The 72089-nt window shown below is 43.8% G+C and overlaps 1 long non-coding RNA gene across 1 annotated transcript; it reads left to right on the forward strand.

The window, feature by feature from the left end:
• The first annotated feature begins 5702 nt into the window (after nt 1–5702).
• On the forward strand, nt 5703–33921 carry LOC501391 (hypothetical). Its single transcript, NR_175265.1, is given in 6 exon segments — nt 5703–5739; nt 8821–8925; nt 26231–26439; nt 30337–30437; nt 33114–33210; nt 33647–33921. It is a non-coding gene; the product is annotated as a hypothetical LOC501391 (long non-coding RNA).
• Nucleotides 33922–72089: the final 38168 nt, after the last annotated feature.

Raw genomic sequence — 72089 nt, forward strand, 5'->3', positions numbered from 1 at the left:
AGGCCCACATTCTGCCCAGAGCAGCGGAAGAAGGGAACTTGGATTCCAGCTCTGTCCCAGTCCTGTAATACCTGACCTTGTAGCCCTTGCTTCCTTTGGTGCTCAGCAGTTCCCGTAAAATTCAAACAGCAAGGTGTACATGGTGTTCACAGCTCCCTTGGCCTGAAACATTGCTGTGTTTGATACTACAAATCAGGCGGCTGTGACTTGGACTTGAGATCATTGACACAGACTAGGGAGGACTCCAGGACACCTGAGCTCAGCTGTTATTTCTCCCATTAAGTGTACTCTTTTCCTTACACAAGCTCCTCAGTTTCATCAAATTTCATTTATTAATTGTGGATCTCAATGTCTGAGCACCATGGGTGTTCTATCCAGGAAGTTGTCTCCTGTACAATGGGCTCAAGCGTATTTCCCACATTCTCTTGTATCAGATTTGATGGATAAGGTTTTATGTTGCGGTTTTTGATGCAATTGGACTTGAGTTTTGCACAGGTTTATACATAAGGCTCATTGCATTCTTCCCTATGCCTATATCCAATTAGCACAGCACCATTTGTTGAAGATGCTTTCTTGTTTTTTGTCATATGATTTTGCCTACTTTGTTGACAATAAGCATCCATAGTTGTGTGGGTTTATTTCAGGGTCTTGGATTTCATTTTATCGATCAGCCTGCCTGTTCCTATACCAATACCATGTAGTTTTATTGCTATAACTCTGTAGGACAGCGGTAAATCAGAGATGGAGATTCCTCCCGAAATTCTGTTATTGTTCAGGAATGTTTTAGCTATCCTGGGTTTGTTAAATGTTTCACTTGAAGTTGAGAATTGCTCTATTAAGGTCTGTAAAGACTTGTTTTCAGCTCTGACGGGTATTGCATTCACAATTTAGATTGGTTTTAGTAAGATGGTCATTTTTAAATTATTAATCCTACCTGTCCATGACCTTTCTTATGATATCTTCTTCAATTGCTTTAATCAGAGATTAAAATTTTTGTCATACAGATCTTTCATTTTCTTATAATTTCACTGAGACCTTTTTGTTATATTATTTGTCGCTATTGTAAAGAGTGGTGTTCCCCTAATTTATTTGTCAGCCCCTTTATAGTTTGTTTAAAAGAGTGATACTGAATTTTTTAATTAATGTTGTATCTATCCACTTTGTTGAAGGTATTTATCAAATGTAGGAGTTCTCTGATAGAATTTTTTGTGTCTCTTCTATATTCTATGATATCATTACAAATACCAATATGATGTCTTCTTCCCTTCCAATGTATATCTCCTTGTTCACCTTTAGTTGTCTTATTGCTCTGCCTGAACTTCAAGAACCATATTGAAATGATAGGGAGAGGGCGGATAGCCTTGCCCTGCCCCTGAGCCTAGGACAATTGCTTTGTTTCTCTCTATTTAATGTGATGTTGGCTAGTGGATTGCTGTATGTTACCTTAATTGTGTTCATGTATTCTTATGTAACCCTCTCTCTCCGTGACTTTTAACATGAGGGACTGTCACATTTGGTCAAAGGCCTTTTTCAGAATCTACTGAGATGATCATGAGATTTTTTTTAAATTAATCAATTTATTTATTTAATTTCAAATGATATCCCCCTTCTTTGTTGCCCCTCCACAACCACCAATTCCATCTTCCCCATGCCCCTCAGCTTGGCGTCTATGAGGGAGCTCCTCCACTCTCTCCCCTACTCCCGCCTGACTACTCTAACATCCCCCTAGGCTGGCACATCAAACCTCCACAGGACCAGGGTCCTCCACTCCCATTGATGTCAGTGAAGGCCATGTAACTGGAATCATGGTTTCTTCCATGTATACTCTTTAGTTTCTGTTTTGTCTATCAGAGCTCTGGGTGGTCTAGTTAGCTGATAATGTTCTTCCTATGGGGTTCAATTCCCTCAGCTACTTCAGTTTTTCACCTAGCTCTTCCTTTGTGGTCCCCAGGCTCAGGCTGATGGTTGGCTGTGAGTATCTGCAGCTGTATTGGTCAGATGCTGATATAACAGGGATCACCAATACCAAGCTACTGTCAGTAAACACATCTTGGCATTAGGAATAGTGTATAGAATTTGTATCTGCTGATGGGATGGAATCCTAGGTGGGGTAGTTTCTGTATTGCCTTTCCTTCAGTGTCTGTTCCAGTTTTTTATTTTTGTGTTTACTTTTGACAGGAATATAACTAAGCAAAAATTTTGAGATGGTCGTGTGTCCCAATCCTTCAACTTGGGGCCATGTCTAGATTAGTGGAGATGTCTCTACGGTTGTATGTCCCTTTGTTGCATACTTCAGATAAAGTCATCCTTTTGCGTCCTAGGAGACTCTCACTGCCCTAACACCTGGGACCTTATAGTGGCTACACCCAGTTCATCATCCCCCACTGCTACATATTTTTAATCAATTTTCTGAAACTCTAATTTGCCCATTTCCCTTCTAAAATCTGATCCTATCCTCCCCAACCCTTGCATATTTCTCTTCCCCTCCTCGCTTGCTCCCTGGTCCCTGCCTTGCTCCACCACCTGTTATTATTTTGTTCTCCCTACTATGTGGGACTGAAGCATCCACACTTTGGTCTTCCTTCTTCTTAAGCTCCATGTGGTTTGTGAGGGTTATTGTGGGCATTTTGAGCTTTTGGGCTAATATCAACTTATCAGTGAGTACATAGCATGTGAGTCCTTTTGCGTCTTGTTTACTCAGTCAGGTTAATATATTCTAGTTCTATCCATTTCCCTGCAAATTTCATGAAGTCATGAAGTCACTGTTTATAATAGTTTGGTAGTACTCCATTGTGAAAATGTATCACAATTTCTATATCCATTCTTCCATTTTCGGACATCTGGATTGGCTACAAGTTCTGGGTATTATAAATAAGACTTGTATAAACATTAGGGATCATGTGCATTCTTCTAAATGCTCACTGACATTCGAACCAGAACCTTTTGTTGAAACTGCTGTCTATTTTATACTGGATGGATTTGGTTACTTTGTCACACATTAGTGCCCATAGGTGTGTGGGGTTATTTTCTGGGTTGTACATTGTATTACCTTGATCTACCTGCCTGTCCCTGTATCAATAACTGTGTTTTTTTTTTAATTATTTCTCTGTAGTACAGGTTGAGGTCAGGAATGCTGATTCTCCCAGAATTTCTTTTATTGTTGAGAATATTTTTCTTTATCCTGTGTTTTTTGTCATTCTAGATGAATTTGAGAATTGCTCTAACTCTATGAAGAATTGAGTTGGAATTTTCATGGGGATTGCTTTGAATCTATAGATTGGTTTAGGTAAGATGGCCATTTTACTATGTGTATCCTGCTGATCCAAGAACATTGGACATCTTTCCATCTTCTGAGGTCTTCCACAATTTCTTTTATCAGAGTCTTGTTCTTATTGTTCAGATCTTTCACTTGCTTTGTTAGAGTCACCCTGAGGTATTTTATATTATATGTGACTAATTTTAAGGGTGCTGTTTCCCTAATTTTTTTCAGCCCATTTTTCCTTTGAGTAGGGGAAGATTGCTGATTTGTTAGAGTGAATTTTTCTAACTAGCCACATTGCTTAAATTGTTTATCAGCTGAAGGAGTTCTATGGTAGAATATTTTGTGGTCACCGGTTGATACTATCATATCATCCACCAATAGTGATGTCTTAACTTCCTCCTTCCCAATTTGCATTCCTTTGATCTATTTTTGTTATCTAATTGTTCTGGCTAGAACCTCCCATAATATACTGTATAGATACTGGGAGAATGAGAAGGCTTGCCTTGTCCCTGATTTTAGTAGTATTGCTTCAAATTTCTCTCCATTTTGTTTGATATTGTCTGTTTGTTGTATATGGTTATATATCTACATAAGTATATATGTAAATAGTTAAACATCCATTCAGGTTAGATGTCCTCTGCCTTTGTAAAACTGAATTACATTAATCAGGGCTGTTCTGACTCTCCGTATTAGATTGGGGAAAGTTTTTGGAAACGCTGTACTTTTAAACAACCCCCGTAGTTATGCTTGCTTAGGTGGCACAAATTGCCTGCTTACTGAAATTGAGAACACTGTCTTCGTTATTTTCTTTCTCCATTTTTAGTGTGGGTTTGTTGCATTACCATATATATCTGTGTACATAGGTGCACGTGGAGGCTTACCCTGAGGTTGACAGAAATTATCCTCAAATTACTGTCTGTTACTCATTGAAAGAGCGTCTCTCAATGGCTAAGCTGTTTGCCTTGTCTTTCTAGCATTTATGTAATCTTCGGTTGACCACTGGGCCATCTGTAGTGTGTATATTTATTTTTGAAAGTTACTGTCAAGAGAATATATTGTCCCTTTTCTACATGGAATTGTTTCTTGGTTTATTAGACTTTTGTTATATTTTAAGTTGTATTCATAACTTTTTGGGAGACTGGTTATAGGCCTATGTCACAAACCCTGCACTTTTCCTTGAACTTACATTTAGTTGATGAGCACAGATTGGGTTTTAAAGTTCTGCTCAGACCACAGCGTAGGTGTAGCTTATCTCAGCAGCAATACATAAAATTACTGAAATAATATGCAACAAAGAATAAGTTTCACTGAAACATGAAAATTCTGATGAAAATTTAGTTAGGCAAGTTAGTTGTATTTTTATGCATGATCTTTTGTGTTTTCTTCTTCTCCAGCCACGATGCAGACTTACCTGGCAGTTCTGCAGCCCCTGAAAACCTGATATTTAAAGAGCATCTGCCCCACTTTTCACAAGGTCCTGATGTGTCTGACAAAATGAAAGCCTCTCTTAAGTTAACAGAGCTTGAGAATGAACTGAACAGTAAGTGAGAAGAGAGAGGTCACCTGTACTCAAGCAGGTCTGACCTAGGCAGTGGATTTGTGGGAGTGGGCCTGAAGAAGAAGGAACAAATGTACTTCTAAGTGATGTTTAATTTCTTTTTCTGAAATGGTTGCAATTGAGAGATGTTCCAAATCCAAGAAACTTTGTTTTACTTTACCAAGAAAAACCCTGCCTAGTTCTTAGTGATCTGACTAAGGTGAAGTTACCCGTTCTTGTTAGCTGTGGGGAGTCTTTGCAGTAGGAGCAAAGGCGTCTGAGAAGAATGGGAGCTCGTGGGTGGCAGGCAAACACAGCTATCTCAGAACTTGGACATTTAGTAAGGAGATGTAGATACACTGTCAGGAAAGGAAGAACCGTGTTGCTGTGCCTCCTGTGACTTAAGTGCTGTAAGAACACTTTGTCGCAGTTGAGTCTGCATCTCTTTCTCAGCATAACAGAGTTATTTAATTTTAATTTAATTAACGGTGTGAGAAATGAACATAGAACCTGTGTGGTTGACTGAAGGACCCTACAAAACATTATCTGTAAGGTATGCTCGCAAGATGGTAGAGGGGAATGGGAAGGGCCTGTTCTCTGGGAAGTCTGAGGCAGGATCGCGAGTGGGCTGGGAAAGAGATGCCTCCAGGTGAGATGGGTATTCAATGCCACAGTAAATTGATTTGTATTTTACAAGCACTGTGGGGACCTTGTATTTCTTGAGAGGACAGGAGCAAAATGAACCTGTGGGTTCAATGAACCGGTTCAATGAACCGGTAAGCTAGACTGGAAAATTCCTGTGGGTAGGCATAGTGCGCATGCGCATGAGTGGCCAATGAACGATACTAGCCCCCCCTCTCTAGGATTTAGCCACGCCCTTCATTCGTTACTGTGGGGATTTTCAGAACAGAGGTTGTGGCAGTTTCAGCATCAAATACCTGTGAGTATGAAGGGAGCCCAGGGAATTTGAAACCGCCCCTATCTGCTCTCAGGAATGTGGGAAAAATAAGAGAATTGGGATTGGCTTGGTAGCGCTCTTTCGTGAGTCTTATCTTCAGTTCCCTTGGGATGGAGCCCAATTAGGTCTGCTTCTTTTCGGGAATCTTAGGGAAGTTGACCTGTTTACTCCTCACTGTCTTTATGGCTCCTTTCTCCAACTGCCACTTGGGTCCTCTCTGACCTCTCATTTGCTGCATCAGCACATCAAGGTCTCCTGACTTGGTACCTCCCTCAGCTATGCTGAACATCCACAGACTCCATACTGAGCAGGATTTGGGAGTACAGCTACTAACACCAAAAATTATGTAACCCTACGCGTTCCCTTCTTAGAGCACACAGTAGAAAAAATAGACCGATAAAGTGAACAAAAATATAAACACTATGCCTGATAATGGCTGCCAAGCAGAGAGTCTGAACATTACATGATCTAAACTCAGCCCCACCCTAAAGTTAGAGTCCTTGTCTGGGCTGCAGGGACAGAAAGCTCCTGTTCAACAGAGGAGACTGAGGGCTTAGAAGACAGAGGTCTCTGTGGAAAGTGATATGTGACCAGCCAGGGCTTGTGGTATACTGGAAACAAGGTAGAGGCTGAGGGAATGGGAGCTCAAGCCCCACCGTCCTAGCCAACATATAAAGACTATGCTGTGACCTTAACCAGAGAGAAGACGATCTGTTCTGCCTCTTAAAGGTGAGTTTGTAGCAGGTTTTCTTCCTGACCAGAGACGTGAGATGACTGCATGAGAGCTCCTTATAAGAGAAGGCTTGACTTCCCAGTAGAAGACAAGGAACTCTGTGGGCATGCTCCAAGGGAAAGTGGTGAGAGCCACAATCAGCATTTTTGATCTTTGCAAATTTGCCTAAGTGGACATTGAAAGAAGAAACCTTTGTTCCAGCAACAAGTGTTAAGTTCCCTGGGGACCGCACAGCTCTGTTTTGTTTCAAGGCCCAACTTAGCTATCCAGAAGCTTCACCCTGGGACTGTACCTTAGCACCCAACTCAGGACCACTTTATCTCACCTTGAGAAATAAATCTTAAGATCTAATGCTTAGTCCCATCTACCCCAAGATAGAACTGAGCTTACAGCAGTGAATTTCAGGCTCCAGGACACACCAAGAACGCACACTGTAATATTTTTGGGCTGCCTGCAGAACTGAGCAGAGGTTTCTGTGGGCTTGAGATTGGAAGTCTTGGGTCCAAGAATTGGCTCCAGTTCTCCTCAGTTTGTAGGTAGCTGATTCCTTTTGGTGTTCTGTGGTTTCTCCCTGCACCCTTTAAGTGTCTGCTGCTCTACGGTTCCCTTCATAAGACCCCAAAGACATTACAACAGAGCCCACCTTTCAGGCTTCCTTGAATCGATGACCTTGAAGGCACTATCTTTAAGTGTCACCTGCTGAGTGTCAGGGACTTCATCCTTCACCATATGAATTGGGGTGTATCTTATCCAACCTAAGGCACTCAAGAGAGACTCATATGGTCAGGGCAAACCTGACAGAAATTTCTCACAGAGCCCCATTCTAATTGGAACAGACTTTGTAAATGTGTCCCAGGTCTTTTTGGCACTGCTATCCAGCATTGTTCTCATGGTATAACTTTGTCATTTATGGGGAGAAACTGCACAAAAGGCATCCCATGAGAAAGGAAGAACAAGGCAGTCAACTTGTAGATGGAATCCTATTATAAATGGCAGAGACCCTAAGGAATCTGCTAAAGTTTAGCATTGAACAATTAGTTATACCAGAACAATGAATATGAGCTCTGTCAACAGAAATAAAGCATTTCTATATCCTAGCAGTAAACAAAACAATAGTTGGGAAAATTTCTATGTCGTACACCATCTTTAATAAAAATCAAAAATATTTTCAAATAACTTTGAGCAAGCACATACTAAACTTTTAACTATAGCTTCTATTATTGTTTGAAATCTAGGAAGTAAGTAAATTTCATCAAAATATTACAGAAATTTTCATACTCAACAGAATACATTTAGAAATTAACAGTGTATAACTCAGAGGTTTTCAAACTCATATCGTGGGTTCTCTTTACCTATGAGAGTTTAGAAGTGCAGATAATGCTGTCTCCAGGTAGTCACACATACTCTGTGAGAAGATTTAGAGAGTTAATTCTCTAACAGGAGGGTCCGCATCCCAATCTGGAGACAGAATTCCCTTCAAGAGGGTCTAAATCACCTGCAGATATGAGTAGCCCCCTCAGAGGAAGGACTGAAGCTCCTGCAGGCGAGAATGACAAAAATGAGAGGGTCCATAGGAGGAGGGACTTAATTTCTTCTCTGATGAGAGTGCAGCACCAGCAGGAATTTGACTCTGTAGTCTGAGAGATTATTTTCATCATGATGTTCTGAGTTCCCTGAATCCACAGCTGGAATACTGAGCCACCGTCGGGAACACTGAACCTGGACCAGTTGTCTTAAGGGCATTAAATACGAATTTCACTTCTTTGGCTTATAAAACCCCACCATGCTCTAGCTTCCTTCCAACATCCACCCTTCATTCCCCACCATCTCAGCTTCTCAATAAATCCTTCCTCTCCTTGATTTTCCAAACCACGTATGTCTTATGAGCCCCTACACACACACACACACACACACACACACACACACACACACACACACACATACCTGGCTTTGAAGGGATCAGATTATGTTTTTTAAGGCTGAACTGTTTCTATGGCTTTCTCTGGAAACTCTGCTTCCCAGCTACTTTCCATGGTACCTTCCTGACCAAAGGATAAAGAGTCCAGAGTGTAAAGCTTGCATCCCTAGTAGTCCTCAGGTCTGGAGCTGATGGGCTCAGAGCCATGAGGTGTGTGTGGGTAGCTGGCTGGGCCTTGCTGAGGCTGACTTGTCTTGTCTCTGCAGTATGTGAAGGAGTCTTCACAACCTGACAGTTGACTTTCTCCTTGCTGAGGCTGTTTCTACCATTTCTTGCACTCTGTCCATTCATGGTGTTTCAAAGTGGGCAGGTAAGTGCTGTGTTGATGCATTTTTTGGATCCTTGGTTGCAGGTTAAAGAAGAAAAGATAGTTGAACTGGAAACAGAAAATGCTGTTCTGTCCCTGAGATTGGCAGAGATAACGAAGTAATGTTTTGCTCTGACCAATGAGCCACAGGTGAGTGTTTGCTTTGCGTAGGCTACTGTGGTTGCAAAAAGGTGGAAAGGACTGCGGCTTTCCTTAGATGGTTGGTTTCTTCCACTGAGGTGCACACTTAGTGTGTCATCCAGAAGTGGAACAGAGATTAATCCTAAATTTTTCATCCCATGCTCAGAAGTATTTAAGGAATAATTCATTAATGATACGTCCAACAGCTGGTGGTTCTTGAGAGTGGGGTTGTACAATTTGTGCATCATGAATTCATTCATATAAGTTTTAATAAATCTATAGATATAGTAGTCACCTTCAACACCCAATGACTTGGTCTAAATAAGTGCAAACCCAGGTGTTCAGAAATGGTTTCTCAGACACCCCCACAGCATGCCGCACTCCAGGATAGGGATGCTGCACAGTTCAGATGCAGACATTTCCAGTGTGGCTGGTCGTTCAGTGTGCCCTTCGTCTTCTCACGGGCTCTTCTGAGGTGGCAGAACCTGCAGTGACACTCCTTTGAGTTATTTTCTTTCGATTTTTCTTTTGAAGTTTAGTGATCTTTTTCAGGTTCCTAATCTTGCATGAATTGGATCCCCTGCAGACACATAGTCTTGGCTTAAACTGCTGTGTGTGTGTGTGTGTGTGTGTGTGTGTGTGTGTGTGTGTGTGTGTGTGTGTCTTTGTGTCTGTGTGTGTTTTTCTGTGTGTGTTTCTCTCTCTGTGTGTGTGTGTGTGTGTGTGTGTCTGCCTCTGTCTCTGTCTCTGTGTGTCTGTGTGTGTCTGTGGGGGGGATGTGTCTGTGTGTCTGTATGTATGTGTGTGTTTTTCTGTGTGTGTTTTTTCTGTGAGTGTGTGTGTGTGTGTGTATTTAGAACCACAGATTTCATGATCCTACCCCATAGCTGACCCACTCAGAATACATGGAAGAGGTAAAAACATGAAATAAAAATAAAGAAAAACCAGGGTGCAAGGCAGGGCCTTGGGAGCAGAGCATCAGAGGAGGACGAATGCAGAGTGCAGGGAAGCAGAGTGGGAAAGTACAGCAGCAGGCATGAAGGCCTTGCCAGTGCTTAGGGTGTGGGGTCAGGTGTGTTATGAGCTCAGGGAGAAGTTGAATGTGATGAGCTTTCAGGTTTAACTACTGTCTGATCTCTGCAGTGCCATCCCTAGAAAAGTAACCTTTGCTGTTGATGATGTAAGCAATCCCTAGTGCCTTAGTCACATCACAGACACATTGATTGTCAGATCCCAGTGTGCTGGCCCCTACACTGGGAAGCCCTCAGGGGTGTAAGGAGCATGCACTGGTTTCCTTTGTGCCATACTCACCCTGAGTGAGAAAATGTTTCTGCACTTCTGCTGTTACCAGAGATAATAAACATGGGTGACATTCCTGATAGCCTGTCTGTATGATTATTTTGCTTCAGCAGTGTTAGCTCTCTGGCTTAAAAGATCCAATCTAATAAGTGCTAAGATTTCACCCACTAGGGAAATATGAAAGCAGTTAACTGAAATACATACTTGGCAATTCTGAATTTGAAACAGGCCTCAACCTGACTCTGTTCCTCCTTACCCTCCTCAGATACCGTAGTTTTGTCTACATGCATTCCTGGTGGCAGCTTTGAGGACCCAATTCTGACTTGTGACTGGGCATGGGTCATGTTCATGGGCTGGGGAAGTACCAGATGACCATTCTGTGGCCCCTGTATCCATGTAGTTAATGGAATTCCACAGACCATGACAATAACTCAGGATACAGAACCCATTGCAACAGATGCTCAGCTGAATACATGGGACTCAGGAGGGACTAAAGACAGCTGACATGCAACATGATGCTAATCTTTCAAAGCTCCTCAACTTTTCACCAAATACCTATAAAGGTAGAGTACCCCAGCACAGCCTGAGAAGTGTGGGAGAATTTCATGTCTATGGTCCTCTGCTTATGAGAAATAGATTTCAGGACAGTAAATAGTTTTTGAGGGTAAGTTTCTCTTTTATAAACACCAGTCTCTCTCTCTTATATACTAGTTTAAAATTATTTATTTGTATTTCATTTGCATTGGTGTTTTACCTGCATGTGCATCTGTGAGTGGCTGTCAGATATCCTAGGAAGTGTGTTGTGTATGGGCAGTTCCATTTAAACAGTCAGAACAAAGAGGAAATGCAACATGAACAGTAGCAATCAGGTCCCTCTCCTTACGTCCCTGTGGATGTAGGTGCTCTTGGTGCCTACAGCGTCTTCTTTGTGAATGCATGCCATGCTCTGAACTATAGCCGTGATGGCTTGTGTCCTATGGCTACTAGAGTACCAGCATCTCGCCTTGTTTCCAAAATACCTGCATCCACCCCTGTCTCCAGGCAAGCATTCTGAGCAAGAAACAATGGCCACATGTAAAGAATGTGGGATTTGTCAGTACACAAAGAATATAATTTCCTTATCAAAGCTTCATTAGAAAGAGTGTAGTGTGAAGGAGAGAGATGCCATAGACTAGGACTCCAGTTACACAGTAGTCTCCATGTGGCTTTGTCAGACACAACTAGGAAGGGTGTTGGTGACCTGTGCAGACTTGGAAAAATATTTATCATGCTTCCCTATGATGAAAGCCAAGAAGAAAACTGGGACAGATGAGAGCTGCTTAGCTCAGGCTGACCTCTCTTCAGTGGGAAGACCAGAGTTATGTGTGGCTTCTATCTCTGTGTCTCAGGAGGAAAGTGAGGTCAGGTGTTCTTGTGCCTGCTGTTTTCACTGCTTTTAACAAGAAGGCTTCTTCCTTGAAAATGGTATGCTTGAGGGTAGCAAGGTCTGTCCCTGTCATCATTTGATTATGGATGTCCCCAAAAGGCCTTGTGCTGGAAGCTCATGTAAGAACCATTAGGACTAACCAGCTGTTACTGTGGACTATATATGCCCATAATCCTAGAACTGTGGGACAGTGTGATACCAGCCTATTCTTGTAGCTGACAGTCAGCCTGGCTGAGATGACAGACTTGTGTTTCAGTGAGTGGCTTGACTTGAACTTGTAAGGGAGAGAGTGATGAAAAAAGGACTTAATCTTTTCATTTTGTCTCTTCATGCTCACACAAGACACACACACACACAAACACACATACATGAACACACACTCATGACATATACATGCATACAGACACATATGTGCACACACAAATGCACACATGTGCACACACACATGCCCACACACATGCACATACTCACAAAACACACATGGAACACACACACACATACATACATGCATTCACAGAACTCAGATGCCCACACACACGGGTGCACACACACATTCACATACACATATACCACACCATACACATCATGCCATACCACACAGAGGCACACACACAAATAAACACATGGAAATCACACACACACAAGTGCACACGCACACAAAGACACACATATATAGATACAAACACACACAACCTACATTATACTACACATATCATAAACACACAAGCACACAGACACACACAAAGGTGGTGCCTACTGCAAGATGGTTATGTCATGTCTAGAGGGAGCCTGTGTAGCAAAACCTGGTGGCTATGAAAAGATCCAAACTCTTCCCAAACCCCTCTCACTTCTCATCATGCCATGGGATCTTTCTCTCTAGCACACACTCCAACCATGATATCATATGGTACTATGACCAAAGCTGAGCCAGTGAGGTCACCCCAGCTTTCAATAACAAAACTGTCCCAAACAAACCTCTTCATGCATAAGCCAGCTTCAGTCATTTTGTTCTTGCAACAGAAAGTGGACTTGCTCAGGCACCCTTAAAACAACACTCATTTCACAGTGTGACTACTGTCATGGGGTTATGTTTTAAGAGTTCCTGTGAGAGGAGGACCAGGCTGCAGCTGTAGAGGAGGATTGAGATGGCTTTAGCTTTGAAAGACCCCCAAACATGGGGAGACTCTCTCCAGTCACGGGTTGAGGTGCCCCCAAGAAACGCGAGTAGCCGGTCTTGATGTAACAGCAAGAGGTAGCGTTTATTAACGAGATCCCGGACTGACACGTATCTCACACAGGAGACAGAGGAATCGGCCCCGAGCCTCTTCAGGCAGGGGTTTATATAGGAGAAGCCAGGGGGTTTCGCGTGGTTATCAGCAAGGGAAATGGGCACAAGGTCTCATCTGCAAGCAGTACGTGCGGGCTGGGGTGTTCTCAATATAGGAGAATGTCTTGTCTTTATCTGTAGAGCAGGGAGTCATCCGTCCGGATGGCCCCTTCCTGGAACAATCCCTCAACCTTGTTTATAGGCTTGGCCGGGCACATCTCAGGCCAGCTCTGTCCTGTCCCCTTATCTGCTGTTCTTTTGCAGTTTTTATGAAGTTTTTATTTTAACTCTTCAGCTTCAGTTTAGTATATTCCAGAAGAGAGAAGTTGGTTTGTGCAGGAATATCTTCAGATTGGAGAGGCTCAGTGTTTGATGCTGGGAAATGGTAGTAATAACTCTATCACTTCTCAGTTGTTGTACATGTCAGAAAGTCTGCAGAAATAGTTATTTTGGGTCAGGTTTTGAATATATTTGGCTGTAATTTAATGTAGACATCACAAAATGAATTTAGAAAGCTGCTGACTGCTAATATTGGTAGTTATGGATTTAACTTCAAGTGTCAGGACACATGTTTTGGTATAGCCACTCTCCCATGTCATAAGATTTAGAATACCTGCTCTCTCTGGTCATGAAGGTTAGTTAATAGCCCCTCTTCAAGGTCATAAGAGCAAAGCTGGCCATTGTCTCATGTCACAAAAGTCAGTGTGTCCAACAGGGTATCATGAATCTGTTTGATGTCTCTGAAGGATTTATTTTCTTTTAGAGTTAGGTATTTTTATTTTGTGTATATGCATGGTCCAGATATATGTGGGTATGTGCACTGTATGTATTAGGCAGTGTCCCCAAAGTCATAAGAGGGTCAGATACCTGAGACCAGGAGTTGCAGATGGCTGTGAGCTGCCTATGGGTCCTGCAATACACGTGCAGGTCCTCTGCAAGGGCAGCCAGTGCTCTCAAACCCTGAACCATCTCTCTAGTTTCTGCTCTGTAGGTTTTCTCGTGTCCTGTTGATTACTGTCTGCTCCACTAGCCTGTTCCACAGGAATCAGTCTTATGATTGTGTAGCATCACAACATGAAAAACAGTTTAATCTCTGACTGGATGCCCTGACAGATTTTTAGAAAGAATACAAATTGACAGTACTTGTTTTTGAATATTAACAGTACCTCTGGAACTAAACTCAGATCGTCAGTAAGTTCCTTTCACCTCTGATCCATCTCACCAACGAACACAGTATATTCTATTCTGTTCTTAGTGCACCATGTATTGCCTCAAGAAGCAGCATTGTTAAGACAAGCAAAAGAAGACTTATAAAATCTTCAGAATTTGAGATTTAAAGTCACCCATAACTGGTGCTACACATCATTAATGGCACCACTTGGGAGAGAGAGGCTCTCTAAACTGTCTAAACTACTCTGGTCTACATGTTAAATATTAAGATAGCCACATTTTGTGGTGTGACCCTGCCTGAAAATAACCAACAAAAACCCAAACACACACACAGACCTCTACACAGGCACACACAGACACAAACACAGACACAGACAGACTGACAGACACACACACACACACACACACACACACACACACACACACACACACACACACACAGAGCAATGTCCAGTTGCTACCTTTCTCATTCCTCAAGTGGGCTTTCAGTGTAACTATTTTAATCTCACCTACCTCAGTCCTTCCAGTCTGTAGGCTTCTGTTAAACCCTCAGGAATTGGCAACTGACATCAGACCGGTTTCTGCTTGCTGGTGGGGAAATTGGGTTGTGTTGCTTTGTTAATCTGTACTCCCTTAGCCAACCACCCCAGGCCCTGAGAAGTTTCCATTTACCTCCTTCAGAGGACTCCTTCAGAGTTTTTAAGTCATACTCAACAAAGTAAGAAACCATTTGTTTTGATTGCAGCATTTAGGATCATGTTGAATAGGTACCAGCAGAATGTACGCTGTTTATAAGTAGGTCTGTGGGTTAGGAATAGGTGTAATTTTATCTGCTGAGTGAGTGAGTGTTTGCTCAATGTCCTTGCCCCTTTTGGCTTCTGTGGTATTTTTATTCCTGAAGACTAAAGGGTTTGAGTTTGCGTGGGATCCTTCTGTGATTTCCGTGTCCAGCACCTCTGGACTTATCCTATAAGTATTACCAGATTAACAGGGCTGTTGATTTTCCATGGAGATGCTTGTTTACATTTTTACTTAATCCACAACTTATGTGAAAGAGGAGGGAGAGCAGCTTGCTGGCTTTGCAGCAACACACATTGACCCAGAGTGAAGGTTCTCTCTGTTACTGATTCGAATTCCTGAATCACCATGACATTTTGAATGAGCTATCCTCCACTGTCTCGGGCATTTGAGTACTCCTTTCCCAGTTGGTGAATCTGTTTGGGAAGATTCAGGAGGTGTGCCCTTGCTGGAGAAAGAATGTCATCTGGGCTGGACTTTGAGGTTACTGTGATTTTCGTGACTCCCAGTGCACCTTCTGCTTTGTACTTGTGATTCTAGATGTGAGCCCTCAGTTTCCTGCTCCTTCCACCATGCCTTGTTTTTTTGGTTTTTGTTTGTTTGTTTGTTTGTTTTTTATTAACTTGAGTATTTCTTATTTACATTTTGAGTGTTATTCCCTTTCCCTGTTTCGGGGCAAACATCCCCCTAATCCCCCCTTTTTTATGGGTGTACCCCTCCCCCTCCCCCCCATTCCCACCCTCCCCCCAACAATCACGTTCACTGGGGGTTCAGTCTTGGCAGGACCAAGGGCTTCCCCTACCACTGGTGCTCTTACTAGGATATTCATTGCTACCTATGAGGTCAGAGTCCAGGGTCAGTCCATGTATAGTCTTTAGGTAGTGGCTTAGTACCTGGAAGCTCTGGTTGGTTGGCATTGTTGTTCATATGGGTCTCGAACCCCTTCGAGCTCTTCCAGTTCTTTCTCTGATCCCTTCAACGGGGGTCCTATTCTCAGTTCAGTGGTTTGCTGCTGGCATTTGCCTCTGTATTTGCTGTATTCTGGCTGTGTCTCTCAGGAGCGATCTACATCCGGCTCCTGTCTGCCTGCACTTCTTTGCTTCATCCATCTTGTCTAATTGGGTGGCTGTATATGTATGGGCCACATGTGGGGCAGACTCTGAATGGGTGTTCCTTCAGTCTCTGTTTTAATCTTTGCCTCTCTCTTCCCTGCCAAGGGTATTCTTGTTCCCCTTTTAAAGAAGGAGTGAAGCATTCACATTTTCATCATCCATCTTGAGTTTCATTTGTTCTAGGTATCTGGGGTAATTCAAGCATTTGGGCTAATAGCCACTTATCAATGAGTGCATACCATGTATGTCTTTCTGTGATTGGGTTAGCTCACTCAGGATGATATTTTCCAGTTCCAACCTTTTGCCTACGAATTTCATAAAGTCATCTTTTTTGATAGCTGAGTAATATTCCATTGTGTAGATGTACCACATTTTCTGTATCCATTCCTCTGTTGAAGGGCATCTGGGTTCTTTCCACCTTCTGGCTATTATAAATAAGGCTGCGATGAACATAGTGGAGCACGTGTCTTTTTTATATGTTGGGGCATCTTTTGGATATATGCCCAAGAGAGGTATAGCTAGATCATCAGGCAGTTCAATGTCCAATTTTCTGAGGAACCTCCAGACTGATTTCCAGAATGGTTGTACCAGTCTGCAACCCCACCAACAATGGAGGAGTGTTCCTCTATCTCTGCATCCTTGCCAGCATTTGCTGTCACCTGAGCTTTTGATCTTAGCCATTCTCACTGGTGTGAGGTGAAATCTCAGGGTTGTTTTGATTTGCATTTCCCTTATGACTAAAGATGTTGAACATTTCTTATGTTTCTCAGCCATTCGGCATTCCTCAGCTGTGAATACTTTGTTTAGCTCTGAACCCCATTTTTAATAGGGTTATTTGTCTCCCTGCGGTCTAACTTCTTGAGTTCTTTGTATATTTTGGATACAAGGCCTCTATCTGTTGTAGGATTGGTAAAGATCTTTTCCCAATCTGTTGGTTGCCGTTTTGTCCTAACCACAGTGTCCTTTGCCTTACAGAAGCTTTGCAGTTTTATGAGATCCCATTTGTCGATTCTTGATCTTAGAGCATAAGCCATTGGTGTTTTGTTCAGTAAATTTTTTCCAGTGCCCATGTGTTCCAGATGCTTCCCTAGTTTTTCTTCTATTAGTTTGAGTGTGTCTGGTTTGATGTGGAGGTCCTTTATCCACTTGGACTTAAGCTTTGTACAGGGTGATAAGCATGGATCGATCTGCATTCTTCTACATGTTGACCTCCAATTGAACCACCACCATTTGCTGAAAATGCTATCTTTGTTCCATTGGATGGTTTTGGCTCCTTTGTGAAAAATCAAGTGACCATAGGTGTGTGGGTTCATTTCTGGGTCTTCAATTCTATTCCATTGGTCTATCTGTCTATCTCTGTACCAATACCATGCAGTTTTTTTCACTATTGCTCTGTAATACTGCTTGAGTTCAGGGATAGTGATTCCCCCTGAAGTCCTTTTATTGTTGAGGATACTTTAGCTATCCTGAGTTTTTTGTTATTCCAGATGAACTTGCAAATTGTTCTGTCTAATTCTTTGAAGAATTGGATTGCTATTTTGATGGGGATTGCATTGAATCTGTAGATGCTTTGGTAAAATGGCCATTTTTACTATATTAATCCTGCCAATCCATGAGCATGGGAGATCTTTCCATCTTCTGAGGTCTTCTTCAATTTCTTTCTTCAATGTCTTGAAGTTCTTATTGTACAGATCTTTTACTTGCTTGGTTAAAGTCACACCGAGGTACTTTATATTATTTGGGTCTATTATGAAGGGTGTCGTTTCCCTAATTTCTTTCTCGGCTTGTTTCTCTTTTGTGTAGAGGAAGGCTACTGATTTATTTGAGTTAATTTTATATCCAGCCACTTTGCTGAAGTTGTTTATCAGCTTTAGTAGTTCTCTGGTGGAACTATTGGGATCACTTAAATATACTATCATATCATCTGCAAATAGTGATATTTTGCCTTCTTCTTTTCCGATCTGTATCCCCTTGACCTCCTTTTGTTGTCTGATTGCTCTGGCCAGAACTTCAAGAACTATATTGAATAAGTAGGGAGACAGTGGGCAGCCTTGTCTAGTGACTGATTTTAGTGGAATTGCTTCAAGTTTCTCTTCATTTAGTATAATGTTAGCAACTGGTTTGCTGTATATGGCTTTTACTATGTTTAGGTATGGGCCTTGAATTCCTATTCTTTCCAGGACTTTTATCATGAAGGGGTGTTGAATTTTGTGAAATGCTTTCTCAGCATCTAATGAAATGATCATGTGGTTTTGTTCTTTCAGTTTGTTTATATAATGGATCACGTTGATGGTTCTCCGTATATTAAACCATCCCTGCATGCCTGGGATGAAGCCTACTTGATCATGATGGATGATTGTTTTGATGTGCTCTTGGATTCGGTTTGCCAGAATTTTATTGAGTATTTTTGCGTCGATATTCATAAGGGAAATTGGTCTGAAGTTCTCTTTCTTTGTTGGGTCTTTGTGTGGTTTAGGTATAAGAGTAATTGTGGCTTCATAGAAGGAATTCAGTAGTGACCCATCTGTTTCAATTTTGTGGAATAGTTTGGATAATATTGCTATGAGGTCTTCTATGAAGGTCTGATAGAATTCTGCACTAAACCCATCTGGACATGGGCTCTTTTTGGTTGGGAGACCTTTAATGACTGCTTCTATTTCCTTAGGAGTTATGGGATTGGTTAACTGGTTTATCTGTTCCTGATTTAACTTCGGTACCTGGTATCTGTCTAGGAAATTTTCCATTTCCTGCAGATTTTCAAGTTTGTTGAATATAGGCTTTTATAGTAAGATATGATGATTTTTTGAATTTCCTCTGAACCTGTAGTTATGTCTCCCTTTTCATTTCTGATTTTGTTAATTTGGACACACTCTGTGTGTCCTCTCGTTAGTCTGGTTAAGGGTTTATCTATCTTGTTGATTTTCTCAAAGAACCAACTTTTGGTTCTGTTGTTTCTTTCTATGGTCCTTTTTGTTTCTACTTGGTTGATTTCAGCTCTGAGTTTGATTATTTCCTGCCTTCTACTCCTCCTGGGTGTATTTGTTTCTTTTGGCTGTAGGGCGTTTAGGTGTGCTGTCAAGCTGCTGACATATGCTCTTTACTGTTTCTTTCTGCAGGCACTCAGTGCTATGAGTTTTCCTCTTAGCACAGCTTACATTGTGTCCCATAAGTTTGGGTATGTTGTATCTTCATCTTCATTAAATTCTAAAAAGTTTTTAATTTCTTTCTTTATTTCTTCCTTGACCAGATTATCATTGAGTAGAGCATTGTTCAATTTCCACGTATATGTGGGCATTCTTCCCTTATTGTTATTGAAGACCAGTTTTAGGCCGTGGTGGTCTGATAGCACACATGGGATTATCTCTATCTTTCTGTACATGTTGAGGCCCGTGTTTTGACCAATTATATGGTCAATTTTGGAGAAAGTACCATGAGGAGCTGAGAAGAAGGTATATCCTTTTGCTTTAGGATAGAATGTTCTATAAATATCTGTTAAGTCCATTTGGCTCATGACTTCTCTTAGTCTGTCTACGTCTCTGTTTAATTTCTGTTTCCATGATCTGTCCATTGATGAGAGTGGGGTGTTGAAATCTCCTACTATTATTGTGTGAGGTGCAATGTGTGTTTTGAGCTTTATTAAGGTTTCTTTTACGTATGTAGGTGCCCTTGTATTTGGGGCATAGATATTTGGGATTGAGACTTCATCTTGGTGGATTTTTCCTTTGATGAATATGAAGTTTCCTTCCTTATCTTTTTTGATGACTTTTAGTTGAAAATTGATTTTATTTGATATTAGAATGGCTACTCCAGCTTGCTTCTTCCGACCATTTGCTTGGAAATTTGTTTTCCAGCCTTTCACTCTGAGGTACTGTCTGTCTTTGTCTCTGAGGTGTGTTTCCTGTAGGCAGCAGAATGCAGGGTCCTCATTGCGTATCCAGTTTGTTAATCTATGTCTTTTTATTGGGGAGTTGAGGCCATTGATGTTGCGAGATATTAAGGAATAGTGATTATTGATTCCTGTAATATTCATATTTGGATATGAGGTTATGTTTGTGTGCTTTTCTTCTCTTTGTTTTGTTGCCAAGACGATTAGTTTCTTGCTTCTTCTAGGGTATAGCTTGCCTCCTTATGTTGGGCTTTACCATTTATTATCCTTTGTAGTGCTGGATTTGTAGAAATATATTGTGTAAATTTGGTTTTGTCATGGAATATCTTGGTTTCTCCATCTATGTTAATTGAGAGTTTTGCAGGATACAGTAACCTGGGCTGGCATTTGTGTTCTCTTAGGGTCTGTATGACATCTGTCCAGGATCTTCTGGCTTTCATAGTTTCTGGCGAAAAGTCTGTGTGATTCTGATAGGTCTGCCTTTATATGTCCACCATGCCTTGTAGTCATGGAACTTAACCTCTGGTAACAAGTGGTCTCTGTAATAGGATCACTAACTCCCTACTTCTTTTATAGTTTGCTGTGCTCATGGCATTTCTGTCACAGAAATACAAATGTAACTAATGCAGATGGTGATGTAATGGAGTGGACTCTTGCTGTGTGACACCTGATCCTGCCAGGTTGTGCTTGTTTGGTTCTTGTTTAGGGGATTATGGAAAACTTTGGAACTTTGAACTAGAAGTTGTTGAATGGTCTAAGAAGAGCTTAATGTGCTATACTGGCAGGAGCTTGGAATGCTCAGGAGTGCCAAGAACTATTCAGACTGGGGAAGCCCAGAACAAGGGGATTCGGAAGGGAACAATGTTTACGACTGGCTAATGATATTTCCTGTGATGCTCTTACAGAAATATGGGTTCCTTCTTCCCACACCCTAACACCTTACCTGAGGCTAAATTTAAAAGTAATAAACAAAATTACTTGGTGCAGATTTGAAGAGAGACTTGTATAACCACTGTCATGTTGTTCTTAGCAATTACTCTTAACAGGTCTATAATGAATCAAAGCAAAGGAGGCAAAAAAGAAATAAAAAATTATAGTTTGGAGTGAAAAGGACACTGGGACGATTAATATTATAATGAATGCCCATGCCAGAAGAGAGCCTGAAATTTCTTAGAAGAATAGCACCTTAATAAGAGGCCATTTCTCCTCAAGGAACGACATCACTAAACTAAGCTTCTATTCTGTAATCAGGAGTAACTGATTTAGGGTTTTACTGCTGTGAACAGACACCATGAACAAAGGTACTCTTAAAGAACACATATTTGGGTCTGGCTTACAGATTCAGTGGTTTACTTTACTGTCATCAAGGTGGGAGCATGGCAGCATCTAGGCAGACATGGTGCAGGAGGACCTGAGAGTTCTACATCTTCATCTGAAGGCCTCTAGGAGAAAACTGATTTCCAGGCAGCTCAGACAAGAAACGTAAAGGTCACAGCCACAGTGACACATGTATTTCATCAAGGCCACACTTAGTCCACACCTCCAAATAGTCCCACTCCCTGGCCTTACTGTTTTCAAATCGCCACAGGAACATTAGACATTTTCAGTTCCTGGAATCACCTTTGATCAGAAGCTGTAGCTGCTGTGGTTCATGGGGCCCAGGTCTTTCCAGAATCAGGCATCTTCTCATGTATTCTCATTGGTCACTGGAAGTAAAGAAGCTCAGCAAAGGACTGCTGTGTGGGCTGAGACAGCTGAGAAAGTCTGCTTGGGAAGGTGTGTCAATTTTTGTCTCTACATAGAGACAGGATAGGGGTTACCTGACCTTCCCTGGCCAGTTTCCATTTGGGACCCCTGGACTGTAATCATTGTCTAGTAGGCAAGTGTCATTTGGCATTCAATGTCATGTTGTGCCTATTGTGTACCCAAATTTGATACAAGACTTGAGAATGTAGGCTTGAAAGGTATCCAGTTCCTAATCTGGGGAGGAGAAGAGCAGGCCTGAGAGGAACAGGCTTCATGTGCAGAGGGAGGTCCATCTGTACATGGGTGAGAGAAATTCAGAGAATGTTAATCAAATCTGGCAATCTGGGGGAGGGTGCAAACAATCAATGACAGTAAAGTCAGCTTCAAACTTGGGAGAAGGTTTGTTGCCACTGTTTGCACACCATGCTTCAGAGATGGTGACTCACAGAGAAGCTCTGTCTTGAGTTCATGGCACTGAGCATGTGAGCTGAGCACTTGACATCTCAAGTTCTATATGTTGTCAGGGGCCTTACACAAAGGCCCTTATCTACCTGCCAGCATGTTGCTTTACTAGTAGTAGTCACATGAATTTAAATTTCCTACTTGTTTGTGTTCTTAAAAGCTCACCGATTAGTTTTAGCTGAGTCTCCGAGGAGACTTTGCTCTCACATGCTGTAAGTTTTAAAGATATGGTGATTAATATGAATAACTTTTCATAGGTCAATGCAGGGCCCACAGTGACCTCACCTTGCTATCTTGAGCTGTTAACTCCTGGGCAAAGTTTCTCAAGAGTCTCTGCCTCAGAAAGAAATGTGGTACTGTGATTTCATAATCTACCTACATTCCTTGTGTCACCCAATATATCAGCTAGAGTGAGGGGATCCTCCCCTGTTCAGGACAATTTAGATACTGCTTCCCCAGCAGGAATGGAAGGGCCACTTCCTGCCTCTGCAGGGGCAGTCCCTGGTGTTCACTGTAATGTTACTCATCACTTGCACCTTGAATCAGTTGTTCCACTGGAGCACGAAGCCTCCACTTTATTCTGGGAGATGACAAGGTGTCTCCAGCTAGGGACAGTGGTCCAAACATGAGTTTAAATGAGGGCAGTGAGGGTGGTGTACACACATTGTGGGTTTCATATTGAGTGCTACTGAAGTTCATGTACTTCCTACTAGATTCATCTGTGAGTGACATGTGATCTTTGTATTAAACTTTACCTTCAGGTTCACGATTTCATGGTAGACCAAGGCCCTACTTTCTTTTTAAGATATCCTAGGAAGTGGATATAAAAGAGAAAATATAGTTCAGAAAACGGACCTAGGCGTACAGCACTTGCTTACATGTGCAAGTCCCTGTGCTCAACTCCAAGACCACACAATATGCCTTATAGATAGATGATGTAGGCCCTTAAGTTCTTCTGACAGCCCACATGTGGACGAAGTATACACAGGCCATAACCTGTCTTCTCAACTCTTGCATGATTATAGGGTCATATGAGACCTTTCTGACGACCGTGAAATATAAGGCTACTCCTATGTCCCATATGTCATTCTTTGGACTATTATGAAGTTTGCCTAGGCAGAGTTCAAAGGCAGCAAAGTGTAACCACCATAGTATTGGTTCAGCATTTGCCCTAGTTCAACTTGTGTACTGAAGCCAAAGTGCATAGCTGTGACTTTTCCATTCCTGTCCAACAAAACATCATCTGTTTTCAGGCACATTCACGCCCAGAGAAGGCTGTACTGTGGCTGTACTGGGCCTTTCTGCTATTCACAGGCATACTCAGCCATGCCACCCAGCACATCCCAAGCTCTATTTGGAGTGCTTTGGTACCACAGGAGACTTGTGTTGGTGGACACACTGACAAACGAAGTACCTAGACCCTACCAAGCTCCTGTCCACACTTGACTCATGACCAGAGCCAGCAGTATGAGCAGCTGGGTAACAATGGAGACATTTGCACTTTCGTCCTTTTTTTTTAATACAACAAAATGTTTAATGAGCAAATTCGTATTAGCAAATATGAAACTGCCACAAGGAGGAGCAGGACTGAGACCACTGGTTGAAGGTCAGGAAGACTAAAACGAACCAACTACTTAAGAAACCAGGGTGGAGAATGATGAGGACCAGAAGCCAGAGGACAGGAACTGTGGCCCTAAAAAAGGAGAGGGTAGGGTACTGAGGGCCAGACAACCAAATTCAAAGTAGTTTTGCCATAAAATACAAATATGCTATGTTCCTAGCATGCTGGCGGGGGGGTACTTTCTTCCTTGGTAGCACTTGTGAACCCCAGGACCAGGTGACAAGCTTGAGGCCAGGCAAGGAAAGAGGATCAGAGTGACCTTACCTGAGCTTGAGGGATAAAAACCTCAGAGAGGGGAGGGACTACCCTTGGCTCAGACTCTTCAGGGACATATGTGATGAGGGGAAGCTAAGGAAAGGCAAGGAGGACACACCCCCTTGGTACCAGGTGGTGTGTGTGTGTGTGTGTGTGTGTGTGTGTGTGTGTGTGTGTGTGTTTGCACATGCTCATGTGCATGTGTGCCTATATATGCACCTGCATGTGTGCCTGTGTGTGTGTCAGGGGGGCATGTCTTGACACCAGTCCTGCCCCATGCTGGTCATTCACAGTTGGCACAGTCACCACTTAACACTAGGGTTTTTGTTCCCAAACTTTTTCTAATAGAAGCTAACATACCTCTTGGTCAGGGATAGTTAACACACTTCATAAGAATGGGGAACACTGATCTTTTGGGATTGAAACCTGAGCTAGCTTGGGGGTCCTCCTCCTCCCATGGTTCCCAGTCTGTTTGTTATCACATTGTCCAGACAATAGAACACTCAGCTCTGCCTGTGCCCCAGTGTGAGTCATTGCATCAACTGACATCCTGACTGGTTGTCCAAACTCCACGTTCTGGCTGAGCTCAGGACCCACAGGAGAAGGCCTAGATGAGGAGGTTCTGCCCTACCCAGCCAGGTAGACTTGAGCTCCACTCTGACGAATGTTAGAAGGGATCCAGATGTGGCTCTCACACAATGCTGGCACAACTACCAAGAATCTGAGCTCAGCAGTGACATTCAAGTCTCCTCTTGCCCAAGTAAATGGACATCAAATACTTCTTTGGACCTTGGGCAGTAAAGGAATCATGAGGGCTCCATGGGTAGATAACGTACCATATACCTTCCCAGAGCCCATGAACTGCACCTGCTTACTGGCCCCTGAACCTGCTTGACTAAGGTGAGGAGAGGAGACCCCAAACAGCCCTATACCACTGCCCCAGGAACACTATCATGCCAGGTGGAGGCAGCCCCCACAGCCTGAGGAATGGGGTAAGGATTCTTTCCCATTGCATCCACTGGTGTTTTGTTTGCAAGGTTTGGGTGGAAGTGAGACATACTGCAAGGGAGGCCTTTGTGTTGCTTACTGTACTTAAAAGCAAGACATGGGAAAAGGACCTACAGAGTTTTGATCTAAGACATCCTGCAGTAGCCAGCTCTGGGTCCTTGGAGCTTAGGCAGGCTTTACAGTCATAGAGCTCCCTCTACTGCCCAAGTTTCACCATGACAACTCTTGCAGATAAGACAGGAGCCCAAGCTGCTTCAGGGCTAACATAGACACTTGTTTCTCTCAGACACGTTTGCACCTGAGAATCTTAGGAGCTTAGTTTCAGTGAAGGAAGAATAGGGCCCACCACATGCCCTAAGCTAATGACAGAACTGGCTGCCTATCTTCTAAAAGTGGGCAGGCAAAAAGACCTTTATAGTGTGCATCAGGGTTGAGGGCCAAAAACTGCCTTGCCCAGACATGGCCAAAGGCTGCTGGTTCTGGAATGTTACCAAAAAACCTTAAAGGCTGGCTGGCACAGACAGGGCTGCTGTATGGCTCTTGCCTACACTACAATATCTGGCAGGGGTGGATCTTTGCCAGGCTAGCACAGAATGAACTTCATGCCATTGAGAGGAGCTAACCAGTGTGCAGTCTCAGGTTTCGCTGGGTGATCTAGTCATGAGCTGTCTGTATGACTGAGCAGACAGGCATTGTCCAGGCTGAGGACATACTGGTCACCTCTGTGGTTGTTCTCTTCCTCTTCAACCTGCAGAAAGATACAGCAACATGGTGGTAGTCCTCACCATGACTGTTGGTGCTTTCTATGCTCTTACAATCCCAGGGCTCCAGGTCTACCCAGACTGTTCTAATTCTGGCATAGACAATCTGTCCTGGGTGTGATAGGTCATCCTGTTGGTTCTCTGTCTTAGCTCTCATGGCACACTGCCCTCTATATTGCCCCATGCTGTTTCCTCCAACCTTTCCAGCATGCAACAGCTCCATGTCCTGCCCCACCTACTTTATGATCCCTGATAATTTCAGATATTTTAATGTTCTTCCAGGCTGGGCTGTGGCCTCGTGTGGGGCTCACATTCATCCTAGAGGTTCTTGGGAGCCTCCATGCCATGGCGTAGGACCTCTTTTTGTCCACACTGGGTCGAGTGATTCCATCCAGTGTAGTATTCTCTCCCTATTGTTGAATTTTAGCACTTATGTCTTTCAGGAATGGCTCTAGATGTGGTCATCGTATACTACCCTGAAAGAACCGCCAGAGTTCCAGGACGGCCACCTTTCACTTAAGCAAACTTGTCCACAGACTGTGTGGGTCCCATCAGCTGAGAGTAGCCTTCACATTGCAGTGATGTGCATATTTCTGCTTTTCAGCCACGATGGACTTTAGGATCTTCCCTGAGGACCCTACACGAACCACAGGTAGGAGATGTGTAAATGGGGCATGTTATTGGTTCAATTCTTCAGTGTGGTGCCTTAAGCTGACAGACTTTTTGGAGGGCATGTGCTTCTCTATTACATGAGTTAGTTCCATTGTTGGCCTGGATTCTGCTGTGACTGCCTCTTATGCTCTCTCCTCCCACTCTTTAACTGTTCCTAACTCTCAGTGAGTCCAGCATCGTGCTGGCTGGTCAATCAGCCTTCATGCCAGTCTAGATTCAGTCCAGAAACACAGAGCCCACACTGTCCTCTACCGGGGTTTCACAGGGCTGCTGGTTTAGTTTCTCCAGTGCCCTATGGTGGTACAAACTCAAGTTTCTTAGGTCCCTAGGGGTCTGGTAAAAACCCTTTAGTACAAGATAGAGGTAAAGAAGGGTAGAAATAAAGTCTTGCAGTTCTTCATGTACACCTCTCCAAGGCTCTACACTCTTCTGGTCCTGGTGTGCCACTCAGCAAGCCCTCCCACTAAGGCTCTGTGCCTGAAGCAGAGGACCACTGCTAAACCAGTGTTCCCAAGGAATTGGCTGTACCTGCAGCGTGACCTGTAGAGGATTCTCCACAACCCTGAGGACCCAATTTGAAAATCTTAGTTGGGCAGTGTGTGGGAGCCATCCAGGCTATATGGAGACCTTACCCAGAATTTGACCTCAAGCCCTGCACCCTGATTAGCTTGACCCACACTCCTGCAAAGGTCTCTGGGTGGCTGCTGAGATGAGTTGGAGGAGGATGAGGAAGAAAAGACAGGTAAATCAGGGCCAAGACAGGAGCACTGCCCGTACTCACTGTGGTGGCCCATCGTGTCCTGGGCTCATTCCTGCTGTAACTCTCAAGTAGGAACCACACATCCTTCCTCATGGGACTGTCCGTGATGAGGCCAGCTGAGGATCTGACCTGTCAGCAAGAAAGACAGGAGCTGTATGTGCCACAAACCAGAGCACAGTGTCCCATATAAGGCCATCTCACAAATGATGCCATGTCCTCCCCAGAGTGGCTCCAGTCAGGGTTAGGAGTGGCTCATGTATTCTGAGCTCTCTGCTACTCCTGCAGACACAGGAATGGTGCCTTCTCATGCTCATCTATCCTGAGCCCAGGGATCAGACAGAGGTCATACTCATGGGAATTCAGACTCAGTTCAATCTGCTATCCTGTAGCCCATGAGTCTGGACTCAACTTTAGTGGTCAAGGCCAGTGGTTTTTTCCTGGACAAGACTTTGAGAATGTAGCCACAACACAGTGTTAGTGACACATTGCATGCCCTTGACTGGCCTTCAATGTAGTAGTCCTGAGTGACCATTCCAGCGTGCACCCAGGGATTCAGACTAGCAATGGCCAGATCAGGCTCTTTGCTACTTGGGCCTATAGCTCACCCCCAGTGTAGTTCCATGTGGCCTGGCTGCTGCAGCTCCTCCAGAAGCTACCAGATGTTTTCCCACAGAATCCTGCAGTCCCTGTGGGCTCTTCCACAGACATCTCACACTCTCTCTGAGGGGATTTAGCCTGGATGCCTGCTGTGTGGGAGCTGCCTTGGCTCGTGGAGCAGAGTGAGAGGCAGGGGAGATGTTGTCTGCTGGTCTTATTGTCCTCAGTGTCCAGGGCTTCCGTGCTCTTTGGGTCCAGGTCCAGCTCCAGTGGGTCACTAATGTAAATCCAGCCCATACAAGTTCCACACACCATGGGGTATAGGGTAGACCATGACTGAGGGGGAACCAATAAATCCAAGGACCCTGTGAGGACCAGGTCACCTCTCAGGCATGATGCAAGGCCAGGAGCTCTGTGTGCCCTGACAGAGGGGGATTGGACCCTGACTCCCACGAAATGCTTCTTCAGACCTATTACGTCATCAGCTCTGAGAGCATTAAGAACATATCACACTGCTTGCCTCTGCCATGTAACTCTATCTTCCAGGGCTGCAGGACCTCAGGAATATTAGCGTGCCTTCTATGAACATTAATATTCTGTTAAATCACTTTGATAAATAGTTCTCAGCATGATACCTGTCTCCAGAAGAAGTCATTCAGCAATTCTCATGGGCACGGGGAAGCAAAATCTTCCTACTGCTCCTCCTCTCCCTTCTCCTCTTCCTCCTCCTCTTCCTCCTCCTCCTCCTCCTCCTGCTGCTGCTGCTGCTGCTGCTGCTGCTGCTGCTGCTGCTGCTGCTGCTGCTGCTGTTACTCCTGTTGCTGCTGTAGCTTTGTTGGAAGCATCAGCAAAGCCCATAAGCTCAGCATCCATGGAATGAGGTGGGGTTGGGAATTGCAGACAGGTGCACATACCTGTCCAGATGATGACCTCTTACAGGACATAGGTGTAGGGTTGTGCATGGACACTTAGGCACAGAAGGAGGTATGCATACACATGCAAACACTCCCTCTTACACAGAGGTTAACATGATGTACAGAAAACCAAGTCCATCCTGAATGTGGGGCTCACTTTAGTTGTTACATTCCGATGGTAGAACAGACGTGTGTGAGGACAAGAAGCTCTGTGGTCCCTGGGGCCAGAAGGAAGAGAGTGGCTATGCTGACACAGTTAAAATAAACTCTCACAGTCTATGATAGCCAGGTCACAGGACCCAGGCAGCTGTGTTATTTGTGAGCACCGAGGGCAGCCAGAAGCTAACTATTGAGCACTGACTGGACCAAGCCCAGAAAGGGTCTCTGTTTTTCAGAGTGCTGTGGGCAGTGCAGTGTGTAGCACTTTCCTTTTGAAGACTCTTCTGGGGTTTTGAGTCCCCTGTAGAGGAGCCTCATGTCTGAAGACACTAAGCCTATGAGGAAAGATCCTCATGTGCAGAGTTCATTGAAAGGCCTGAGAGCAGAAAAGCAAAGAAAGAGCAAAATGTGCCACCTCTCCTCACTGTGGTTCAGCTTCTGCCTTTGCAGCTGAGCTCAGGTGCCCTGGAGTCCTCCCTAGCCTGAGTCAGTGGTCTAAAGTTCAAGTCACTGCTTTCTGGTTTGTAGTTTCAAACGCAGCACAGTTTCAGGCAAGAAAAGCTGTGAACACTATCTAGACCTTGCTGTCTACATTTGACGGGGACTGTTGAGCCCCAAAGAAAGCAAGGTCTATAAGGTCAGGTATTACAGGACTGGGCTAGGGCTGGAATCCAAGTTCCCTTCTCCCTCTGCTGTGGGCAGATGGTGAGCCTTGTAATTGGTTCTTACTCTGTACAGGGGTAGAAACAAAGGGTCTTATGGGAGCTATGGCACAGGCCTGCCCAGGAATGGCTTAGAGAGCCTCGCACCAGCCCAATATTTGATATGTCCCCAGCTTTGTCTAACACCTTCAGCTGTGTGCCATTTTCCCTGCCTCCTGTAAAAGACTCTAAATGTTTTCTGACAAAAGGCAATCAAGGAGGAGTTTCACAAAGACAGGTGGGGATCTGTTGGGATGTTAACATGGGCTAACACATTAGAGGGCCAGAGCCACAGGACCGATGCTTGGTGGACATTCTCCTCTGACATCCAACACAGACATCTTTGTACAGAGATCAGGAGAAGTCTTCTCTGAATAACAGTGCAGAACACCTCAGGCTCAGGGAATCAGGACTGACACCCATAGAATGCTGTAGAATGTTTGTGATACAAGGGCTCATCAACCTGGGTCCGTGTGCCTCTAGAGATGAGCACAGAACCGGGCTGTGGCTGGTTATGGTCTCAGACAGGAAGGCGGGAGGGAGCTGGTTCATGCAGTTTTTCTTTCCCTTGGCCAAAAGGAAGGACTGGAAGAAGTCTGTCTATGGAGAGTGAGGCTGGCTGGGAAACTGTATGCCGTTCTCCATTCTCACCCTGCTGGGGGCTTGGGGCTGTTGTCCAGTTAACCTCTCCACCATTCCAGTCTGCTTCTCTCCATTTAATCCATGCATCTCTGTCCCTGGGCTAGGTGACCTGGATGCAGAAGTCCTACCTGTAGCTGCCATCCAGGGCATAAGTCCCTCAGTGAGTGAATTCCAGATGGTTCTGTCTAAAGCAGCATCGAGCAGGGTAAGAACCGTGGTACATGGAAGAGGATACTGCATCCAAACGCATTTCATATAGAATCAACCCTCATGCTCAGAGACCTGATCAGTCCTATTTACCACTTTCATCATTTTTGTTATTCACTGTACTGTGAAGTGTGAATTTTTATTATATTTAACTTCGGCAAAGGGAGATAAAGAGTTTAGCACTGGAAACTCCCTAGGGACTGGCTGGAAAGGACGCCTTGACACACATGTGTGCTTCTGGGAAAAAGCTCTTTCATAGGATGCCTCCATGAGTTCCAGGATGTGTGGAGGGCTCTGTGCCCTATCCAGGGTTGACCTCAATATATTAATGGGAGCTGAGGCTTCTCTCTAATAGAACAGTGCCACCCTCCTTGGAGCTGTCTGTGATTGTATATGCTTAGCTCTAGAGTATCATTATTAGGAGACTTTGCCTTGTTAAATAGGGGTGTCACATTGGCATGGGCTTTCAGACCCTTTTCCTATCCACATGCAAGCCAATCTTCCCCAAGCAGCCTTCAGATGAAGATGTAGAACTCTCAGTCTCTCTGGTACCATGCCTGCCTGGATGCTGCCATGCTCCCAGCTTGAAGATAATGGACTGAGTTTCTGAACCTGCAATCCTGTGTTCATTAATGTTGTCCTTATAAGAGCTGCATTGGTTGTGTGTGCCTCTTCTCAACAGTAAACACTTAACTGAGACAGTGTTCATGTTCCCTTCTTCAGGTTCCAGGCTTTAGCAGCTTCAAAGATGAGCTGCATTCTCTTGGGACTATGGGACCAGAAGCCCCAGGCTGTCTGCTTGATCTGAGAGTGCTAGGACATCCTGCTCCTAAGGGAATTGTTACTGCTCCATTGCAATACTGTTAATAGCATCAGCAGGCTCCTGCTCTGTTACCCCCTGAACACAATGCTGTCTTCTCCAGGAGTGGATCCAACAGCTCTCAGAACCTCCCCAGGAACTGGGTGTTTCCCAAGGATTACCTGCACTTGGTTGCAAACCCCTATCCTGTGTTCTGGAAACTTTTCAAAGCCCATTCACCTGATACTGGTGCTTTCAGGACAGTATTCCCAAGTGTCATTTCCTACCCTGAGAGTTCACTCTCATGAGGCAACACCTGCCCTTGACAGATGATTTTCCCAAGGGGCATTGTATGTGCAGGTGAATTGTGTGTGCCAACTCTTGTCAGATCAGCACATGATGGCAGCAAGGCCCCATTTGCTCTTCGTTTTGAACTCATGATCCTGGCACTGTCTTGTTGTTATTTAGGTCCCTGTCAGTCCTGAATTGAATTTTAGCATGGGAACCCAGGGCAGTTGTCTTCAAAGATATTCCTAGTATGAACCACATCTTCACCTCACCAGACATAAAGCACAACAAACACCAGGCAGGCAGAGAACCCTCAGGGGCTGGAGCTGGCATTTTCAAACACTCTGACTTGACCTTGGCCAGCACAGATTCAGAGGGCAGCCGCTATGTAGGAAGATCTCCTTCCTCCTCTCGGAGTTTAGAACATGTAGATTTAGGCTAAGGTGCTGGCACACATATGAGCAGAGGCAGCAGCATGGGCTTGTTCAATGTCAAAGCCTACCTGCCACCCCTGTATCACATGTCAGAGCAGCCCATCTCATGAGAAGTCTAGAGGTGATGATATCCTGAGTGAATAGTCCGTGTTCTGCTGCCAGTTTCTTTGCTCCCACATGGCCAACTGGGAGAAGGGATTGAAAAAGGGAAGGTGATGAAGCCCTGCAAATATATACTTGGTGCCACCAAAGACCATGGGCTCTGACTGGCGAGATCTTTCAGTTAGATTTTAAAAAATGCCTCCTCAAGATAGGTAGTAGGTACTCTCAGGAAGGTGGACCATGGTGTGGTACAATGGGGCAGGATCCATGAGGCTGGTGCTGTGGGCCAGGGACATTGGGGCAGGTAAAACTGAGTAGGAACCCTGGGCCAGGTACAACAGGGCAGGGACCCTGGATCATTTACAACAGAGCAGGGACCCTGGGGCAGGTGCAGTGTAGCAGGGACTCTGGGGGTGGTGCAATGGGGCAGGAGTCCTGGGGAAGGGATCTTGTAGTTGTGACCCTGTGGAATGTGCAACCGGCAGGGACCCTGCTGGAGGTTCACTGAGGCATGCAGCCAAGGTGGAATGTTCGGAAAGTTGTCTGTTTGCTTCATGCAGCTGCTGTCTGAAGTAGAGAACACTGCCAACTGCCCCAGAAGGGACCTTGGGAGGGCCTTGCAAGAATGCCAGAGCTCCTAACTGAGGAGTTACACGTTCCACAGATGGGCCTTTATTGAGTTGAGCAGATTCTAAGAGAGCTGTCTTGAATGACCAGCCAAAAAAGCGGGAATGAATAACAGGCATATTGCATCAGCCATGTACAAGGTGTTTTGCTCAGAAGAGTAGGACAGGAAGAAGCTGATTAAGTCAATTCACTTGTCTGTCTGTCTGTCTGTCTATCCATCTGTCTGTCTATCCATCTGACTCTCCTTCCATCCATCCATCCATCCATCCATCCATCCATCCATCCATCCATCTCTCTGAGGGAAGTCAGCTTTTATGTGTAAGAAGAAGGTCACAGAAGCACTCCCATTTGGCAACAATGAGGTTTGTAGGGAGTGAGATAGATGGGTTATTTGTATGTTTGTTTGTTTGTTTGTTTAATGCAGGTGGTGGGATAGAATGACAGTTGTGAGCAGTTCCCATTGGCATCAACTGTACCACAGACCCAGTCTCAGTGTGACACAGAAGACGACTACCTGGAAAGTATGTCCTCTCTCTAAGGGGACAGTATAATACAATACTCTGGACTGCAGGTCAGACAAGGCCTGTGTTTAGGAGACTTGTGGACAGATGAATGTCTGTGAGTCTGGACTTAGACTCTGTGGAGGCCTCAGGTCACCTGACTGTCCTGAAGCTTCCCACTGTGATTTATTTCCCTCCTACAGAGTCAGCCACCTGAGCAACTGCATTTCCTGGTTATCCCCTAATCCACTTACACTGTGTAGAGTGTCCAGTCTTAGGGAGGGCCTGGGAATCTGAGAGACACCACTGAGCCCTCTGGGCCTGGCTGACTCAACTTGAGGCTACTCTGTGTGTCTTCATTTTGCTCACCCACCAAAGACCTCAAAAGTCAGCAGTAAAGTTGCTGAGAGGCCAGGAGCCTCCATATTGACCCAAGAGCAATTGTCCTCTTTTACAGGTTCATCCACAGAGCACGTAATTCTGATTGGTGCAACAGTCTGGAAGAGTGAAAGACGTCATCTCCCAAGGGCAAGTGCTGTGCTAGTGGACACTGAGGAGCTGCAGGGATCAGACCCCTCCCCATCCTTCTCCAGCCTCTCTTGTTCTTTCTTGAGATGTTTCCTGCAGACCTGAAAGATCCATGCAGTCCATGACATGGGTTTCAATTTAATCTCAGGACATTTTATTCATTGCCCAAAAACTAAGACCAGATAAAATTCATTCATTCATTCATTCATTCATTCATTCATTCATTCATTTCTTATATATAAGTACAGGGTAGTTGTCTTTAGAAACAACAGAGAGGTCATCAGATCTAATTAGAGATATTTGTGAGCTGCCATGTGGTTGCTGGGATTTGAACTCAAGACCCCTGGAAGAGCATTCAGTGCTCTTAACCATTTATCAATCTTTCCCATTTCCAAGGTAACTTTTTTACTTTCAACAAGGTATTCTTTATTCAGGTTACATCCTGATCCCAGCTACTCTCCCTCTTCCCTTCCCAGTCCCACCATACAAATCCTTTCTAACAATACTCTCCCTTCTCTTTGGAGATGGGGATACTCCCTGGGTACCACACCACCCTGGGACATCTAGTCCCAGGTGGACCGAGCACATTCTGCCCCACAGATTTACAATCAGGCAGTCCGGGTATGGGGAAGAGATCCAATGGCAGGCAACAAAGACTGAGACAGTCCTGGATCTACTTGTCAGATGACTTACATGGAGACCAACTGCAGATAGCTACACCAGGCTCTGGAGTTGGTTGCACATGCTCTAGTATACATGGTCCAAAGTATCTGACTGTAGGGGACTTCTTGTAGTGTTTTTGACCCCTCTAGTTTGCTCACAATTCTCCCTCACTCTTCCACAAGACTTCCCAAGCTCCATCTGATGTTTGGCTGTGGGTTTCAGCTTGTGGATGAAGCCTCTTCAGAGACAAGTATGTTTCTTTTCTGTCCACAAGTATATCAGAGTATCATAAATACTGTCAGAGGTTATCTCTGTCACATAGATGAATCTCACTTTGGGGCAGTCATTGATTGGTTGTTCCCTCAATCTCTGCTATATCTTTATCCCTGCACATTCATTAGCAAGATAGATTTTAAGTTGGTGCTGTGAGTGCATTGATGTCCACTTCCTCGTCTAGAAGTTCTTTCTTGCAACAAGAGGTAGCCATTTCTGTCTCTTGCTCTGGTAGGATTCTAACCTAGGGTCACCCCCGTAGACTCCCCCTATGCTCTCCCTTACCAGCCATCCAGCAAGTCACCAGAGATCCCTGCTCCCTCCTGCCCAGAAAATTTGTATTCCCACTCCCATCCCTCTCCCAAACCCCTCTCCCTTGACCTGATCACTATTTCCGTCTCCTTTCCTGCCTCTTCTCTTAACCTGTTCCATCACTTCATCCTTCTGAGGACTATTTTGTTTTCCCTCTGAGTGAGATTCACACCTCCTCATTTAGGCCCTCCTTCTTTCTTCTTGTCTATCTATCTGTTATCTTACACTGTATGATAATGTCCACCTATAAGTGAGTACACACCATACGTTTTTCTGTGGTTCTGGGTTTCCTCACTCAGGATAACATTCTAAAGTTCATCCATTTGCCTAAAAAGTTCATAATGTATTTATTTTTAATAGCTGAAGAGTATTCCTTTGTATAGATATATACCATATTTTCTGTATCCATTTTTCAGTTGAGGGGTATTTAGGCTTTTTTTAGTTCTTGGCTATGACAGATAAAACCAGTATGAACAAAGTTCATCAAGCATCCTTGTGGGATGGTGGGGCATCTTTTGCGTATATGTCCAGGGGTTGTTTTGCTAAGTCCAGTGGTAAAACGATTCCCACTTTTCTGAGAAACTGCCAATATGATTTTGAAAGTGGATATACAAGTTTGCAATCCAAGCAGCAATGGAGGAGTATTCCCTTTTTTCCACATCCTCACCAGCATGTGCTGGATGTCACTTGAGATTTTTATTTTAGTCATTCTGATTCATGTAAGTTGGAATCACAGGGTGCTTTTGATTTGGATATACCTGATGACCAAGGATGGTGAACAGTTCTTCAAGTGTCTCTTGGCCCTTCGAAGTTCCGCTGATGAATTTAGCTTTGCACCCCATTATTAGATTAGGATATCTGGTTTCTTGTAGTTTAACTTGTTATTTATGTAATTTGGATATTAGTCTTTTGTGAGATATAGGCTTGGTGAAGATCCTTTTCCAACCTGTAGTCTGCCATTTCTCCTATCAAGTGTGTTCTTTTCCTTACAGAAGCTTTTCAGTTTCAAGTTTCGTTTATTGTGGATCTCAATATCTGAGCACCACTGGGGTTCTGTTCGGGAAGTTGTCTCCTGTACCAATGTGCTCAAGCCTATTTTCCAATTTCTCTTGTATCAGGTTTGACAGATAAGGTTTTATGTTGAGGTCTTTGATGCAATTGGACTTGAGTTTTGCAGAGCTTTATACATTAGGGTCATTGCATTCTTCTTTATGCCTGTATCCAATTAGACCAGCACCACCTGTTGAAGATGCTTTCTTATTTTTGTCATATGATTTTGCCTCCTTTCTTGACAATAAGCATCCATAGTTGTGTGGGTTTATTTCAGGGTCTTGGATTTCATTTTATTGATCAATCTGTCTGTTCCTATACCAATACCATATAGTTGTATTACTATAGCTCTGTAGAACAGCAGTAAATCAGAGATGGTGATTCCTCCTGAAATTCTTTTATTGTTCAGGAAAGTTTTAGCTCCCTGTGTTTGTTAAATATTTCACTTGAAGTTGAGAATTGCTCTTTTAAGGTGTGTAAAGACTTGTTTTCAGCTTTGACAGGTATTGCCTTCACAATTTAGATTGGTTTTAGTAAGATGGTAGTTTTCAAATTATTAATCCTACCTGTCCATGACCTTTCTTATGATATCTTCTTCAATTGCTTTAATCGGAGATTAAATTTTTTGTCATACAGATCTTTCCTTTTCTTATAATTGCACTGAGGCCTTTTTGTTATATTATTTGTTGCTATTGTAAATAGTAGTGTTTCCCTAATTTGTCAGTCCCTTCATTGTTTGTTTAAAAGAGTCCTACTGATTTTTTTTAGTTAAACTTGTATCCATAAACTTTGCTGATGGTGTTTATCAAATGTAGGAGTTATCTGTTCTTTTTAGCTTTGTCAGTCTTGGACCCAGAGGGCAGAATGAACGGCTGTAAAGATGACAGGGTGTTTCCTCTATCCTATCTTCTCCTTTGTCATTCCAAGGGCAGTAAGCCTAGAAATTACCTTTCCATTCTTTCTCCAAACTCCATTTGCTTACCAGACAGTGATAGCTGAGAATTCCAGACCACTACTGTGTCATGTGGACCCTGTCTGCAGGAGAATGGTCTCTTAGGGCAGGTGAAATGTTGCCTGTATGTTCTTCAATTTGCATGAGGTGGCTAGAAGGAGGTTTTTATGTAAGGCACACAACACATCATTCTTCAACAATGTGAGCCTTCAGATCTGATGTAAATATTTGAGATTGAATATCTAGTTCATGATTTAATTTCAAAAATTCTAAAGAAAGGTTTCAGATTTGATGCTAGGGATTTTATTTTTATCAATTCAAATCAACATTACACTAATCGTTGGTGGACATTATAGGTGACAGTTCTGTTAGAGAGTTAACTAATTCTTCAGAGGTTCCAAAGACTCTAGGACTCTCACAGCATTACACAGCATTCTTGCAGGTAGGAGCAAAGATGTCTGAGAAGAGTGGGAGCTCATAGGTGGCCGTCAAACATAGCTATCTGAAAAGATGTAAATTTAGTAAAGAGATGTAGATACACTGTCAGGAAAGGAAGAAGCGTGTTGCTGTACCTCCTGTGACTTAAGTGCTAGAAGAACACTTGTGTCAGTCGAGTCTGCAACTCTTTCTCAGCATAATAGAGTTATTTAATTTTAATTCCTGAATTTTGCACTGTCATTCCTTAGGTGATTTATGGAAAAAGACCTCAGTTTGCTTATTTTATGTGAAAGGGGATTTTATGATTTCATCACATTTTCTATTTTCAGAATCCCTAATGTGAGTTCAGAAGATTTTTCTGATCCATAGAAATCTGTGCATCAGTGAAATATGCACACTTTCAAATAAAACAGAAGCATTTTCAACCCAAAAATTCTTTTTAATACAAGCTATACGATCAAGTGTTGAAATACAAGCATAAGTATTTTTTTTTACATTTATCGAGTTTCCTATTTGAAAGTGTGTCTTTGCTTTTTCCTCTGTAAGAGAATAGAATGTCCCAGAGAGCTGATGAAGGATTTGCACACTTGTCTTGCCTAGGAAGTGCATTCTCCTTGTTTCTGCAGCACATGGGCAGCCTTTGGTGGCATAACAATACCTCCCAAAGAAGAGCAGGTACCTGCTATCCCTAGTGCATGGGAAGACAGATGCACTCAAGAACCTGCAAGCATCTGAAAAATCTGCATGTGTGTTTGTGAGACCTGTAGTGAAATAGACTTGGCCATCCCTGGGCAGTGAGGTCAGATGTGAATATGTGTTGTAAGAGCACATTGAATAGCATACATTACTGTGGGGAAATGTCTCCTTTCACTGCCCCATGCTAATGCCTGGACTCCCCAAACATATTCACTGATAAGCCCATTGCCTTAAAGGTCTTCTGGTCGTTCATGTTTGAAATGTAAGTGGCCACTCAGTACTGATGGAATGAAGGTATGCTTTATTATCATGGCACAAGGTACACTGATCAGTTCCAGCAGGCTGAAGGGTCAGTGAGATGTTGTGTCCCCTCACTCTCATGCATACTTTGCTTGAGCAGGGCAGCAGGACAGCATCCAAATCTCAGGGGATGGGTGAAATACAAGGAGGGAGTGAGGCGGTTGTTACTCAAAGGATGTAAAGTTCAGATGAACAGGGAATGACTGTGACTACTGTTATATGGTAAACTGTGACACTCCACAGTGTCCTGTAAAAAATGCAAAGGAACTTTAAGAAAGGGAAGGCATGTTTGAGGGTTTAAGGAATTTGGGGGGAACATTTTTGGAAGAGCAGAATTTATATATTAGAATTAGAGTTTGTATTTCGATATTTTAATTTACAGGTTTTTTAAATCTGTGGAGATATCCATTAGAAACTAGATTTGGTACTCATCGAGGACCATGTCTTCTTATGCACCCTGTCCTGTGTGGGATTTGTGGCTCTGACCTACTGTTTTCCCTGGTCTCTGTACCACTTCATTTTCTGCCAAATCCTACATGAGTCTTCCTCTGTCCATTCCCAGGTAATAAAGTGTTTTCAGAAACACATATACTCATGAATTTATGATACAATTAAATCAGAATAGGTTGGTTGATTGACTTGGCAGAAGAAATGTTCATCTCCTAAAGTGCCGGGTGATTATGTTTATTTACAAAATTTTTCAACTTATTCACTCAAGGCATTGGGAGGTAAGTGCCAGTCTTGAGGTTGCTTAATCATTTTTAGCAGTATACAGATAGTACTGCCCCTGCTCACCCTGTGATCCCAGGCAGTCACATACATGACAGGTTAGGGGATCAGACGAGAAACCATATGTGTGTGTAACTGTTAACACTGTGAGAAATGAACACAGAACCTGTGCAGGTTGATTGAAGGACCCTATAAGACATTATCTGTTAGGTAGGCTCTCTTGAGATAGTAGAGGGCATGGGGAAGAGTCTCCTCCATCGGAAGGCTCAGGAGGCAGGATCGCAAGTTGGCTGGGAAAGTTAGGTCTCCAGGTGATACGAGTATTCAATGCCACAGTAAATTGATTTGTACTCTACAAGCACTGTGGGGACTCTGTTTTTCTTGAGAAGGCAGAAGCAAAGTCCCATATTCAATGAGCAGGTAATCTACCCAGGAAAACTTCTGTGGGTAGGCATACAGCTTTTGCTTATGAGTGGCCAATGAACAATACCCACTGCCCCTCCCCCTACAGACTTAGCTATGCCCTGAGGGGATTTCCAGAACAGAGTTAGTGGCAGTTTCAGCATCAAATGCCAGTGAGTATGAAGGGAGCCCAGGGAGTTTGAAACCATCTCTCCATGCTCTAAGGGACGTGGAAAAAATAAGAGAACTGGGGTTGTCATCGTAGCACTGTTTTCTGAGTCTTGAGTTCCCTTGGGATGGAGATCAAATTTTCAGAATCTTAGGGAAGTTGACCTGTTTGCTCCCAACTGTCTTTATGGCTCCTTCCTCAAACTCCCACTTGGGTCCTCTCTGACCTTGCATTTGCAGCATCAGCACATCTAGGTCCCCTGACTTGGCACCTCCCTCAGCTATGCTGAACATTCACAGACTCCATACTGAGCAGGATTTGGGAGTACAGCTACTAATACCAAAAATTATGTAACCCTACTCTTTGCCCTCGTAGAGCACACAGCAGAATAAATAAATGGATAAAGTGAACAAAAATATAAACACCATGTGTGGTAATGGCTGCCAAGTAGAGAGTCTGGACCTTACCTGATCTGAAATCAGCCCCACCTAAGGCTTATGGACAGGATACTGGGAAGGGGAAAAACATTTGAAATGTAAGTAAAGAAATATATCTAATAAAAAATTAAAAAACCAACCAACCATACAAACAAACAAACAAACAAACAAACAAACAAAAAAGACTATACTGTGACCTTACCCAGAGAGAAGATGATCTGATCTGCCTCTTAAAAGTGAGATTTTAGCAGGTAGTGCTTGCTGACCAGAGAGGTCAGATGCTTACTGAGCAGCCCCTTAGAAGACAAGGCTTGACTTCCAACTAGCAGACAAGGAAGTCTGTGGGCATGCTCCAAGGAAACTGGTGAGAGCCGCAGGCAGCATTTTGGATCTTTGCAAATTTGCCTAAGTGTACATTGAAGGAAGAAATCTCTGTTCCAGCAACAAGTGCTCAGGTCCTTAAGGAGAGCACAACCCTGCCTGCTTCAAGCTCCAGAAGCTACCCAGAAGCTTCATCCTGGGACTGTACCTTAGCACTAACTCAGGACCACTTTACCTCACCTTGAGAGACTAATCTTAGGATTTCCATCCATCCCAAGATACAGCTGGGCTTGTAGCATCAATTTCAGACTCCAGGGCACACCAAGAATGCACACTGTAATAATCTTTGTGGGCTGTCTCCACATTTGAGCAGAGGTTTCTGTGGGCTTGAGATTGGAAGTCTTGGGTCCAAGAGTTGGCTCCAGTTCTCCTCAGTTTGTAGGTAGCAGATTCCTCTTGATGTCCTGTGTTCTCTCTCTGTACCCTTCTAATGTCTGTGGCTCTAGGGTTCCCTTCATAAGGACCCCAAAGACATTACAACAGAGCCCACTTTTCAGGCTTCCTTGAATCGATGACCTTGAAGGCACTGTCTTTAAGTGTCACCTGCTTAGTGTCAGGGACTTCATCCTTCACCATATGAATTGGGGTGTATCTTGTCCAACCTAAAGCACTCAAGAGAGACTCATAGGGTCAGGGCAAACCTGACAGAAATTTCTCACAGAGCCCCATTCTAATTGGACCAGACTTTGTAAATGTTTGTGTCCCAGGTCTTTCTGGTACTGCTGTCCAAAATTGTTCTCATGGTATAAATCCGTCATTTATGGAGGGAAACTGAACAAAAGGAAAGTAAGGAAGAAAAAGGCAGTCGACTTGTAGATGGAATCCAATTATAAATAGAAGAGACCCTAAGGAATCTGCTAAAATTTAGCACTGAATAGTGAGTTATACAAGACCAATGAATATAAGATCTGTTAGCAGAAATGAAGCAGTTCTGTAGCCTATCAGTAAACAGCACAAAATTAAGGTAAAATTTCTATGTCATACAGCATGTTTAAAAAAATCAAAAGTATTTTCAAATTACTTTGACCAAACACATACTAAACTTTTAACTATAGCTTCTATTATTTTTGAAATCTAGAAAATAATAAACTTCATCAACATATTACAGAGATTTTCATAATCAAGTGAACACATTTAGAAATTGACAGTGTATAACTCAGAGGTTTTCAAACTCACACCATGGGCTCTCTTTACCAATCAGAGTTTAGAAGTGCAGATAATGCTGTCTCCATGTAGTCACACATACTCTGTGAGAAGATTTAGAGAGTTAATTCCCTAACAGCAGGGTCCGCATCCCAATGTGGAGACAGAATTCCCTTCAAGAGGGTCTAAATCACCTGCAGGTATGAGTAGCCCCCTCAAAGGAAGGACTGAATCTCCTGCAGGCGAGAATGACAAAAATGAGAGGATCCATAGGAGGAGGGACTTAATTTCTTCTCTGATGAGACTGGAGCACCAGCAGGAATTTGACTCTGTAGTCTGAGAGATTATTTTCATCATGATGTTCTGAGTTCCCTGAATCCACAGCTGGAACACTGAGCCACCACCAGGAACACTGCACCTGGACCAGTTGTCTTAAGGGCATTAAATACGAATTTCACTTCTTTGGCTATTAAAATCCTACCATGCTCTAGCTTCCTTCCAACATCCACCCTTCATTCCCCACCATCTCAGCTTCTCAATGAATCCTTCCTCTCCTTGATTTTCCAAGCCTACCTACGTCTTATGAGCACCTACACACACACACACACACACACACACACACACACACACACACACACACACACACACACCTGGCTTTGAAGGGATCAGATTTTTATTTTTAAGGCTGAACTGTTTCTATGGCTTTCTCTGTAAACTCTGCTTCCCAGCTACTTTCCATGGCACCTTCCTGACCAAAAGATAAAAGAGTCTCGAGTGTACAGCTTGCATCCCTGGTAGTCCTCAGGTCTGGAGCTGATGGGCTCAGAGCCATGGGGTGTGTGTGTGTAGCCGGCCAGGCCTTGCTGAGGCTGACTTGTCTTGCCTCTGCAGTATGTGAAGGAGTCTTCACAACCTGACAGTTGACTTTCTCCTTGCTGAGACTGTTTCTACCATTTCTTGCACTCTGTTCAATCATGGTATTTCATGTGGGCATGTACATGCTGTGTTGGTCCATTTTTCTTTTGGATCCTGGGTTGCAGGTTAAAGAAAAAAAGGGTAGTTGAACTGGAAACAGAAAATGCTATTCTGACCCTGAGATCCGCATAGGTAATCTCTGTCCTGTAGACTGATTGACTGATGAGACACATGTGAGTGTTAGCTTTGCGGAGACTACTGTAGTTGTAAAAGATGGAAAGGACTGCGGCTTTCCTTTGACGGCTGGTCCCCTCCAGTGAGATTGCCACTTAGTGTGTCATCCAGTAGTGGAACAGAGATTAATCCTAAATCTTTCTTCCTCGTGCTCAGAAGTATTTAAGGAATAATGCTTTAATGATACATCCAACAGCTGGTCCTGGACAGCTGTGTTGTACTGTTTATGCACCATGATTCACCCACATTAATTTTAATTGATGTATAGATATAGTAGTCACCTCCAACCCCCAAATACTTGGTCTCAATAAGTGCAAACCCAGGTCATCAGATATGGTTTCTCAGACACCCCACAGCACGCTGCACTCCGAGTGGGATGCTGCACAGTTCAGATGCAGACATTTCCAGTGTGGCTGGGTGTTCAGTGTGCCCTTCATCTCCTCACACAACCTCCACTGAAACTCCAGTTGTTTCCTTTCCTTGGACTTTTGTTTTGAAGTATAGTGCTCTTTTTTCAGGTCCTGATTCTAGAAGGCATTGAATCCCCTGCAGACACACAGTCTGTCTTGTCTTAAACTGGTACGTGTGTGTGTGTGTGTGTGTGTGTGTGTGTGTGTGTGTGTGTGTGAGTGTGTGTGTGTGTGTGTATGTGTGTGGAGTTGTAGTAGTAGTAGTAGTAGTAGTAGTAGTAGTAGTAGTAGTAGTAGTAAATGAAGTTCCACAGACCAAGACAACAACTCAGGATACAGAACCCCCTGCAAGAGATCCTCAGCTGAAAACATGGAATTCAGGAGGGACTGAAGACAGCTGACGTGCAACATGATGCTAATCTTACTAAGATCGTCAACTTTTCACCCAATACCTGTGAAGCTAGAGTAGCTCAGAACACACTGAGAAGTGTAGAGAGAAAGAATTCCATGCCTATTTTCCTCTGCCTATGAGAAATAGGTTTCAGGACCGTAAATAGTTTTTGAGGGTAAGTTTCTCTTTTATAAACACCAGTCTTTTTCTCTTATATACTACTTTAAAATTATTTATTTTTATTTCACTTGCTTTTGTGTTTTACCTGGATGTGCATCTGTGTGTGGCTGTCAGATATCCTAGGAAGTTTGTTGTGTATGGGCAATTCCATGTAAAACAGAACAAAGAGGAAATGCAACATCAACAGTAGCAATCAGGTCTCTCTCCTTAGGCCCCTGTGGATGTAGCTGCCCTTGGGACTGACAGAGTCTTCTTTGTTAATGCATGCCATACACTGAGCTACAGCTGTGATGGCTCCTATCCTATGGCTACCACAGCACCTGAATCTTGCCCTATCTCCAGGATACCTGCATCCAGCCTTGTCTCCAGGCAAACATGCTGAGGAAGAAACATTAGCCACATGTAAACAATGTGGGATTTGTAAGTACACAAAGAATATATTTTCCCTATCAAATATGCATTATAAAAGGAGGATAGCATGAAGGAGAGAGATGCTATAGACTAGGACTCCAGTTACACAGTGGTTTCCATATGGATTTGTCAGACATGACTAGGAAGGGTGTTGGGAATCTGTGCAGACTTAGACAAACACAAATGCTTTTCTGTAATGGGATCCAAGAGGAAAACAGGATCAGATGAAAGATCCTTACCCAAGGATGACCTCTCTTCAGTGAGAAGGCCAGAGTTATGTGTGGCTTCCATTTCAAGATCTCGGGTGGAATGTGTGAGTCAGGTGTCCTTGTGCCTGCTGTTCTCCAGTGCTTTTAACAAGAAGGCTTCCTCCTTCAAAATGGCAAGCTTGAGTGTGGCAAGGTCTCTCCCTTCTGTGGTTGGATTATGGTTGTCCAACGAGGGTGTACATGAGTATATGTGCACTGTGTGTATTATGTAGTGCCCATAAAACCCGAAGAGGGTAAGATATTCTAGATCTTGAGTTGCACATGACTGTGAGCTGACTTGGAAGTGTTGAAAATAAGTGAAGGTCCTCTGCAAAGGCAGCCAGTGCTCTCAAACCCTGAGCGATCTCTCTAGTTCCTGCTCTGAAGGTTTTCTGATGTCCTGTTGATTACTGTCTGCTCCACCAGCCTGTTCCACAGGAATCAGTCTTATGATTGTGTAGCATCACAACACCAAAAATAGTTTAATCTCTGACTGGATGCCTTTAATGATTTTACAAATGATAAAAATTGACTATATTTGTTTTTGAATATTAACAGTGCCTCTGGAACTAAACTCAGATCATCAGCTATTCCTTTCACCTCTGAACAATCTCAAAAGCTCACACTGTATATTCTGTTCTGTCCTCAGTATACCATGTATTTCTGTAATCACCAGCATTGTTAAAGCAAGCCAAATGAGATTTCTAAAATCTTCAGATTTTGAAATTTACATTCACACATAGCTTGTGCTACACATCATTAATCCCCCCTTTCAGGAGAGAGCAGGTCTCGTTACTTCAAAACCACCTTTGTGTACAGGGTGAGTTTTAGGACACCTTCAGTTTGTGGTGACACTCTGTCTCAAATTAACCACACAACAACAACAACCCAACCACACTCACACAGAAACACATGCATGGAACACACACACACACACACACACACACACACACACACACACACACACACAGAGCACTGTCCAATTGCTACCGTTCTCATTCCTAAAGTGAACTTTCAGTGTAACTGTACTTTAACCTCAACTTCCTCAGTCCTTCCAGTCTGCAGGCTTCTCTTAAACCCTGAGGAATTGGCAACTGACATCAGACCGGTTTCTACTTCCTGGTGGGGTAATTGGTTTGTGTTGTTTTGTTATTTTGTACTCCCTTAGCAGACCTCCCTAGGCTCTGAGAAGATTCCATTCACTTCCTTCAGAGGACTTTAGTGTTTTTAAGTCATACTCAACAAAGTAAGAAACCATTTGTTCTGACTGCAGCATTTAGGATCATGTTGAATAGGTACCAGCAGAATGTACGCTGTTTAAGAAGTAGGTCTGTGGGTTAGGACTAGGTGTAATTTCATCTGCTGAGTGAATGAGTGTTTGCTTCATGTCCTTGCCCCTTTCGCCTTCTGTGGTATTTTTATTCCTGAAGACTAAAGGGTTTGAGTTTGGGTTGGATCCTTCTGTGATTTCAGTGTCCAATACCTCTAGACCTATACTGTAAGTGTGACCAGATTAACAGGGCTGTTGATTTTCCATGGAGATGCTTGTTTACATTTTTACTTAATCCACATCTTATGTGAAAGAGGAGGGAGAGCAGCTTGCTGGCTCTGCAGCAACACACAAAGACCCAGAGTGAAGGTTCTCTCTGTTACTGATTCGAATTCCTGAATCACCATGACATTTTGCATGAGCTATCCTCCACTGTCTCGGGCATTTGAGTACTCCTTTCCCAGTTGGTGACTCTGTTTGGGAAGATTCAGGAGGTGTGCCCTTGCTGGAGAAAGAATGTCAGCGGGGCTGGGCTTTGAGGTTTTAGTGCTTTTGCACCACTCCCAATGCACCATCTGCTTTGTACTTGTGATTCTAGATGTCATACCTCAGCCTCCTCCTCCTTCCACCATGCCCTGTAGTCATGGAACTTAACCTCTGCTAACACACGTTCTCTGAAATAGAATCACTAATGTCCTACTTGTTTTATAGTTTGCTGTGCTCATGGCATTTCTGTCACAGAAATGCAAATGTAACTAATGCAGAAGGTGACTTAATGGAGTGGACTCTTGCTGTGTGACACCTGACGATGCCAGGTTGTACTTGTTTCTTGTTTTGGGAAATGTGTAAGAATTCCAATGCTCTAAGATGAGTTTAATGGGCTACACTGGCAAGAACTTGGGAGTCAGGAGTGCCAAGAGCTATTCAGACTGTGGAAGCCCAGGAGAAGGGGATTCAGAAGGAAAAAAAATGTTTGTAACTGGTCTAGGATAATTCCTATGAGGCTTTTACAAAAATGTGGCTTCCTTTCTGCCCACATCCTAAAAACTTACTTGAGGCTAAATTCAAAAGTAATAAACAAATTTCTTTGATGAAAATTTGAAGAGAGCCCAGTATGGCCTCTGTCATACTGTGCTTATACTCTTCAATGAAAAATAGCAAATGGGGCAAAAAGAAATACAAAATGTACAGTTTACAGAGAAAAAGACACTGGGAAGACTAATATTATAGCCAATGCCTATACCAGAAGAGAGCCTGAAATTGCTTGGAGATTAGCATCTTAATAAGAGGCCATGTCTCCTCAGGTGAAGACATCACTCAACTAACTTAGTAATCTGTGGTAGAAAATGACTTACTTAGAGTTTACCTGCTATTAACAGACACCATGACCAAAGCAACTCTTATAAGAAGAACATTTATTTGGGTTTGGCTTACAAGTTCAGAAGTTTGGCTCATTATCATCAAGGTAGGGGCATGGCAGCATCTAGGCAGACATGTTGCAGGAGGAGCTGGGAGTTCTACATCTTCAACTGAAGGCTGCTACTAGAAAACTGATTTTCATGCAGCTAGGACAAGGAACATAAGGGTCACATCTACAGTGACACACTTCCTCAATCAAGGCTACACCTATCCAATGAGGGCTCATCTGCAAATAGTCCCACTCCCTGGGCTCAGCATATTCAAATCAACACATGAACATTAGGTATTTTTAGTTCCTGATATAACTTTTGATCACAAACTGCTGCTGCTATGGTTCATGGGGTCCAGGTCTTCTAGAAATCAAGCATCTTCTCATGTACTCTAATCAGTCACTGGAAGTAAGGAAGCTCAAGAAAGGACTGCTGTGTGGTCTGAGACAGCTGAGAAAGTCTGCTTGAGAAGGTGTGTCAATTTTCTTCTCTACATGGAGATAGTATGGAGGTTACCTGACCTTATCTGGCCAGTTTTCATGTTTGGAACCCCTGGACCCTATTCATTGTCAGGTAGGAAAGTGTCATTTGGCACTCAATGACAACTTGTGCCTATCGTGTACCCAATGTTGATAGATGACTTAAGAATGTAGGTTTGAAAGGTGTCCAGTTCTATCTGGGAAGGAGAACAGCAGGCCTGAGAGGAACAGGCCTCATGTGCAGAGGGAGGTACCATCTGTACGTGGGTGGGAGAAGTTCAGAGACGGTTAGTCAAACCTGTGTATCCAGGAGAGCTCAGTCAACTGTGGAAACAATAAGAGTAAAGGGAACTTCGAACTTGGAGGAAGAGAAGATTTGTTGCAACTGTTTGTGGACTGTGCTTCAGAGATGATGAGACATAGAGAAGCTCTGTCTTGGGTTCATGGCACTAAGCATGCTAGCTGAGTACTTCACATCTTAAGTTGTGTATGATTTTAGGGGTCTTACACAGAGGTTATCACCTTATCTACCAAGAGCATCTTGCTTTACTTCTAGCAGTCACATGAATTTAAATTTCCTACTTGTTTGTGTTCTTAAAAACTCACTGATTAGTTTTAGCTGAGCCTCCTGGGAGACTTTGCTCTTAAGTGCTGTAAGTTTTACATATTTGGTGATTAACATAAATAACTATACATAGGTCAATACAGGGCCCACACTGACATCACCTTGCTATCTGGAGCTGTTAGCTCCTAGGCCAAGGTTCTCAAATGTCTCTGCCTCAGAAAGAAATGTGGTAGTTTGATTTCATAATCTACTCACATTCCTTTTGTCACCCAGGATATCTGCTAGAATGAGAGGATTCTGTCCCATGCAGGACAATCTAGATACTGCTCCCCTGCAGGAATGAAAGGGCCACTTCCTGTCTCTGAGGGGCAGTCCCAGGTGTTCACTGTAATGTCACCCAATAGTCCCACCTTGAATCTGCTGTTCCACTTGAGCCTGGAGCCTCCCTTTTATTCTGGGAGATAAACAGGTATCTCCAGCTAGGCAGAGTGGTTCAAACATGAGATTTCGTGAGGGCAGTGAGAATGGTGTATACACATTGAGGGTTTCAGATTGAATGATACTGAACTTAATGTACTTCCTATTAGAGTCATCTGTGAGTGACATGTGAGCTTTGTATTAAAATTTACTTTTACGTCCAAGATTTCATGGTATGTCAATGCCCTACTTGCTTTTGAAGATGTCCAAGGAACTGGATATAAAAGAGAAAATACAAATCAGAAAATGTTCCTAGGTGTACAGCACTTGTTTAGATGTGCAAGTCCCAGTGCTCAACTCCAAGAGCACACATTATGCCTTAGAAATAGATGATAAGTGCTCTCTCTCTCTCTCTCTCTCTCTCTCTCTCTCTCTCTCTCTTTCTCTCATGAGTGTGTGTGTGTGTGTGTGTGTGTGTGTGTGTGTGTGTGTGTGTGTGTGCTTGTATATGTATGTGAGAACCTGAAGGTGAGCCCAGGGTCTGCATGGTCCAGTTGGTACAAGGATCCCACATTGTTTGACTCTCATGTAGACAAGTATAATGTTGTTGGGGTGACCAGCATATAAACATTGGGACACGAGAGAACTATTTACAAAGCCAACAGTTTTGACTGATTTATGTGAATTAGGGCAGATTTGAGAGCACACTTAAGAGATTTAAACTGTGTTTGAGAAAATTTTATATATATATATATATACACACACACACACATCACATCCCTGTACACCCCTTGGTTGGTGGTCTATTTACTGGAAGCTCTGGGTCATCAGCCAGCATATGTTGTTCTTCCTCTATTGCAAGACCTCCTCTGTCACAGGACATCCATTGTTTAAGCACCACCACTACCTCAGGAAGTCCACTGTCTGTGTGTCAACTCCACTGTTACAGGACTTCAAGTGTCTCAGTATCTCAACTATCACAGGACTTCTACTGTGCCGGAGCTCAAGTGTCTTACAACGTCCAATGTCATAAGATCATCAATGTCACAAGAACTCCATTGTCTGAGGAACTGCACAGTCCAAACAACACTATGATTGCAGGACATCCACTGTGGAAACACCTCTACTATAGTAGGGCCTCCACTATCCATATATCAACTCGACTGTCACAGATCACCAATTGCTGCAGGACCTCCACTGTCACAGGACCTCCACTGTAGGAGCACTACAACTGTCGCAGGATCTCCAGTGTCTTATAACCTGCTCTATCCCAGGACTTCCACTGTTGTAGCACCACCATGGTCACAGCAACTACACTGTTTCAGGACATCAACTGAAGCAGGACCTCCAATGATGCTCCAACTTCTCTGTCACGTGATCTCTACAGTTACAGGAATACTCCTGTATCATCAATTCCAATAGCTGGACCTCAGTTGTCACAGGACCTCCACTGTAGCCGAACCTTCAATTTTGCAGCACCTCCACTGTAGGTAGAATGACCTCCCCTATCGCAGTGCCTCCACTTTCAAAGGACCTTCACTGTCACAGAACCTGCACAATTTCAGTGCCTCTGCTGTTGCAGGACCTACCTCTTCACAGGATCTGCACTGTTGCAGCAACTCTAATTGCACTTTTACAAAGGCATTACTGGTTATTAGATTTGAGGCTCAATGGAATGTGATGTTACTTTCGTAAACATAAGAATTTGTTCTGTGCCTCTTGTGATTAATGCCACATGTGCTAGGACCAGTAACTTATGGAAAGATTCCATGAGGTCATAGCACTCTCCACCTCACCTTGTGGAAACTGGTGTTTTCAGAGGATGATAAACTTCAGGTGAAGGGATGCAGTCAGCAAGACCACGCTCTAGAGTGGGGTACACAGCAGTCATATTGAGTCCCTGCTGGGAAGAAATCCAGAAGAGGGAGAAGGCTTGGGTTAGAGGAAGAATCGTAAAATATTTAGAGAATATAAGAAGGTAAGAATTATGGGGAACTGGAAAACAGAGACAGAGGAAGAATGAGCACAGAGCAAACTGGGATGGACAAAGCACAAATGTACCTGGGTTGTGCCTTCTGCATGTTCTCTGGACGATCGCCTTGTGCCTCATTTCTGGGAGAACACTCTCTTCTCCCCATATAAAGTTTGTTTCTTGAAAGAAAGCAGCAACACAACTTCATCAGTGAATTCCCTATTGAAATTTGTTCGTTCCTTCAAAGCCTCTGGGAAGGCCCTAGCTGGGGAAAGTCCTCTCTGCTGAGAAACAGCAGGAAAGTAGGTTGTCCTCTGTGTTCTCATTGCTACTGCTCTTCTAAGTGTGGTTGATTGTTGATTGAAGACACAGGGCACTTCCAGCATGTATGTATGCTTTATTCAGTGTGGGTGGCATTGGCTGTATCCTGAAAAGAAGGGCAGACCCTTCTGCCTCCTCTTTGACTAGGCTTAAGATCATAGTCAGACACTTAACCATTGGAAGATGAGACCAATGTGTCTACAGTGTACTCACTTCTATTCCTCTTTAGTCCTAGAGGGAAATCAGTGCCATCAGCAAGGGTGGGGAATGGGGCCCTAACTGGACAAACTTGCTGAGCCTGGGTTATGCAGCCATGCCGGTGAATAGCTTCCCCTTACATTAAGTAATAAGATGCCATGCTCTGGTTGTACCTTCCCTGATACAGTGAATCTATAATCTCTTGGCCTCAAAACCCAATATATTACATTGCTTTCACAAGTGGAGTATCTGGCATGAGAGGGATCATTTCCTCATAGGGATTTGGGAACCACTTACAGTCTTCATTGAGCATGGGTGTGTCATCACCTATGTGACTGTTAGCCCATATCTGTGATTCACTGTCATTAGGAGGCTAAGCTGCCTCTTCTGACACCCCACAGTGGGCCGGATACACACCACTCACAACCTGTCTCCTCAGCTCTTGTATGACAAAATGTAACCCTACTCCTAAGTCCATATGTTGGGTTTATTTTGTTTTTGGAACATCCTAACGTTTTCCTAGGAAGAGATCAGGTGCACCATTAGGATAAGCACCATGCTGCCAGTTCAGCATTTGCCCAAATTTGACTTGCCTTGAAGGCCAAAGTTGATGATTTTGACTTTTCTATTCTTCTCTAACAGAATATAATCTGGTTTCAGGTCACTGTGTACTTTTACAGTGCCCATAGCCGTAGATTAAGCCTGCTAATATTTACCCAAATATTTCCTTGACCCTGTACTCCTCTAAGGGGAAAGACTTTCAAATGTATTTGTAAAGCTGTAAAATTTCAACCAGTTTCATGATAAGTTATTAGACTTGTCTCAGACTCAATTGGAGAAGCAAGATGATGTTGGGGTGGATGAAAATCTTCATTATATTTGCCATGGTCATGTTTGGCTGGCACCATTGCTTCTTTGCATGCACTTTGATAACCCCTGTAGCAGAACTTCCACTGTCGCAACACCTGCACTATCCCAAGACCTCCACAGTCAAAGGACCAATATTGTGGTAGGGTGTCTGTGGTCAGGCAACTTCACTGTCTCAGACCCTCCAAATTGCAAGACCTTTACGGGCACTGGAAGTTACTGTCCCTAAACTTCCACTGTTGGAGTACCTCAACTGTAACAAGGACCTCTATCATTGCAGAACCCCCTTGTCATAGCACCTCTACAATTAAAAGAAGTCCACTGTCAAATGACCTCCAGTGTCTCAGCCCCTCCACTGTTGCAGGATGTCTACTGTCTCAGGATCACTACTGTTGCAGGACCTCCCCTCTCTCAGCAGCTCCAATTTGCAGGAGCTCTCCTATCAGAGGACATTTACATTTTCTGTACTTCCAGTGTCACAGCACCTCAACTGTTAAAAGAATTTCCATACTCACAGGACCGCCAATGTCTCAGTAACTCCACTGTCCTAGGACCTTTATGTTATAGGACCTCTGCTGACACAAGATGTCCACTGTTGCTAGACTTCCACTGTCATAACCACTCAACCATTACAAGGACCGCAATTTTGGCATGACCTCCACTGTCCCATCCCCTCCAGTGTCATAGGACCTCCACTCTCACAGGATAATGCACTGTCTCAGCAAGGCCAATTTGCACAACCTCTACTAGGACAGGATATCCATGGTAGCTGGACGTACACTGTTGAAGTTCCTCAACTGTTGCAGGACCCACAGCGTTGCAGGACATGGACCCTCTCAGCTTCTAGAATTTGCAGGACCTCTACTGGCACAGAAATCCCACTGTTGCTGGAGATCCACTGTCATTGAAAATGCATTGTCTCATGATATTCACTGTTGCTGGACCAATAGTGTGGCAGCACCTCCATTTTATCCAAACCCCTCCACTGATGCAGGATCTCCACTTTTGTCGTACCTTCACTGTCCAAGCAAACCAACTATTTCAGGATCTCCAGTGTCTCAGGGCATTCACTAATGCCCGTCCTCCAACGTTGTAGGATATCCACTTTCTCAACAGCTACACTTTGGCAGGACCTCTATTGGCAGAGAAAGTCCACTGTTGCTGGACCTCCACTGTCAGTGCAAATGCACTCATTCAGGACCTCTACTTTTCTAAGGACCTCTAATATTGCAGGACCTCTAATGTCCCAGGACCTCAAGTGATGCAGCACCTCCTTTGTCCCATCACCTTTACTGTCCCAGAACCTCCACTTTCCCAAGACCTATTCTGTTGCAGGGCCTCCAAAGTTGGAAGAACTGCACTGTATCAAGACCTCAACTATTGCAGGACCTCCATCATTTTAGGAACACAAAAGTTACACTGTCCATCACCTTCATTCTCCTAGCACCTCCACTCTCACAGGACCTACACTGTTGGCAGGAACTCCAATGTCTATGCAACTGCACTGTCTCAGGACCTCAATGTTCCAGAACCTCCAATGGTGCAGGACCTCCACTGTCATGGACCTCCACTGTCTCAGGACATCCACTCTATCACCACCTAGACTTTTACAGGACCTCTACTGGCCCAGGATCTCCATTGTTGCTGGTCTTACATTGTCTAAAGACCTCTACTATCACAGAAATGCCACTGTTGTAGAACCTTCACTGTCACAGGGCCTCCACTGTCCAAGACCTCCACTGTTGCAGAACATCCACTCTTGCAGCATGTGCATTGTCTCCTGACCTCCACTACAGCAGTCAAATCTCCACTGTATCGTGACTTCCACTCGTGCAGGTCTTCCAATGTTGCATGACCTCCAATGTGAAAGTAACTCCACTATCTCAGTGCCTCCACTGTTACAGGACCTACACTGTCAGAGGATCTGCACTGCTGCACCAGCTCCACTGTCACATTTTTGAAAGCATTGCTTGTTGTTAGTGTTGAGGCTTCATGGAGTGTGATGCTACCTCTGAAAAGTTAAGAATTTCTTCTTCAGCTCTTGTGATTAATGTCCAGATGTGCTAGATCAGTAGCACCTAGAAAACTCAATGAGCCGATAGCCTTCGAAGCCTCACCTTGTGGTGTTCTGTTGTCTTTTGGGAGTGCTAAAGTCCAGGTGAAGGCATGCGGTCAGAAGGATAACTCTAGTGTGGGGTACACATCAGTTGTGTTGAGTTCCTGCTGGGAAGGGTAGAAATCCAGAACTGAAAGAAGGCTTAGGGTGGAGTAAGAATCATACAATGCTAGAATAGGTGAAACAGAAACAATTTTGCAGAAATGGAAACCAGAGACACAGGAGGAACCAGCACAGAACAAACTGGGTAGGACAAAGCACAAAGGTACCTGCGCTGAGCCTGCCTGCTGCTTGTTCTTTGGATGTACTCTAGCCTTTATTTCTCAGGAGAGACACTGTGCTGTCCAAGGAGAGTTTTCTTGCTTGATTGAGCACAGGAATACTGCTTGATTTGGATATTCCTAATTTCTTGGTCCACCCTGTAAATCATCTGAGCATGCTCCTGCTTGGGACAGTCTTGCCCTCTCCTGAGCCCCAGAGGGATAATAGGATGTCTTCTGTGGTTTCATTGCTGCTTTCGTTCTCCCTGAGGCTGCTTGTTGACTGAAGGCAGAAGACACCCTGCCATGTATGTTTTGTCCAGTGTGCTGTCACCTGGAGTGGCCTGAAGAAAAGGCCAGTCCCAGTGGTTCTTCTGAATCTTCTATGACTAGAGTTATGGACATAGGCATAAACGAGGCCATGGGGAATGACAAGTTCAATGTGCCAATGGTGGGTTGGTTTCCACTCCTCTGAAGTCCTAGATGGAAAACAGCATAATCTTTAAGGGTAGGGAATGGAGCCCTAACTGGACTCAATGAGGGAGCCTGGTTGTGAAGCCAGCACCTGGATAGCCTGCCCTTTCAGTAAGCCATTGGACGCCATTATCCGTTAAAAATTTTTTTTTGATTTAAAGAATCTTTATTTCTTGGGCTTAGAACTGAATATATTACATCACTTCCACAATTCTAGGGTGTGGCCTGAGGTATCATTTCCTCATAGGGATTTGGGAAACCCTCCCATTATTTGAAGCAAGGTTGCATTATGAGGTTTGTGACTGTCAGCCTATATCTGGGGTTTACTGTGATTAAGAGATAATGATGATGGTTGACCATCATAAACGTTGACAAAGAGGAGTTCAGGGGCAACAGAAGTGTAAGCACCACAGTGGTGCTTCAGCATTTGCCCTGGTTCAACTCGGGTACTAAGGCGAAATTCGATTATTTTGTTTTTTTCCATTAATATCCAAGATAAATACTATTTGGCTTCAGGTCCCTGTGAAATATTGTGTGCCCAGGGCAGTAGTTCATCACTGCTAATATTTGCAATATATTTTACTGACTTCTCCTGCTTTAGGTAGCCATACTTTTGGATGTATTTGTAAAACTGTTGAGCTTCAACAAGCTCCAAGACAAGATATAATATTGTTTTGGTCTCAATTATTTGAAGAAGCCACGTGATGTTGGGGTTGTCACCCATCATCATCACTGCCATGGTCATTACTGGCTGGCATTATTATTTCTCCATTACAAGGACTTTGACAGCCACTGTCACAGGACCTAATCTGTGGTAGAACCTCCACTCTCAGGGCAACTCCACTTTCTCAGGACCTCCAAATTGCAGGACCTCCCCTGGCATAGAATGTACATTTTTGCAGGACTTTCACTCTTGTAGCAACTCAACTCTTAAAAGACATCCACTTTAGCAAGATTTCCAGTGTCTTAGCACCTCCCTTCTTGAAGGACCCCCACTATTGTAGGACCTCCACTGTTGCAGCACATCCATTCTCTCAGCATCTAGAATTTTGCAGAATGTCAACTGGCATAGAAAGTCCACAGTTGCTGGTTCTTCAATGTCATGATAAATCCACCGTATCAGGACCTTCACTGTTGCAGGACCTCCAGTGTTGAAGCACATACACTGTTTCAGGGCCACCACTATCACAGGACCTTCTCTGTCACAGGATCGCCACTCTCTCAGCACTTATGCAGTCACAGGACCTTCATTGCTTTGGACCTCCACTCTTGGAGAACCTCCACTGGTCAAGCACATCCACTATCTCAGAAACTCCAGTGTCTTGGGACATTCACTGTTGCAGGATCTCCCATGTCTTAGCACACTTATTTTTGCAGGACCTCCACTCTCGCAGACTCATCTCTACTGTCTCAGGACCTACACTATAACTGTTGGACCTCTAATGTCACAGGACCTCAAATGACACTGGATCTCCACTGTCCAATCACCTTAACTGTCCCAACTCCTTCACTGTCGCAGGACCTACACTGTTGCAGGACCTCCAATATCGGACCAATTTCCTGTCTCAGGGACCTCCAATGTTGCATGACCTCCACTGTTAAAAGATATCCACAGTTGCAGAATAGCTAGTAGAGTTTTGCAGGACCTGTAGTGGCCCAGGACCTCCATTGCTGATGGTCCTCCACTGTCTCAGTACCTTAACTAACACAGGACCTCCACTGTTGCAGCACCTCCACTGTCCTAGGATGTCCACTATTGCAGACAACCTCAGTCTTAAGTACCTCCATTTTTGAAGGACCTCCATGGTGCAGGACCCCCACTCTTAGAGTGCCTCCATTGTTGTAGCACCTCCACTGTCCCAGCCTCATCTCCACTGTCTCAGGACCCATATTATTGCAGGATCTCCAATGTTGCTGGACTTCTACTGTTGCAGTACCTCCACTGTTGCAGGACCTACACCGTAGCAGGATCTGCACTGTTGCACCAATTCTACTTTCACATTTTGTTGACATTGCTGGTTATTAGATTTGAGTCTTAATGGAATGGGATATTACTTTTGAAAACACAGGAATTTTTTCTGCATCACATGTGATTGATGACCACATATTCTAGGACTGATATCCCCTGGAAGATTCCATGAGCCCTTAGTCCACCAGTCTTCACCTGGTCAGAGGTGTTGTGTTTTGGGAGAAGTTGAATCCAGGTTAAGGGATGGGATCAGCAGGACACAGTTCTGTAGAGTGGGCTACATATCAGTCATAGTGAGTCCCCTCTGGGATGAGTAGAAATCCAGAACTGAGAAAATGCTATTACAGGACCTCCATTGTCTAAACACCTCCACTATTGCAGAACCTCCACTGTCCATACATCAACCAGCTCCACTGTCCCAGAGCCTGAGATGTTGAAGACTCTCCACTGTCACAGGACCTCCATTGCTGCATGACCTCCACTGTCACAGGACCTCCAATGACTCAGCAACTACACTTTTGTAGGACCAGCATTGGCACAGGATAAGCACTGTTGGCAGGCCCTCCACTAGCCTATAACCTCCACTGTCCCAGAACTTCCACTGTTGTAGCACTACCAGGGTCAAAGCAACTACAGAGTTTCAGGACATCAACTGAAGCAGGACCTCTAATGATGCTGCACCTTCACTGTCACAGGATCTCTACATTTACAGGAATACCACTGTGTCAGCAATTACAATTTTGCAGGACCTCAGTTGTCACAGGACCACCGCTGTAGCCAAATCTTCAATTGTGCAGCATCTCCACTGTAGGTAGAATGACCTCCCCTATCGCAGTGCCTCCACTTTCAAAGGACCTTCACTGTCCCAGAACCTGCACTATTTCAGTGCCTCCACTGTTACAGGACCTACCTCTTCACAGGATCTGCACTATTGCAGCAACTCTAATTACACTTTTTCAAAGGCATTACCAGTTATTAGATTTGAGGATGAATGGAATGTAATGTTACTTTTGAAAACATAAGAATTTGTCCTGTATCATTTGTGATTAATGGCCACATGTGCTAGGACCAGTAACCTATGGAAGATTCCCTGATCTGATAGCTCTGTAGCCCTCATCTTGTTGAAGCTGTTGTGCTTAGAGGGTCATACAGTTCAGGTGAAGGGATTGGATCAGCAAGACAACTCTGTGGAGTGGAGTACAATTAAGTCGTATTGAGTCCCAGCTGGGAAAAGGAGAAATCCACAAGACGGAGAAAGCTTGTGGTGGAGGAAGAATCGTAAAGTACTTAGAGAGTATAAGAAGGTAAGAATTGTGGGGAAATGGAAAACAGAGCCAAAGGAAGAATGACCACAAAGCAAAGTGGGAGGGGTAAAGCACAAAGGTACCTCGGTTGTGCCTTCTGCTTGTTCTCGGGGTGCTCTCGCCATGCCTCATTTCTGAGAGAACACTGTTCTGCCTCATGTAAGGTTTCTTTCTTGATGTAAAGCAGAAACACAACTTCAGGGATTCTCTCATCTTCTTGGTCCATCCTTTAAGTCCTCTGGGAAGGCCCCAGCTGGGGAAAGGCCTGCTCTCTGCTGACAAACACCTGGAGAATAGGTTGTCCTTTATGTTCTAATTGGTGCTGCTCTTGTAAGTGTGTCTGCTTGCTGAGTAAATGCAGGGCAAACCTCTGTCATGTATATATGCTTTGTCCAGTGTGGCTGTCATCGGAAGTGTCCTGGAGAGAAGGGCAGTCCAGTGACTCTTCTGCTTCCTTTTGACTAGCCTCATTATTATAGGCAGACATTAGACCCTTGGAAGATGAGGAGACCAATGTGTCTATGGTGTTCTCACTTCTACTCCTCTTCAGTCCTAGAGGGAAATCAGTGCCATCACCAGGGGTAGGGAATGTTGCCATAACTGGACAAACTTGCTGACCTTGGGATCTGCAGCAATGCCCATAGAGAGCCTGCCCTTACAGTAAGCAATGGGATGCCACGGTCTGGTAAATTTTTCTTTGATGTATCTATAATATCTTAGGCTCAAAACCCAAAATATCCAATTGCTTCCACATTAGCAGTGTCTGGCATGAGGGGGATCAGTTCCTCCAAGGATTTGGGAACCAATTCCAGTCTTCATTGACCAGGGGTACATCACTACTTCTATGACTATCAACCCATATCTGGGGTTGACTGCCATTAAGATGCTACACAGATCTCCAGCTCTTCGGACATCCCACAGTGGGCAGGATACACACCGGCCACAACATGTCTTCTCACCTTTTTATAACAACTGAGTCAAATCCTACAACAGTGAAATATAAGCCTACTCCTTAACTCAAATATTGTTCTTTGTTCCATTACAATGTTTGCCTAGGATGTAATAACAGGCATCAAAATTGTAAACACCGTAGTGCCAGCTCATCGTTATCTCAGGTTCAACTTTGCTAGGAAAGGCCAAAGTTGATGATTTTGACTTTTCCGTTCTTGTGTAACAAAATATCACTCGATTTCAAGTCTCCGTGAACTACACCATGCCCATCACAGTATATCGAGTCTGCTAATATTTGCCTAAATATTTCCCTGACCTTGTCTTCCTCGAGGTGGCAAGACTTTCAGATGAATTTGTAAAGCTATAGAATTTCAACCAGCTCCATGAGAAGGTATAGATGTGTCTCAGACTCAATTACTTGGTGAAGCAATATGATATTGGTGTGGATGAATATCTTCATTATATTGGCCATGCTCTTGTCTGACTGGCACCCTTGCTGCTTCTTTGCATGCACTTTGATAACCACAGTAGCAGGACTTTCACTGTCCCAGACACTGCACTATCCTAAGACCTCCCTTGTCACAGGACCTCCACTGTGGTAGTACCGCAGCTGTCAGGAAACTCCACAGTCTCATTACCTCCAAACTGCAAGATCTCTACTGGCACAGGAATTGTACTGCCCCTGGACTTCCACTGTCACAGCACTTCAACTGTTACAAGGACCTCTACTGTTGTAAGACCTCCTATATCACAGCACCTCCACGGTGACAAGGACCTGCATTGTCAAAAGACCTCCAGTGTCTCAGCCCCTCCACTGACTCAGGACTTTCAAATTGCAGGAACTCTACTAGCACAGGTCATCCACAGTTGCAGTTCCTCAACTGTTATAAGGACCTCCATTTTTGCAGAACCTTCAGTGTCCCTGCACCTTCACAGTCTCAGCAACGCCAACTTGCAGGACCTCTACTAGCACAGGATGCCCACAGTAGGTATACTTACACTGTTGCATTACCTCAATTGTTGCAGGACCTCCAATGTGGTAGGACATCCACATTTTCCGCAGCTAGACTTTTGCAGGACCTCTACTGGCCCAAAAAAATTCCTCTGTTCTGGACCTCCACTGACAGTGCAAATGCACTGTCTAGGACCTCCACTGTTGCAAGACCTCCAATGTTGAAGGATGTCCATTGTTTTAGGACATTCCCTGTCAAAGAACCTCAACTGACACACAACCTCTGCTTTTGTAGGTTTTTCACTGTCCTAGAAAACCAAGTATTGCAGGAATTATAAACTTGGAGCAACTGCATTGTATTAGGACATTTACTCTTGCAGGACCTGCAGTGTGGTTGCACCTCCATTTTAGCCAGGTCTCAACTGTACCAGGCTCATCTCTGCTGAATCAGCACCTCCAACACTGCAGAACATCCAATATTTCAGGTTCTCAAACATCCCAGGACCCCAATTGATGGAGGACTTCCAATGTTGCAGGACCACAATAGTCACAGGTCCTCCACTGTCCCATCACTTTTATTTCTCCCAGCACCTCCACTCTCACATGGCCTACAATGTTGCCTAACCTCCAATACCTGAGCAACTACACTGTCTCAGGACCTCGATTGTTCCAGAACCTCCAATGGTGCAGGACCTCCACTGTCACCAGATCTCCACTGTCTCAGAGCATCCACTCTATCACCGACTAGACTTTTGTAGAACCTCTCCTGGCAAAGCATCTCCATTGTTGCCAGCCTTACATTGTCTCCAAACCTCCACTATCACAGGAATGCCACTGTTGTAGAACCTCCACCATCACAGACCTCCACTGTTGGAGGACCTCCCCTGTCTAAACACATCCACTATTGCAGGACCTCCACTGTCCAAGGAATTCCGCTGTTCCAGGACATTCACTCTTGCAGCACCTGCATTGTCTCTGGACTTCCACTGTACCAGTCCCATCTCCAATGTCTCAGGACCTCCACTCTTACAGGACCTCCAATGTTCACAACCTCAAATACAAAACTGCACTATCCCAGTGCCTCCACAGTTGCAGGCCCCAAACTGTCTCAGGATCTGCACTGTTTCATTAATTCCCCTGTCCCTTTTTTGAAAGCATTGCTGGTTATTAGTTTTGAGGCTTAATGGAATGTGATGGTATTTTTGAAAAAATAACAATTTTTCCTGCACATCTTGTGATTAATTACCAGATGTGCTAGCATCAGTTGCCCCTAGAGGGTTGCACGAGCCCACAGCCCTGTAGACCTCACCTTGTGGCAGCTGTTTTGTTTCGGGGGTGTTACAGTCCAGGTGAAGGCATGGGGTCAGCAGGACAACTCTGTAGTCCGGGGTACACATCAGTCACATTGAGTCCTTGCTGGGAAAAGGAGAAATCCAGAATAGGGAGAAGGCATGGGGAGGAGGAAGAAACAGACAGTACTTACAGAAGTTAAAACGGAAACTATTTGCAGAAATGGAAATCAGAGACACAGGAGGAATCAGCACAGAGCAAACTGGGCAGGACAAGGCACAAAGGTACCTGGGCTGTGCCTGCCTGCTGCTTGTTCTTTGGATGCTGTGTCTATCCCTCATTTCTCAGGACAGACACTGTCCTGTCCCAGGGGAGTTTTCTTGCATGATCGAACAAAAGAACACTGCTTCATTTGGATATTCCTAATTTCTTAGACCATCTCTGAAATCCTCTGGGCCAGGCCATGCTGGGGACAGACTTGCCTACTCCAGAGGCACAGAGAGATAAAAGCAAAGGGTAATCATCATAGTGTTGGTTCTGTATTTGCCCTATATCAACTTGGTTCATAAGGCCAAAGACCATGACTTTGACTTTTCCTTTCTTGTCCAAGAAAATATCATGTATTGTCTTCTGTGTTGTCATTACTGCTTCTGTTCTCCCTGAGACTGCTTGTTGACTGAAGGCAGCAGACACTCTAGCATGTATTCTTTGTCCTGCATGGGTGTCATCTGGAGTGCCTGGAGGAGAAGGCCAGTCTCAGTGGTTCTTAATCCTCTATGACTAGTGTTTTGGACATAGGCAGAAACGAGGCCAGGGGGGATGACAAGTCCAATGTGCCAATGGTGGGTTGGTTTCCACTCTAAAGTCCTAGTGGGAAAGCAGCATAATCATAAGGGTAGGGAATGGAGCCAGTCTGAGACTGGTTGTGAAGCCAGGCACTTGGATAGCCTGCCCTTCCAGTAAGCAATTGGAGGCCATGGTCTGGTTATACTATCTTTAATATAAAGATTCTTTATATCTCGGGCTTAGAACTGAATATATTTTATTACTTTCCTCCCATTCTTTGAAGCAGGATTGCGTTATTACATCTGTGATTGTCAGCTTATATCTGGGGTTTACTGTTAGTAATAGAAAATTATGATGGTTGACCATAAACATTGACAAAGAAGAGTTCAAGGGCACCAAAATTGTAAGCACCATAGTGCCGGTTTAGCATTTGCCCTGTTCAATTGGGGTACTATGGATAAAGTTGCTGATTGTGGCTTTTCCATTGAAATCCAACATTATATTATATGGCTTCAGGTAGCTGTGAAACATTGTGTGCCCATGGCAGTAGATCATCACTGCTGTTCTTTGCAAAATATTTTCCTGACCTTGTCCTGTTCTAGGTAGCCATACTTTTGGATGAATTTGGAAAGCTGTTGACCTTCAACAAGCTCCATGATGAGACATAATTTTGTTTTGCTCACAATGACTTGAAGAAGTGAGATCATGTTGAGGTGGTTACCCATTATCATTACTGCCATGGTCATTACTGGCTGGCTCATTGCTTCTACATTAGCAGGACTTTGATATCCACTATGCAGCAACTCCACTGTGATAGATACTCTGCTGTCTAGGCAACTCCACTTTCTAAGGACTACAAATTTGAGGACATCTACTAGCACAGGATGTACACATTTGCTGGACTTTCACTGTTGCAGCAACTCAACTCTTAAGGGATGCCCACAGTTGCAGGTTTTCCAGTGTATCAGGCTGCCACTCTTGAAGGACCTTCACTATTGTAGGACCTCCACTGTTGAAGCACATCGATTATCTCACCAACTAGAATTTATAGGATGTCAATTGGCACAGAAAGTCCACTGTTGCATGACCTCCATTCTCACTGTAAATCTACTGTCTCAGGACCTCTACCTTTGTAGGACCTCCAGTGTTGAAGGATTTCCACTGTTGCATGTCCACCACTGTCACAGGACCTCCTCTGTCACAGGACTTCCACTCTTCCAGGCTCATCTCCACTGTCTCAGGACGTCTACTATATCTCTAGGACCTCCAATGTCGCAGGACCTCAACTGACACTGGACCTTCACTCTCCAATCACCTTAACTATCAAAGAACCTCCACTGTCTCAGGACCTTCACTGTTTCAGGGCCTCCAATGTTGGAGCAACTGAACTGCCTCAGGGGCAGGACCTCCAATGTTCCAGGACCTCCATTGTCACAGGGCCTCCACTGTCACAGGATATCAACTCTTTTAGACTTTTGCAGGACTTCTGCTGGCACGTGACCTCCATAGTTGAGGGTTCTCCACAGTTTCATTACTTTTACATTGACAGGAATACCATTCTTGCAGAACCTCCAAAGTCCCAGGACCTCCAGTATTACGGACTTCCTCAGTCCAAGTAGCTCCATTATTGAAGGACATCTCTGGTTGCAGGACATCCACTTTTACAGTGCCTCCGTTGTTATAGGACACCCACTGTTCCAGCCTAATCTCCACTCTCTCATTATCTCCAATATTTTATGATTGCCAATAATGGTGGACTTCCATTGTTACAGTAATTCCACTATCTCTGTGCCTACATTGTTTCAGGACCTACACTGACTCATGATAGGCACAGCTGCATCAAGTTCACTTTCAATTTTTATTGACATTGCTAGTTATTATATTTCACCCTTACTGGAATGTGATGTTACGTTTGAAAGCCCAAGAATTTGTTTTTTTAGCACATGTGACTGATTTCCACATGTTCTAGGACTGTTATCCCCTGGAAGATCACAAGAGCTCATATCCCTCTATTCCTCACCTTGTGGGAGCTGTTGCCTTTCAGAGGGTAATGCAATTCAGGTGAAAGGATAGGATCAGCAAGTGATAACTTTGTAGAGTGGGGTATACATCAGTCACATTGAGTTCCTGATGGGAAGAGGAGAAATCCAGAACAGGAATAACCCTTGGCATAGAGGAAGAATCAAACAGTACTTACAGAAGGTAAGAAGGTACCAATTTTAAAGAAATGGAAATGATAGAGGAAGAACCAGCACAGAGCCAACTGAGTAAGATAAAGCACCAAGGTACCTGGGCTGTACCTGGTCCTTGTTCTCTGCATGCTATCCTTATTCGTTCTTTTTGGGGAGACTCTGTCCTGCCTCTTGTGAAGTTTCTTTCTTGATGTAAAGCCATAACAAAGGTTCATCAGGGAACTTCCCCCATTTCTTCCTCCATCTCTTAAAGCCTCTGCTCCGACACCAGCTGGTGAATATCTTGCACTCTTCTGAAGCACAGACAGAGAATATGTTGTTTTTTCTGTTCTCATTGATGCTGCTCTTCTCCCTGAAGCTGCTCATTCAGTAAATGTGGGAGACAGTGTCTTTTGTCCAGTGTTGGTGTCATCTGGAGTGGCCTGAAGAGAAGGCCAGTCCCACTGGGTCTTCTGCCTACTCTATAACAAGAATTTTGGATAAAAACAGAAGTTAGACCATTGGAAGATGACGAAACTAATGTGCTGATGGTGGGCTGGCTTCTGCTCTTCTTTATTCCTAGAGGGAAAGCAGCAGCAGCATCAATGTTAGGGAATGGTGCCATAACTGTTCTCACTAGGTGACACTGTGTTGTGCAGCCATGTCCCTTGATAGCCTGCCCTTGCAGTAAGCAATAGGATGCCATGGTCTTGATATACTTTTTTTGGTACCTGTAGTATCTAGGGCTTGGAACCAAGTATATTGTATTGCTTCCACAATTGCAAGTTCTGTCCTGAGTGTGATCAGTTGCTCATAGGGATTTGGGAATGCTTTTCTGTCTCTCTTGAACTAGATTTGCATGATGGCATCCATGACTGTCAGCCTGTATCTGGGGTTTACTCTCATTAAGAACTTATGCAGGTCATCCAGCTCTTCTCATATCCCACAGGGGGCAGGATTCACACAGGCTACAACCTGACTTCTCAGCCCTTTTATGACTAGTCAAATGAAACCTCTGACTACCATGAAATGTAAGACTACTCATGTCTTCCCTGTGTCATTCTTTGGACTATCATAAAATTTGCCTAGATAGAGCTCCACGGCAGCAAAAGGTAATCATCATAGTGTCGGTTCTCTATTTGCCCTATATCAACTTGGTTCATAAAGCCAAAGACCATGACTTTGACTTTTCCTTTCTTGTCCAAGAAAATATCATGTGTTTTGAGGTTTCTTTGAACTATTATGTGACTATGGCAGTAGTTCATGTCTGATAGTATTTACCTAAATGTTTCCCTGGTTTTGTTCTCCACCAACTGGCCAGCTGTTCAGACGTGTCTGTAAAACTGGTGACCTTCAAGTAGCGTCAAGGTATTGTCTTGTTTCAGACTCAATTACTTGGAGTAGTGAAATGATGTTGGAATGGTCAAAAATCATCAGTACATGTGCCATCTTCATTACTGGCTGTCACCCTTGCTTCTTCTTTACCAGCACTTTGACAGCCACTGTAGCAGGACATCCACTGTTCCAGTATGGTAATGACCCAGCACCTCCACTATCACCGTTCTTCCACTCTTGCAGGACCTCCAGTCTTGCAGGACCTCCACTCTTGCAGCACCTGCATTTAGTCAGGACCTCCACTGTACCAGTCCCATCTCCATTTTCCCAGGACCTCTACTCATGCTGGTCCTCCAATGTTGCCTGACCTCCAATGTAAAAGTACCTGCACTATCTCATTGCCTCCAGTATTGCAGGACCTACATTGTCACAGGATCCACACTGTTTACTAAGTCCACCGTCACTGTTTTGAAGGAATTGCTGGTTATTATTTTTGAGGCGTAATGGAATGTGATGTTACTTCTGAAAACTTAAGAATTTGTTCTTCAGCTCTTGTGATTAATTGCCAGATATGTTAGGAACAGTTGCCTCTGGAAGATTCCATTAGCCCATAGTAGGCCTCTAGGCCTGACCTTGTGGGAGCTGTTGTATTTTGGGGTGCTCTAAGTACAGATGAAGGCATGGGGTCAGCAGGACAAGTCTGTAGAGTGGGGTACACATCAGTCATATTTAATGCCTGCTGGGAACTAGAGAAATATAGAACAGCAAGAGGGCTTGGCATAGACCAAGAATCATATAGTACTTACAGAAGTTAAAAAGGAAACAATTTTGAACAAATGGAAATCAGAGACACAGGAGGACCCTCATAGAGTAAATTGGGTAGGACTAAGCACAAAGGTACCTGGGTTGTGCCTGCAACTTGTTCTCTGGATGCTCTAACTGTGCTTCATTTCTCAAAAGAGACAAGGTGTTCTGCCTCAGGTGAGATTTTTTTCTTGATGAAGAGCAGCAACACATTTCATCAGGACATTTTTTTTATTTCTTGTTCCATCCTTAAAGCCTTTTGGATGGCCACTACTGGGGACAGTGTTGCCCTCTCCTTAGGCACAGAGGAATAATAGGTTGTCTTCTGTGTTCTCATTGCTGCTTCTTTTCACCCTAAGGCTGCTTGTTGACTGAAGGCAGAAGACACCCTGGCATGTATGTTTTGTCCAGTGCAGGTGTCCTCTGGAGTGGCCTGAAGAGAAGGCCAGTCTCAGTGGTTCTTCTGAATCCTCTATGACTAGAATTATGGACATAGGCATAAACAAGGCTATGGGAGATGACAAGTCCAACGTGCCAATGGTGGGTTGGTTTCCACTTCTCTGCAGTCCAGGCCTAGTGCGGAAGTAGCATACTCATCAAGGGTAGGGAATGGAGCCATAACTGGAGTAACTGTCTGAGGCTGGTTGTGAAGCCAGGCACCTGGATAGCCTGTCCTTCCAGTAAGCAGTTGAATGCCATGATCTGCTTAGACTTTCTTTGATATAAAGGAACATTATGTCTTGTGTTTTAAATGGAACATATTGCATTACGTCCAAAATTCCAGGGTGTGGCTTGAGAGGTATCATTTCCTCATAGGGATTTGGGAAATGCTCCCATTCTTCTTTGAAGCAGGGGTGCATTATCATGTCTATGATGGATATATCTGGGTTTGACTGTCATTAAGTTGCTAAGCAGGTCATCTAGCTCTCTTGACACCCAACAATGGTCAAGATACACACCTGCCACATGTCTTCTCAACTCGTGTATGAAAATAGAGGCAACATTTCCAACTACCTTAAAATGTAAGACTCTAGCATTCATATGTGGTTCTTTGAACCATCATAAATTTATCCTAGGAAGAGTTCATGGGCATCAAAAGTGTTAGCACCATTGTACAGGTTCAGCATTTGCTCTGATTGTCTTGGGTACTAAGGTCAAAGTCAATGATTTTGGCTTTTTGTTTCTTATCCAACATATTATTTGTTTGTCCTGTGATTATTCTGTGCCCCTGAGAGTAGATCCAGGCTGTTAATATTTGCATAAACTTTGCCAGGCCTTGTCCTTCACTATGTAGCTATACTTTGAGATACATTTGTAAAGATGTTGAACCTCACCCAGCTCCATGACAAGGTATCCACTTGTTTTGGTCTCAATTACTTGTAGATGATGTTGGGGTAGATAAACACAATTGTTGTCATTGCCATGGTCATTACTGGATGGCATAAGTGCTTCTTCCTCACAAGGACTTGGAGGCCACTGTATCAGAACATCCACTGCCTTAGCACCTGCTTTTTCCCAACACATCCACTGTACTGTCTGTCCAAGCCTATGTTTTGTTGCCTTGCCCCTGAACTTCCTGCCATTGCAGAAGGAAGTAGGATGACATGGTCTGGTTAATATATTGTCTGGTTGAAGTGTCCTTAGTTTCTAGGGCTTGGAATCCAAAGTATTCCATTGCCTTTTCACATTAGCAGGGTCTGGCCTGAGGGGGATCAGTTGCTCATAGGGATTTGGGAACTGCTTCTAGTCTTAGTTGAACTAGGGTTGCATCATGACCACAATGACTGTTGGCCTATATTTATGGTTGACTATCTTTAAGAGGCTAAGTAGGTCCTCCAGCTCTTCTGACACCCCACCAGAGGCAGCATATACCTCTATTACAGCCTGTCTTCTCAGCTCCAAAATTAAGAGAGAATCAAATGGAAACTTTCTGACTGCCAAAAATTATAAAATTCCACCCAAGGTCCATATTTTGTTCTTTGGAACATAATAAAATTTTTCAAAGAAGAGTTCGGGGACACCAAAAGTATAAGTATCGCAGTGCTGGTTCAGCATTTCCCCTGGGTAGAATGAGGTACTAGGCCAAAGTTCATAATCTTGACTTTTCAATTGATATACAAACCAGCACTCTTTGGCTTCACGTCCCTGTGAAGTATTGTTTGCCCGTAGAAGTGGCTCATCACAGCTATTATTTGCACAATATTTCCCTAGCCTTGACTTGCTCTAGGTAGGCATATTTTGGCACACAGTAAGCAAGATGATCTCCTGGTTTGATTATGCATTGTAATATCTTAGACTCAGAATCCATTATGGTGCAGTTCTTCCACAAATGCAGGGTCTAGCCTGACAGAGCTCAGTCCTTCATAGAGATTTGGGAAAGACTTTCAGTCTTCCTTTAACCAGGGGTACATCATCCCATCTGTGACTGTCAACCTATATTTCATGTTGACTATCATTAGGAGGCTAAGAGGTCCTCCATCTCTTCTGACACCCCGCAGGGGTTAGGATAATACATGCCACAATGGTCTTCTCAATTGTAGTATGAATACAGAGTAAGATCTGACTTTTTTAACTACCATGAAATGTAAAACTCAGGTCCATTTGTCATTCTGTGGACTATCATAAAGTTGCTGAGGAAGAGTTCAGGAGCTCCAAAAGAGAAAGCACCACAGTGCCACTTCAGCATTGCCCTGGTTCAACTAGGGTTCTAAGGCAAAAGTCTATGATTTTTGACTTCTCCATTTATGTCCAATGGTAAAATTATCAGGTTTCTGTTCCCTGTGCACTATACCCTGGTCATTTCATTAGCTCACAGTTATGATTATTTACCTAAATATTTCCCTGCCTTTGTCCTCCCCTAGGTGGCCCCATTTTCAGGTGCTTTGGTAAAGCTGTTGTCCTTCAACAAGTTCTTACTTGCAGAAGTGAGATGCTGTTCAGATGGTCGACCATCATTGTCTCTGCCTTGGTCATGAGTGTCAGGCACCATTGCTTCTTTAGAAGCTGTTCGATTGCTCTGGGGCTGCCACTGAGTCGAAGGCGTTGCTCCTGTGTCCCATGGTCCTTAAGACTTTGTATTGAGAGTGGAATTTTCCCTCATCAGAAATTCTGCTGAGGGCTAGGGTGTGGGGTCTGCTCTTTACTATGTGTAAGCATTGTAGCTAAAGATACTACAAATATAACCTACAAATAACTTAAAAGTATAGAATAAAAATAGTGGAAAAGATGTAGGGAAACTGAAGCTAAATTCACAGCATGTGTTTACTAAAATGACCAAAATGTCTTTGGGATTGCAATTTATTCTTTTATTTGTTTTTGTTTTACTTTTTGTTTTTGTTTTTTTCTTTGTTTTTTGGCTCTCTCAAGAGGGCAACCCTGTAGTGCAATAGATCACATATTCAGATGATGTCAGGTGAAATAGTCATTGGCCACATAAAGGCTAAAGCCTGTGTTTGGGCAATGGAAGGAAAGACACAGCAGAACTTTTTGGGGAATGGAGAGAAAGAAGAATAGAGGCGGAAGATTCGGGCAAGAAGAAGATGGGGGAGAAAGAGGTTGAAAATGGAGCAGGCACACGTGGCTTGCAGGAGCCACAAGTAGGTAGAGATTTTATAAATGGGCAATAGAGTAGTGTAGTGGTAGATTTGTCTAATCTAAGCACTCAGCTTATAATTATATAATTGAGTTTTCTGTTTTTGCATGGGCCTTTTGGCGTTGGAGATTTACCCCTATAAATCTGGCTAGTAGAAGCTTCTTGGGTTTTCATTACAAAAGACTAAGGCAAATCCTGTGAGAGGAGCATTGGCCAGCCTTCTGCAGGTTGGGGAGATGGGGTGGATGAGATAAGAAACGCAAGCAGCAGTCCAGGCATTTCAGATTAAAGTTGTTTGGTTAGAGTAGCAAACTAGGAGCAGGAACCAGGCAAGATGGATGCATAGACCTGGCCATGTGGGTTGAGCATTACCACTGATACCAGAGCATAGCAGGAATTTGCATTCCTGTGTTCTCATTGCTGTCGTGTTCTCTCTGAGGATGATTGTTGAATGAATTCAGGCGACACTGCTGCTGTGGATGTATGTTTGTCCAGTGTGGGTGTAATCTGGTGTGGCCTCAAGAAACAAAGGGCAGCCCCAGTGACTCTTCTGCCTACTTTTTGACCAGATTGTGGTCAAAGGAAGTCACTAGACCATTGGATGATGATGAGGCCTGTGCGTATAGGGCGAGGTAGCTACCACTCCTCTACAGCCCAACAGGAATGCATCATCATCATCAAGGAAAGGGAATAACTGGACTCAATGTGTGAGCCTCCATTGTTCAGCCTTGCACCTGGAGAACTTGCCTGTACAGTAAGCCACATGATCCCATGGTTTTATTTTATATTACAATATCTTAGGCTCTGAACCCAGTATGTTCTATTTCTTCCACAATTGCAGGGTCTAGCCTGACAGAGCTCAGTCCTTCATAGGGATTTGGGAAAGCCTTTCAGTCTTCCTTTAACCAGGGGTACATCATCACATCTGTGACTCTCAACCTATATTTCGTATTGACTATCATTAAGAGGCCAAGAGGTCCTATATCTCTTTTGACACCCCACAAAGGTTTGGATACATACTTGCCACAAACGGTCTTCAAAACTGTAGTATGAAGACAGAATAAAATCTGACTTTTTTAATCTACCATTAAATGTAAAACTATGGTCCATATGTCATTCTGTGGACTATCATAAAGTTTGCTGAGGAAGAGTTCAGGAGCTCCAAAAGAGAAAGGACCACAGTGCCAGTTCAGCATTGCCCTGGTTCCACTTGAGTTCTAAGGTGAAAGTCGATGATTTTGACATTTCCATTTATGTCCATCATAAACTTATCAGGTTTAGATTCCCTGTGTACTATACCCTGGTCATGGCATTAGCTCACAGTTGCAATTATTTGCCTAAATATTTTTTGCCCTTGTCCTCCTCTAGGTGGCCCCATTTTCAGGTGTTTTGGTAAAGCTGTTGTCCTTCCACAAGCTCTTACTTGTAGAAGTGAGATGCTGTTCAGGTAGTCAACCATCATCATTGTCTCTGCCTTGGTCATGAGTGACAGGCACCATTGCTTCTTTAGAAGCAGTTCCATGGCCATGGGTCTGCCACTGAGGCAAAGGCGTTGCTCCTGCGTCCCCTGGGCTTTAAGACTTTGTTTTGAGAGTGGAAGTGTCCCTCATCAGAAATTTGCCTGGGGCTTGGGTGTGGGAACTCCTCCTTACTATGTGGAATCATTGTAGCTAAGAATACTACAAATATTCCCTAGAAATAACTTAAAATTATAGAATAAAAATGATGAAAAAGATGTAGAGAAACTGAAGCTACAATCACTGCATGTGTTAACTAAAACTGAGCAAAATGTCTTGTGGACTGCAGTTTTTTGTTTTGTTTTTCTTGCTCTCTCAAGAGGGCAACTCTGTAGTGCAATAGATCACATATTCAGGTGATGTCATGGGAAATAGTAATTGGCCAAATAAAGGCTACAGCCAGTGTTTGGGCTATGGAAGGAAAAGATAGAGCTGAATGTTTTGGGGTAGGGAGAGAAAGAAGAATAGAGACGGAATATTCGGGCAAGAAGAAGATGGGGGAGGAAGAGGTTGAAAATGGAGCAGCCCCATGTATCTTGCACGAGCCACAAGAAGGTAGAGATGTCATAAATGGGCAATAGAGTAGTGTCGTGGTGTATTTGTCTGATCTAAGCACTCA

The sequence above is a fragment of the Rattus norvegicus genome, chromosome 1 (genome assembly GCF_021556685.1).
Source record: "Rattus norvegicus strain SHRSP/BbbUtx chromosome 1, alternate assembly SHRSP_T2T, whole genome shotgun sequence".
Taxonomy (NCBI): domain Eukaryota; kingdom Metazoa; phylum Chordata; class Mammalia; order Rodentia; family Muridae; genus Rattus; species Rattus norvegicus.